At 45.1% G+C, this 72,089-nt stretch overlaps 1 protein-coding gene across 1 annotated transcript; it reads right to left on the bottom strand.

The window, feature by feature from the left end:
• Nucleotides 1–31,407: 31,407 nt before the first annotated feature.
• On the bottom strand, nt 31,408–36,946 carry LOC123411416. Its single transcript, XM_045104355.1, has 4 exons — nt 36,757–36,946; nt 36,539–36,651; nt 32,977–33,146; nt 31,408–32,111 (listed from the first exon to the last, which is right to left on the bottom strand). Exons 1-4 carry the CDS (start codon nt 36,842–36,844, stop codon nt 31,661–31,663), a joined length of 822 nt encoding a protein of 273 aa, XP_044960290.1. The 5' UTR covers nt 36,845–36,946; the 3' UTR covers nt 31,408–31,660.
• Nucleotides 36,947–72,089: the final 35,143 nt, after the last annotated feature.

Raw genomic sequence — 72,089 nt, 5'->3', positions numbered from 1 at the left:
CCTCTGGAAACACTCAACAACTTGGAACAGAACATAACTGACTTTATTGATAGCATACGGTTACAAGTACATATCTTACAAAGATAGTGAGGCCAAAGGCACCCTTGGTGCTGCAACAGTATCTACATTATTTATGAAACATATTGGGGCCTCGAGACTACTAAGTACTTCTACGGCATAGCGGAATATAGCGGCAACTCCATCCAAGGGGACACTGTTGTGGACACTTCCTAGTACGGACCATCAGGACCTCCATCCTCGGCTTCTCCTGCATCTGGCATGATACGTCAGGTGAGTACTTGGAATGTAGTCGAAAGCTCACAACAACCAAGTAATGCAGTAAACAATAGCATGGCAATCAATATAGCAAATTATTAAGAAACATTACTAATTGTACCAGTTATCAACTTACTAATATCTGGGTTGTCTCACAACACCGAGAATACTCATCGACCATCTCCAATCACTTGAAGAGTTCTTCCATCATTACTAACACCGATATGGTTGACCCTCTACTGAGGTCTGGTCGGGCTGTCCAATACCGTGGACACGGCTATTCAAATAGGTTTGACACTCTGCAGAGGTTGCACACTTTACTGACATCATGGAGCACTGACCTCGTGATCCCAATCGGGTGGACCAGCATTGCTCCAATGAAACCTGCCTGACCTGTGACTCTCCCATCGTACCACCGGCAATCATCCTCCCCAGGAGTCCTGCCTTGGGTGGCCCTGTGTCCTCATGACACCTGCCACCGTCGTGGCCAAACTAAACTGTCCCTACCGGGGACGGGTCCAAAACAACTCAATTGTGCTCATAGGGTTATCACCGCCTACCTGATCAGGGTATCACGCGTGCATAACCCTCCCTCTTTGGAGGTACCAGTGAAAGGTCACGCGTTCAGCTCAAGTCACGGCCGCCCCATACCGGCAAAATGTGGTTGCATGGTTAAGCCCGGACAGGTGACTCTAGATCAACCACTAAGTTATTTCAAATAGACTGGTTTATAACAATGAGCAATTATTTATATTAATTAATTTACTATGCATTTATTTTATAGAAAATAAATGGGCATAATGCATGAAAATATGCAATGCTATGAAAATACTACATCACATGGGTATCATGGCTTGCCTTGATCAGTTGGGTGGTTCAAACACTCCTGGTCTTCAAATTCACCAAGATTTCCGTCTGAAATATTTTGAATTTGCAAAAAGAAAATGTCACATAATACCTTTTTATTCACCAGAAATTCTGTGAGTATAGGAAAAATACCAAATTCTACCAGAAATTAGAGGGGCTCAATAACAACTCAATGCAAAAAAGAATCAATTGATTTGGAGTTAGGAATAAAAAGTTATAAAGGGTCAAAGTTACTAGTCAAATATGAAAATTAAATAAAAGAAACTAAACCTAGCAGGGGCCACGTCGAAGGCGTAAAGTGGAGGAGGTGCCTCCACTTACCGCTTCAGGAGCGGGCTCCACACACTGGCAGGTGGGGCCTGCCCTTTTGAAACAAAGAGGGAGGAGGGAGACAGGGAAGGGCGGCTCACCGGCGATAGGGACGGCGGCGGGGCTGGGAGACGACCGGAATGGTTCGGGCTCTCGACGACGGTTCCCACTGTACCAGTAGCTCCTCTGGAGGTGGACGATGGCGTCGCCCCTCTTTCTCTGGCGGGTGGATGCTACAGTAGTCGTCGACGGCGACAATTCCGGCAGAGGGTTGGCTCACAGGAAGCTTGAGGAGGACCAGGGAGACCAGGGGATCTTGATGGTGGCCTCGGATTCGGCTGGGGGAGGGCGGAGGTGGCTGGTGACAGAGGCGATTTGGCGGCGGAGTCTTTCGCCGGAGCTGAGGGAGACGAGCTCCCGGCTCTTGTTGGGGTCTCTATGGCTAATCCAGGGGTGGAGGGGTGGGGCGATGGGCTAGGAGGGATCGGGCAACACCTTATATAGGCCAGCGACGAGCGCTCCCGAGCTCTCCCGAAGCGACGAGGCTCGGGCTTGCCACTGGAGCAAGGACAGCGAGCTGACCCTCGTTGCGTGGGGGTGAAGTGATGGAGGAGGGCAGGGGAGCGACGGGACGGGTCCGGAGCCATTAATGTCTTGCGGATGACCACAGTAGCCGAAGCCCACTGTACTGCCCATGGCGGAGCTTGGCTGGGAGCGGCGGCGGCCATCTCCGGCGACCCAAAGGCTTCGGGAGGTGCCACGCGGCTGCCAGGGACGACGTCGGCACCAAGGGACAAGGGGGACAGCGAGGGACGGCTCAGGCGAGCACATCAGACACTCGTGTCGCACAGAGTGCGTGTTGTGGCATGCCAGCACCGTGATCACCACGAGTGCGGCTACCACGAGGCGACGCAAGGCTGGCGCACCATGTCTATAGGGTAGTCCCTCGACTATCTAGTCTCCCTGTGCCACTGGCTCGACTAGGTGCCCTTTGGTTTGATGGTTCTTATCAGCAACAGGTTCTGCCAACAAACTTGAGGAGGTTCTAGAGCTAAAATAAGATAGGTATGAAGCTAGATGACATGTCTGGGGTTATCAGCATAGGAAAGACTACAAACTGGCCAAGTTTGAAAGGGTTTGAAGAGAAAATGAACATAGTTCCTTTGAAAACCATCATTCTGGTCCAGAATGGAAATGAGCTTGGGGCACTCACGTACATGTTCTACTCAGGGTGAAACTTGGTGGAGGAGTGTTATTTGGTAGTGCACACAAGCCCAAAAATTTATAGATCATTTGTGCACCCCTAGCTAGCACTTCCTTCACAAAGGTTCAGATTCAACACAAACTTAGAAGAGCTTTCTTGCTCAAAATTTGTATTGGACCATCTCATGTTTTTTGCATATTGGGGCTAAATAGGATCACTAGGAACTTGGGAAATTTATTGGGAATTTTCTAGAATAGGAAAAATAGGGTTGCTTCACAATAGGACAATTCTGGTCGGAAAAGAAATAATTATTCTAGCCAAAAAATTATATTGGGCAAGGAAATATTTTTGGAGATTTTGGAATCATATGATGATGAGAAGATTAGGAAAAAATTTGGGGTTTATAGATCATCCAAACTATAGGTTTCTTCACAACCCATGATGATGCCATAATTCCCCAAATAAAGAAAAGAATTATAGGAAAGAATTAAATATTGAAAATTAATCCAAGAGAGGTTTTGGCAAGAGGAGGAGGGTTTGGGTTGCTTGGAAAAATTTAGAGACTCACAATCCAACTTGGTTGAAATGATTTGAAAATCCACCAGGTTTGCAAGTAAAACTCCAAAAGGTTTTGAAAGAAAAAGTTGAAAAAAATCAGGGTGTCACACAAATCCCAATCTCGATTCACGCCAACCCAACAAACACCCTCGGATATACCTGTAGAGCATCTTTATAGTCACCCAGTTATGTTTTGATGTTTGATATTCACAAGGCATTCCTCCGGTGTCTGGGAATTGCATGATCTCATGGTCATAGGAACAGATACTTGACATGCAAAAAATAGTAGCAATAAACTGACACGGTCATATGCAATGTTTATAGTTTGGGTCTGGTCCATCACATCATTCTCCTAATGATGTTAGCCCGTTATCAAATGACAACTCATGTCTATGGTCACGAAACCTTGACCATCTTTGATCAACGACCTAGTCCTTGGAGGCTCATTAGGGACATTGTGTTGTCTATGTATCCACACATGTATTTGAATTTCCAATCAGTAAAATTCTAGCATGGATAATAAACGATTATCATGACCAAGGAATATAATAGTAACTAATTTATTATTGCCTATAGGGCATATTTCCAAAATTCTCCCACTTGCACTAGAGTCAATAATCTAGTTCACGTCACTGTGATTCACACCCAATGAGTTCGGGGGTTTGATCACATTTTGCTTGTGAGAGAGGTTTTAGTCAACGGGTATGAACCTTTGAGATACGTGTGGGATTTACAAATCTCTAAATGATATTGTAGATGTTGCTACCATGCTCCATTTGGAATTATTCCAAATGACTCCTCCACTATATGAATTTGGTTTGCTACTTCAAGTCATTCGGATTGGTGTCAAAGCTTGCATCGACGTAAGCCTTTACGATGAACTCTTTTTTCACCTCCATATTCGAGAAAATACTTCCTTAGTCCTCAAGTTACTAAGGATAATCTTGACCGTTGTCCAGTGATCCATTCCTGGATCACTTTTGTACCCCTTGATAGACTCATGGTAAGGCACACATCACGTGCGGTACATAGCATGGCATACTATAGAGCCTACGGCTAAGGCATAGGGGATGACCTTTGTCCTTTATCTTTCTTCTGTCGTGGTCGAGCTTTGAGTCTTACTCATATTTACACCTTACAAGACAGCCAAGAACTCCTTCTTTGACCAAACTATTTTTAACTCCTTAAAAATCTTGTCAAGGTATATATTCATTGAAAGTTTTATCAAGTGTCTTGATGTATCTCTATAGATCTTGATGCCAAATGTTCAAGTAGCTTAATCCAGGTTTTCCTTTGAAAACACCTTTCAAACAACCCTATATGCTTTCCAGAAATTCTACATCATTTTCCATCAACAATATGTCAACCACATATACTTATAAGAAATTCTATAGTGCCCCCACTCACTTTCTTGTAAATACAAATTTCTCATAAACTTTGTATAAACCCAACAACTTTGATCATCTCATCAAAGTGTATATTCCAACTTTGAGATGTCTGCTCCAGTCCATAGAAGGATCGCTAGATCTTGCATACTTGTTAGCATCCTTAGGATCGACAAAACCTTATGGTTGTATCACATACAACCTTTCCTCAAGGAAACCGTCGAGGAAACAATGTTTTGACATCCATCTACAAGATTTCATAATCAAAAAATGCAGAAAATGGTAACATAATTCCAATAGACTTTTAGCATCGCTACGGTGAGAAAGCCTCATCATAGTCAACTCCTTGAACTTGTCCAAAACCTCTTTGCGACAAGCCGAGCTTTCTAAATGGTGACATTTACCATCATCACATATCTTCCTTTTAAAGATCCATTTCTACTTAATAGCCTCATGATCGTCAAGTAGTTCTTCCAAAGTCAACACTTTATTTTCATACATGGATCCTATCTTGGATTTCATGGCCTCGAGCCATTTGTCGGAATCCGAGCCCACCATCTCTTCTCCATAGCTCGTAGGTTCACTGTTGTCCAACAACATGACCTCCATGACAGGATTACCGTACCACTCTGGAGCAGTACGTGTCCTTGTCGACCTACGAGGTTTGGTAGTAACTTGATCTGAAGCTTCATGATCATCATCATTGGCTTCCTCTTCAATTTGGTGTGGACACCACAGGAACAACTTGATGTGCCCTCCTACACTTTGTTTGAAGTGACAGTTCAATAACCTTATCAAGTTCCACCATCCTCCCACTCAATTCTTTCGAGAGAAACTCTTTCTCGAGAAAGGACCCATTTATAGCAACAAACACTTTGCTTTCGGATCTGAGATAGGAGGTACACCCAACTGTTTTGGGTATCCTATGAAGATGCTTTTATCCGCTTTGGGTTCGAGCTTATCAGGCTGAAGCCTTTTGGCATAACTATCGTTGCCCCAAACTTTAAGAAACGACAGCTTAGGTTTGTTCCCAAACCATAATTCATATGGTGTCATCTCAACGGAATTATATGGTGCCGTATCTAGAGTGAATGTGGTTGTCTCTAATGCATAACCCCAAAACGATAGTGGTAATTCGATAAGAGACATCATAGTGTGCACCATATCCAATAGGGTGCGGCTACGATGTTCGGACACACCATCACACTACGGTGTTCCACATGCCATGAGTTGTGAAACAATTTCCACATTGTCTTAAATGTATACCAAACTCGCAACTCAGATATTCACCTCTGCAATCACATCGTAGACATTTCATCCTCTTGTCACGATGATCTTCAACTTCACTCTGAAATTTCTTGAACTTTTCAATATTTTAGACTCGTGATTCATCAAGTAAATACACATGTATCTACTCAAATCATGTGTGAAGTAAGAACATAACGATATCCACTGCGTGTCTCAGCACTCATTGGACTCCATACATACAAATGTATTTTCCAATAAGTCACTTGTTCATTCCATCTCATTGGAAGACGAGGCCTTCAGTCATCTTGCCCATGTGGCATGGCTTGCATGTCTCAAGTGATCAAAATCAAGTGAGTCTAAAAGATCCATCTGCATGGAGTTTCTTCATGCGTTTACACCAATAGGCATGGTTCGCATGTCTCGAACGATTCTAAAGTGAATGAGTCCAAAGATCCATCGGCATGGAGTTTCTTCATGTGTTTTATAGCAATATGACTTAAGCGGTAGTGCCACAAGTAACTGGTACTATCATTACTAATTTGTATCTTTTGGCATCAATATTATGAACATGTGTATCACTATGATCAAGATTCAATAAACCATTCATGTTAGGTGCATGACCATTGAAGGTATTATTCATGTAAACAGAATAACCATTATTCTCTGAATGAATGATCATATTACAATAAAGATGATCCAATCTCAACGCAAACACCAAACAACATTTGTTTAGGTTCAACACTAATCCCGAAGGTAGAGGGAGTGTGCGATGGTGATCACATCAACCTTGGAAACACTTCCAACGCACATCACCACCTTGCTTTTAGCTAGTCTCCGTTTATTCCGTAGCTTTTATTTTGAGTTACCAACATTTAGCAACTGAACCGGTATCTAATACCAGGTGCTACTAGGAGTACTAGTAATATACACATCAATGACACGTATATCTAATATACTTGTGTTGATGTTGCTTACCTTATCTACCATGTATCTAGGGCAGTCCCGCCTCAGTGACCATTCCCCTCGTCATAGAAGCACTTAGCCTCGGGTTTGGGTTCAACCTTGGGTTTCTTCATTGGAGTGACAACTGACTTGTCATTCCTGAAGTTTCCATTCTTCCCCTTGCCCCTTTTTGAAACTAGTGGTTTTACTAACCATCAGCATTTGATGGTCCTTCTTGATTTCTACCTTTGCGGTGTCAAACATCATGAATAGCTCAGGGATCATCATCTCCATCCTTGATATGCTATAGTTCATCGCGAAGCTCAATAGCTTGGTGGCATTGACTTTGGAGAACTATGTCAATCACTATCTTATCTGGAAGATCAGCTCCCACTCGATTCAAGCAATTGTAGCACCCACACAATCTGAGCACATGCTCATCGATTGAGCTTTTCTCCTTTAATTTGCAGACAAAGAATCTTATTGGAGGTCTCATACCTCTCAACACGGGCACGAGCCTGAAATCCTAATTTTAGCTCTTGGAACATCTCATATGTTCCATGATGTTCAAAACGTCTTGAGCGCCTCAATTCTAAACTGTAAAGCATGGCGCATTGAACTATCACATAGTCATCAGAAACGTGTATGTCAAATGTTCGCAACATCCAAAGACGATGCTCGGGGGGTAGCACACCAAGCGGTGCATTAAGGACATAAGCCTTCTGTGCAGCAGTGGGGACAATCCTGAGTTTACAAACCCGGTCCGCATAATTGCTACTATCATATTTCAACTTAGTTTTCTCTAGGAACATATCAAAATACAAGGGAGCTACAGCGCAAGCTTATCATCTACAACATAATTTTCAAAGATATTTTGACTATGTTCATGATAATGAGTTCAATTAATCATATTACTTAATAACTCCCACTCAACTCAACATCCCTCAGGTTGTTCGAGCGTGACATGATCCAAATCCTCCAACCCATGTCCGATCATCACGTGAGATGAGGTGGTTCCAATGGTGAACATCTCCATATTGATCATATCTGCTATATGACTCATGTTTGACCTTTTGGTCTCCTGTGTTCCGAGGCCATGTCTATACATGCTAGTCTCGTCAAGTTTAACATGAGTTTCCCGCGTGTTCAAAACTGTCTTGCACCCATTGTATGTGAACGTAGAGTGTATCACACCCGATCATCACGTGGTGTCTCGAAATGACGAACTTTCGCAATGGTGCACACTCGGGGAGAACACAATTTCATCTTGAAATTTTAGTGAGGGATCACCCTCTAATGCTACCGTCGTCCTAAGAAAAACAAGGTGCATAAAAGGATTAACATCACATGCAAATCATAAGTGACATGATACGGCCATGAACTTGTGCTTTTTTATTTCCATGTTCAAAGCACCGGCATGATCTCCATTGTCACCGGCACAACACCATGATCTCCATCATCATGTTGCCATCAAGGTTTTCGTGCCAACCATGCTTGTACTACTATTGCTACCGTTTAGCGATAAAGTAAATCATTACATAGCGCTTAATGATTGACACACAACTCTACAATAATTAAAGACAGCCCTATGACTCATGTCGGTTGCTGTAGCATCGACATGCAAGCCGGTATTAACTATTACAACATTATCATTTGATACTTATATATCATCATGTCTTTGGCCATATCATATCACAACATACCCTGCAAACACAAGTTAGATGTCCTCTAATTTGTTGTTGCATCTTTTACGTTGTTGTTATGGGTATCTAACAAGAACGCTTCTTACCTATGCAAAACCAGAAAGGCGATATGCAAGATGCTATTTAACCTTCTAAAAGGACCGCCTCTGTCGAATTTGATTCAACCAAAGTGGGAGAGACAGACACCCGCCAGCCATCTTTATGCAACAAGTTGCATGTCAGTCGATGGAACCGGCCTCTCGTACGTGGACGAGTAAAGTTGGTCCGGGCCGCTTCATCCCACAATACCGTTGAATCAAGAAAAGACTAAGGAGGGAATCAATATGAATATCAATGCCCACAAACTCCTATGTGTTCTACTTGTGATGTCGTCTACTCATAGACCTAGCTGATGATGCCATTGCTGGAGAACATCGCATGGGAAACAAAAAAATTCCTACGCTCACCAAGATCAATCTATGGAGATCACCATCTACGAGAGGGGAGAGTGCATCTACATACCCTTGTAGATCGCTAAGTGGAAGCATATATAACGCGGTTGATGTAGGCGAACGTCTTCATGATCCAAATCGCAATCCATCCCGTAGTCCCATCACGATCCGTCTCGATCTAGTCCCAAAAGGATGGCACCTCCGCGTTCAGCACACGTACAGCTTGATGACGTTATCCACCTCCTTGATACAGCAAGCAAGGGTGGGGAGGTAGATGAGTTCCCCGACAACACAAAGGGGTGGTGGCGATGGTCGTGGAGCAATCTCAGCACGGCTTTGCAAGTTCTCCGGTAGATGCGATTTGGAGGAGATACTGATCTAGGGAGAGAGGGAGGGTTGCACCTATGCCTTAGGGTGTTGCTACCCTCTCTCTCCCTCTATATTTATAGGAGGATGGGGTAGGTGGGGAGAAACTCTAGCCCCTCCTCCAAGGAGGGATCGGCCGGCCAAGATGGGGAAGAGTACACCTCCCACAAGCGAGGTGGAATCCCTAGGGAGGACTCTTTCCTCGCCAAGGCACCCCACCTACGACCTTGGGTGCATGGTCCATTTAGGGTTCGTCTTCCCAGCCCACTAAGGGCTGGTGCGCCACCTCTCAGGCCCATGTGCCCCACCCCCCCCCCCCCCCCCGTGGTGGGTGGGGCCCTCCTGATGGACCCTCTGAACCCTTTCGGCACTCCCGGTACACTACCGGAAACACCCGAGACCTTTCCGAAACCCGAATATCACTTTACTATATATAAATCTTTACCTCCAGACCATTCTGGAGCTCCTCGAGACGTCCGGGGCTCGGAACAACTTTCGGTCACCAACATATATAACTCAACAATACCAAGTCGTCATCAAACCTTAAGTGTGCAGACCCTACGGGTTCAAGAATTATGCAGACATGACCGAGACACTCTCCGGTCAATAACCAATAGCAGGACCTAGATGCCCATATTGGCTCCTACATATTCTACGAATATATTTATTGGTCGAACCACGATGTCAAGGATTCAATCAATCTCGTATGTTGTTCCCTTTGTCCATCGGTCTGTTACTTGCCCGAGATTCGATCGTCGGTATCTCCATATCTATTTCAATCTCGCTACCGGCAAGTCTCTCTACTCGCTACGTAATACAAGATCCCTTGACTAACTCCTTAGTAACATTTCTTGCAAGCTTCTTGTGATGTTTTATTACCGAGTGGGCCCTAGAGATACCTCTCTCTCATACGAAGTGACAAATACCAGTCTCGATTCACGCCAACCCAACAAACACCCTCGGAGATACCTGTAGAGCACCTTTATAGTCACCCAGTTACGTTCTGACATTTTATACACACAAGGCATTCCTCCGGTGTTAGGTAGTTGCATGATCTCATGGTCATAGGAACAGATACTTGACATGTAGAAGAGTAGCAATAAACTGACACGATCATATGCTACATTCATAGTTTGGGTCTTGTCCATCACATCATTCTCCTAATTATGTGATCCCTTATCAAATGGCAACTCATGTATATGGCCAGGAAACCTTTACCATATTTGATCAACAAGCTAGTCCTTAGAGGCTCACTGGGGACAGTGTGTTGTCTATGCATCCACACATGTATTTGAGTTTCCAATCAATACAATTCTAGCATGGTTAATAAACGATTATCGTGAACAGGGAAATATAATAATAACTCATTATTATTGCCTCTAGGGCATATTTCCAACAAGGTTGTCCCAAAAATACCAAATATGCTTACCACGAGCACATGGCTCTTGCGTGAAGGCAATTTTGGGGCAACAAAGGAACTCAAGGCCCAACTTCTCCAAGAACAACTCAAGTGGGTATAAGGGCAAGCAACATGTGAGGACTTGATACAATTGTGGAAATGTGAGTCACTTTGTGGTGGATTGTCCGTATGAGAAGAGGGAAGAGAATGGTGGCGAGCTCATTCGCAAAGACAAAGCCAAGTCCTTCCCCAAAAATAACAACTTCTCCAAGAAGATGCCTCAAAAGGCGTTAGTGGCTCAAGGAGAATATTTCTCGGAGGATGATGATGATGATGATGCAAACGGTAAATTAATGGAAATGGCCACGGCAGCCATTGCATCCTCCTCTCCAAGAAAGGTGTCTCTCTGAGACTCCCCCAACGAGAACCGCATTGCCAACTGCCTTATGGCCAAGGCATCCAACAAGGTAACCTCCAACACAAAAACTACCATTTCTACTACCCCTTCTTCTATGGATAGTGGAGATCAAAAAGAGGAGGTGAAAGTTGAGGAAAATTCCTTTGACAAATTCATGAAAAAAACAAGGGTGGGAGAGACCAAGAAGCATTTTGTAGCTCTCTTGGAGAAACTAGGTGAGGCTAGTGATCTCGTTGAGTCTCATGAATAGACCATCTCTCAATTAGAGGTACATAGTCATGACTATGCTGATGAGATAGTGGATATTTCCATTGCTCTTGAGGAAGAGCGAGGTCTTTGTTTGACTCTTGAGGAGTGACACAACGACGACCTTGCTAAATTATAAAAAGGTCATGATCATGCTCTTGTTCTTACTCGTGTGCTCCAATCTGAAAAGGTTGCACTTGGGATTGACTGTGATGGACTCAATGAAGAGTTTGTCACACTTCACAAAACTCACATGGATTTGAAGAGTGCCCATGCTTCTCTAAAAGTGTCTCATGTTTAACTCCAAGTAAAACTTACTAAGGAAATATCCATGTTCCCTCCTTTCATACTAATTCAAATGTCAATGCTACCAACCCTTCTTGTGAGCATGTGCATCATGTGGAGGAGAATGCCAAGTTGAAAGATCAACTTGAGAAAGACCTTGTGGCATGCATCCAAGGCGAGTAGAACCTCAATGACCTTTTGAGCAATCAAAAGGAAGTGGTTGCAAAGGAAGGAATTGGGTTTGCACCAAGTCCAAGAAGAACAAGAAGGTCAAGACCAAGCAACCTCCCCCGCTCAAGGAAACCTTTGTCAAATTTGGGGAGGGTACTCATGATAAGAATAAGGACAAGGTTTTGGGCGGTAATGCCAAGAATAAGAAAAAACTCATCCAACAATACCGACGACTTTAACCCCTCTTATGCGTTATGTCGTGCTAGTGATGGAAATGTTTTTGCCAAATTTGTTGGTTCTTCTTATGACTACATTGAATGGTCTATTTGGGTTCCTAATACCCTTGTTACTAACTTGAAAGGACCCATTAAATAATGGGTACCTAAATCCAAGCATTTATCTCTTGTAGGAGTTTGCTTCCGGAGGAGTGTCGTGGTTGCTTGGTAGTGGATCAACAAATCATATGACCGGAAGCAAGTACTTGGTGGTGGATGTTCATCCTGACCCATCCATGGCCACTCAAGTCTTCTTTGGTGATGATAAGATTTCAAAGGTATTGGTTCTTGGAAAGGTGGTAATCTGTCCGGAACTATCCATTGAGAATGTCATGCTTGTTGAGACTCTTGCATAAATTTTACTTTTCGTTCATCAACTTGCACTCATGGGCTTTCGTACCTTGTTTCGTGTTGACACGGTGGCCCTTTTGTGGAGCCAGACTCTTAAAGTAGCCTTTGTTGGGCATGTCGAGAATGGTTTCTATGTGGTTAGCTTTTCGAAGCAACCCACTAAGACCGCGACTTGCTTAATGGCTAAATTTTATGTGGAATGGCTTTGGCATCGCCGGCTATCCCATGTCAATATGTTATCTTTGCAAAGTCTCCTCAAAGGGGGTCACATTCTTGGACTAACAAATGTGAGTTTTGCCAAAGATCGTGCTTGCAGTGCTTGCATTTAAGGAAATCTTCATGATACATCTCACCGTCCCACGACTACCATATACTCAAAGAAGACCTTGGAATTCCTTCACATGGATATCTTTGGTCCTCCATCTTTCGATAGTCTTGGGGGAACAAAGTATTGCTTGCTGATAGTGGATGATTATTCAAGATATACTGGGGTATATTTCTTCAAGAGGAAGAGTGATACCCAACAAACCGTCATCTACTTTGCCAATGAAGTTCAACGTCAACATGAGGCCAAGATATTGATGATTAGAAGTGATAATGGCACCGAGTTCAATAAATACACCTTGGATGAGTTTCTTAGTGATGAGGGCATCAAGCACCAATACTCCTCAACAAAATGGTGTTGCGGAAAGGAAGAACCGGGCGTTGATGGACGCGGCAAGGACCATGATGACGGAATTCAAATATCCGTACAACTTTTGGGCCGAAGCCATCAACACCGCATGGCATGCATCCAATTGGTTCTACCTCCACAAAGGCTTGAACAAGACTCCCTATGAAATTCTTACAGGTAATAAGCTCAACCTCAAGTACTTCCAAGTGTTCGGTTGTAAGTGTTTCATTCTCAAGAAAGGTGCTCGTTTGTCTAAATTAGAGCTCAATAGGGCATATTTTTTGGTTATGCTATAAACTCTCATGCTTACCGTGTCCTCAACAAGTCCAATGGACTCAATGAGGAGACATGTAACATGGAGTTTGATGAAAATAATGGCTCCCAAGTGGAGCAAAGTGGTCTTTATGATGTAGGTGATGAAATTCCTCCCCGGGCCATAAGAAGAATGGGTGTGGGACACTTCCTACTCGTTTAGAAACCCCTTGTGGCCTAAGGACAAGGACAATGTTCCACACAAGTGGAACCATCACTTACGCAAGACCCACACGCTTCCAAAGAACAAAGTGAAGGCCCTCAACCAAGTGAACAAGGCCAAGGGCAAGATCAACCACATGATGATGGTGTTGCACCAAGTGATGCCTAAGGTCAACTTCACACCCTCGATCAAGCTCAAGATCAAGAAAAATATCAAGATCAAGCCCAAGATCAAGATGAAGAGAAAGCTCAAGATCGCGATCTAGCTCAAGATCAAGAGCAATCTCACAAAGGAGCTCAAGGTGGTAAAAAGGTTGCTCCTCAACTCTCCATGGAGGAGATTCTAGAAAGACGAGCCGCCAATATTGCTCCCAAGCTTAAGCATAAACAACATATTTTGGAGAATGTCTACGGAACCTTAAAGAAGGAGGTAACCACTCGCCATCAGTTAACAAACTTTTCTGTACATCATGTGTTTGTTTCTTGCATTGAACCCCTAAAGGTACAAGAAACGCTTGATGACGTGGAGTGGATTGAAAGCATGGATGATGAACTCAACAACTTCGAGTGCAACAATGTGTGGAGGTTGGTGCCAACACCAAGGAGAATCACAATGTCATTCGAACCAAATGGATCTTTAAGAACAAGCAACATGTGAACAGTGTCGTCATCTGCAACAAGGCAAGATTGGTGGCACAAGGCTACTCCCAAGTCAAGGATATTGACTACGGTGAAAACTTTTCTCCCGTTGCTCACCTTGAATCTATTCACATGTTGCTTGCATATGCCTCTCATCATAATTTCAAATTATATCAAATTGATGTGAAGAGTGCATTTCTTAATGGTCCTCTTAAGGAGTTGGTATATGTCAAGCAACCCCCAGGGTTTGAGGATCCCAAGTTCCCCAATCATGTATACATGCTGGACAAGGCACTCTATGGCCTTAAACAAGCCCCACGTGTGTGGTATGAGCACATTACCGAGATGTTGCAAGATCGTGTGTTTGAAATTGGGAAAATTGATCCCACTCTTTTCACGAACAAGGTTAAAGGGAACTTGTTCATATGTGAATTGTACGTTGATGATATTATCTTTGGTTGTCCTAACAAAGCTTTTAATGAAGAGTTTGCCGCACTAATGACCAAAGAGTTTGAGATGTCTATGATGGGAGAGTTGAAGTTCTTCCTTGGATTCGAAGTCAAGCAACAAAGTCAAGGAACCTTCATGAAACAAGAAAAATACACCCAAGACATGCTCAAGAGGTTCAAGATGGATGAACTCAAACCGGCCAAGGCAAACAATCCCATGCCACTAAAATGCCAACTTGACATTGATCCCAATGGTAAAGCCATGGATCAAAAGGTATATCGCTCCATGATTGGCTCTTTGCTTTACCTTTGTGCATCTAGACTCGATATTATGTTGAGTGTGGGAATTTGTGCATGTTTTCAATCCGCACCTAAGGAAAACCACCTTGTGGCGATCAAGCAAATCTTTCGATATTTGGCTCATTCCCCAAAATTTGGCTTATGGTACCCCAAAGGAGCTTCATTTGATCTCATAGGATATTCTGACTTGGATTGGTAGGAGGCTGTGTGGATAGGAAGTCAACTTTTGGAGGTTGCCAATTCCTTGGTCACTCTTTGGTAAGTTGGTCTTCAAAGAAACAAAATTGTGTTTCTCTCTCATCCACCGAGGCCGAGTATGTAGCTGCTGCAAGTTGTTGTGCTCACTTACTTTGCATGAGGCAAACTTTAAAGGACAATTGTGTCACTTGTGACAAAGTGTCTCTTCACTGTGACAACAAAAGTGAAATTTTGATCTCCAACAACCCAGTTCAACAATACAAGACGAAGCACATTGAGATACGTCATCACTTCATCTGGGATCATATCAAGTGTGGGGAGATTGATCTTATTCACCTCAACACTAATCATCAACTTGCAGATATTTTCACAAATCCATTGGATGAAGCAAGATTTCGCGGTGTGATTCCGATCTAGTGCCGAACCATGGCACCTCCGTGTTCAACACACGTGCAGCCCGGTGATGTCTCCTGCACCTTGATCCACCAAGGAGGAGGGAGAGGTTGGGGAAGATCTCCGGCAGCACGACGGCGTGGTGTCGATGGAGAGACGAGGTCTCCTGGCAGGGCTTCGCCAAGCACCGGCAGAGAGGAGGAGAGAGAAGAGCAGGGCTGCGCCGAGGGAGAGGAAGATTGGTGTCTCCAACAGCCCAAAGTGCCCACTATATATAGGGGGAGGGAGGGGCGGCAGCCCTAGATGGGTAGGAGGTGCGGCGGCCACGAGGGGAGGAGGGGTGGCGCACCCTTCTAGTGGCCCTTAGGCCCACCTGCGCTAGGGTCCCCCCCCCCTCTCCCCTCTTCTTGCACCATGGGCTGAGTGTGGGGGGCGCACCAGCCCACCTAGGGGCTGGTTCCCTCCCGCACTTGGCCCATCTAGCCTCCCGGGGTCGTGGCCCCCTTTCGGTGGTCCCGGTGGTCCCGGTACGTTACCGGCGACGCCTGAAACACTTCCGGTGTCCAAAACCATCCGTCCTATATATCAATCTTTACCTCCGGACCATTCCGGAGCTCCTCGTGACGTCCGAGATCTCATCCGGGACTCCGAACAACTTTCGGTAACCTCGTATAACAATTCCCTAGAACCCTAGTGTCATCGAACCTTAAGTGTGTAGACCCTATGGGTTCGGGAGACAGGCAGACATGACCGAGACACCTCTCCGGCCAATAACCATCAGCGGGGTCTGGATACCCATGGTGGCTCCCACTTGCTCCACGATGATCTCATCGGATGAACCACGATGTCAAGGATTCAATCAATCCCGTATACAATTCCCTTTGTCTGTCGGTATAGAACTTGCCCGAGATTCGATCGTCGGTATACCTATACCTTGTTCTATCTCGTTACCGGTAAGCCTCTTTACTCATTCCGTAGCACGTCATCGTGTGACTAACTCCTTAGTCACATTGAGCTCATGATGATGTTCTACCGAGTGGGCCCAGAGATACCTCTCCGTCACGCGGAGTGACAAATCCCGATCTCGATTCGTGCCAACCCAACAAACACTTTCAGAGGTACCCGTAGTGCACCTTTATAGTCACCCAGTTACGTTGTGATGTTTGATACACCCAAAGCACTCCTACGGTATCCGGGAGTTGCACAATCTCACGGTCGAAGGAAAAGACACTTGACATTGGAAAAGCTTTAGCATACGAACAATACGATCTAGTGCTATGCTTAGGATTGGGTCTTGTCCATCACATCATTCTCCCAATGATGTGATCCCGTTATCAATGACATCTAATGCCCATGACCAGGAAACCATGATCATCTATTGACTAACGAGCTAGCCAACTAGAGGCTTGCTAGGGACACATTGTGATCTATTTATTCACACATGTATTACTGTTTCCTGTTAATACAATTATAGCATGAACAATAGACGATTATCATGAACAAGGAAATATGATAATAACCATTTTATTATTGCCTCTAGGGCATATTTCCAACAGTCTCCCACTTGGACTAGAGTCAATAATCTAGTTACATTGTGATGTATCGAACACCCATAGCATTATGGTGTTGATCATGTTTTGCTCGTGGAAGAGGTTTAGTCAATGGGTCTGCAACATTCAGATCCGTGTGTACTTTACAAATCTCTATTACTCCACTCTGGACATGGTCCTGGATGGAGTTGTAGCGGCGTTTGATGTGCTTCGTCTTCCGGTGAAACCTGGGCTCCTTGGCTATGGCAATGGCCCCAGTGTTATCACAGAAGAGTGTCATTGGACCCGACGCGCTTGGAACCACTCCAAGGTCGGTGATGAGCTCCTTCATCCAAATTCCTTCATGAGTTGCTTCTAAAGCAGCTATGTACTCCGCTTCACATGTAGATGCTGCCATGACTTCTTGCTTGCTGCTGCACCAGCTCACTGCCCCACCATTCAAAACATATACGTATCCGGTCTGTGACTTAGAGTCATCCGGATCTGTGTTGAAGCTAGCGTCGATGTAACCCTTTACGACGAGCTCTTCGTCACCTCCATAAACGAGAAACATCTCCTTAGTCCTCTTCAGGTACTTAAGGATATTCTTGACCGATGTCCAGTGTTCCATACCGGGATCACTTTGGTACCTCCCTACCAAACTTATGGCAAGGTTTATATCAGGTCTGGTACACAGCATGGGACTGAAGCGTAGGGGACAGTACTCATCTTCTCTCTATCTGCTGCCGTGGTCGGTGACTGAGTCTTACTCCATCGCATACCTTGCAAAACTGGCAAGAACCCTTTCTTTGAGTTTTCCATATTGAACTTCTTCAATATCTTGTCAAGGTATGTACTTTGCGAAAGACCTACGAAGCGTCTCGATCTATCTCTATAGATCTTGATGCCTAATATGTATGCAGCTTCTCCAAGGTCCTTCATTGAAAAACTCTTGTTCAAATAGGCCTTTATGCTCTCCAACATCTCTATATCATTCCCCATCAATAATATGTCATCCACATATAGTATGAGGAAAGCTACAGAGCTCCCACTCACTTTCTTGTACAGACAGGCTTCTCCGTAAACCTGTATGAACCCAAACGCTTTAATCACCTAATTAAAGCGAATGTTCCAACTCCGAGATGCTTGCACCAGCCCATAGATGGAGCGTTGGAGCTTGCACACTTTGTTAGCACCCTTAGGGTCGACAAAACCTTCTGGTTGCATCATATACAACTCTTCCTTAAGGTTCCCGTTAAGGAACGCTATTTTGACGTCCATTTGCCAAATTTCATAATCATAAAAGGCGGCAATTGCTAACATCATTCGGACTGATTTCAGCTTCGCTACGGGAGAGAAAGTCTCTTCGTAGTAAATTCCTTGAATTTGCCGAAAACCCTTTGCGACAAGCCGAGCTTTATAAACGGTTACATTACCGTTTGCATCAGTCTTCTTCTTGAAGATCCATTTATTTTCTATGGCTCGTCGGTCATCGGGCAAGTCCACCAAAGTCCATACTTTGTTCTCATACATGGATCCTATCTCGGATTTCATAGCTTCAAGACATTTGTTGGAATCCGGGCCTGCCATCGCTTATTCATAGTTCGGAGGTTCACCGTTGTCTAACAACATGATTTCCGTTACAGGGTTGTCATACCACTCTGGTGCGGAGCGTACCCTTGTGGACCTTCGCGGCTCAGTAGTAACTTGATCTGAAGCTTCGTGATCATTATCATTTACTTCCTCTTCAGTTGGTGTAGGCGCCACAGGAACAACTTCCCGTGTTGCGCTACTATCCTGTTCGAGAGGGGGTGTAATTACCTCATCAAGTTCTACCTTCCTCCCACTTACTTCTTTCGAGAGAAACTCTTTCTCTAGAAAGGATCCGTTCTTGGCAACAAAGGTTTTACCTTCAGATCTAAGATAGAAGGTATACCCAATAGTTTCCTTAGGGTATCCTATGAATACGCATTTCTTTGCTTTGGGTTCGAGCTTTTCTGGTTGAAGTTTCTTCACATAAGCATCGCAGCCCCAAACTTTAAGAAACGACAACTTAGGTTTCTTGCCAAACCATAGTTCATACGGTGTCGTCTCAACGGATTTAGACGGTGCCCTATTTAAGGTGAATGCTACAGTTTCTAATGCGCATCCCCAAAATGATAGCGGTAAGTCGGTAAGAGACATCATAGATCGTACCATATCTAATAAAGTGCGATTACGACGTTCAGACACTTTGTTGCGTTGCGGTGTGCTAGGCAGCGTCAGTTGTGAAACGATTCCACACTTCCTTAGGTGTGTGCCAAACTCGTGACTCAAATATTCTCCTCCACGATCAGATCATAGACACTTAATTTTTCTGACACGTTGATTCTCAACCTCACTGTGAGATTCCTTGAACTTTTCAAATGTCTCAGATTTGTGCTTCATCAAGTAGATATACCCATACCTACTCAAATCATCGGTGAGAGTGAGAACATAACGATAGCCACCGCGAGCTTCAACGTTCATTGGACCACACACATCGTATGTATTATTTCCAATAAGTCGGTTGCTCTCTCCATTATTCCTGAGAATGGAGTCTTAGTCATCTTGCCCATGAGGCACGGTTCGCATGTGTCAAATGATTCAAAGTCAAGAGACTCTAATAGTCCATCAGTATGGAGCTTCTTCATGCGCTTAACGCCGATATGACCAAGGCGGCAGTGCCACAAGTATGTGGGACTATCATTATCAACTTTACATCTTTTGGTACTCACACTATGAATATGCGTAACAGCACGATCGAGATTCATCAAGAATAAACCATTCACCAGCGGAGCATGACCATAAAACATATCACTCATATAAATAGAACAACCATTATTCTCTAACTTAAATGAGTAGCTGTCTCGCATTAAGCAAGACCCTGATACAATATTCATGCTCAAGGCTGGTACTAAATAACAATTATTAATGTTTAAAACTAATCCTGACGGTAGATGTAGAGGTAGCGTGCCGACGGCGATCACATCGACCTTGGAGCCATTCCCGACGCGCATCGACACCTCGTCCTTGGCCAGTCTCCGCTTATTCCGCAGTTCCTGCTTTGAGTTGCAAATGTGAGCAACAGCACCGGTATCAAATACCCAGGAGCTACTATGAGCGCTGGTAAGGTACACATCAATAACATGTATATCACATATACCTTTAACATTGTCGGCCATCTTGTCCGCTAAGTATTTGGGGCAGTTCCTGACCCTTTCCCTTGCAATACAAGCACTCAGTCTCAGGCTTGGGTCCATTCTTTTTCTTCTTCCCGGCATCTGGCTTACCGGGCGCGGCAACAGCTTTGCCGTATTTCTTGAAGTTCTTCTTACCCTTGCCCTTCTTGAAACTAGTGGTCTTGTTGACCATCAACACTTGATGCTCTTTCTTGATTTCTACTTCTGGAGACTTGAGCATCGAGTACAACTCGGGAATGGTCTTCTCCATCCCTTGCATGTTGTAGTTCAGCACAAAACCTTTGTAGCTTGGTAGGAGAGACTGGAGGATTCTGTCAATTATAGCATCATCCGGAAGTTCGACTCCAAGTGAAGTGAGACGACCGTGTAACCCAGACATTTTGAGTATGTGCTCACTGACAGAACTGTTCTCCTCCATCTTACAGCTAAAGAACTTGTCGGAGACTTCATATCTCTCGACACGGGCATGAGCTTGAAAAACTAGCTTCAGCTCTTGGAACATCTCATATGCACCGTGTTGCTCAAAACGCCTTTGGAGCCCCGTTTCCAAACTGTATAACATGCCGCACCTAACCAGAGAGTAGTCATCACTCCGCGTTTGCGAGATGTTCAGAATGTCCTGGGCTACTGTGGGAGCGGGAGGGTCACCTAGCGGCGCATCAAGGACATAAGCCTTTTTAGCTGCTTCAAGGATGAGCTTCAAGTTGTAAACCCAGTCCGCATAGTTGCTACCATCATCTTTCAGCTTGTTTTTCTCTAGGAATGCATTGAAACTGAGGTTGACGTTGGCCATCTACAATATTTATAAAGACAACTTTTAGACTAAGTTCATGACAATTAAGTTCATTTAATCAAATTAAGTATGAACTCCCACTTAAATCGACATCCCTCTAGTCATCTAAGTGTTACATGATCCATGTTGACTAACCCGTGTCCGATCATCACGTGAGACGGACTAGTCACCATGGTGAGCAACTTCATGCTGATCGTATTCAACCATACGACTCATGTTCGACCTTTCGATCTCTTCTATTCGAGGTCATGTCTGTACATGCTAAGCTCGTCGAGTCAACCTAGGTGTTTCGCGTGTGTAAATCTGGCTTACACCCATTGTATGCGAACGTTAGAATCTATCACACCCGAGCATCACATGGTGCTTCGAGACAACGATCCTTCGCAATGGTGCACACTTAGGGGAATACGTTCTCGAAATTTTAAGAGGGATCATCTTATTATGCTACCGTCGTTCTAAGCAATAAGATGAAAAACATGATAAACATCACAATGCAATCATATAGTGACATGATATGGCCATTATCATCTTTGCTCTTTCGATCTCCATCTTCAGGCATCACATGATCATCATTGTCACCGGTGTGACACCATGATCTCCATCATCGTGTCTCCATGAAGTCGTCACGCCAACTACTACTATCACTACTACTATAGCTAACCGTTAGCAATGAAGTAAAAGTAGTAAGCACATGGCGTTGCATCTCATACAATAAATTAAGACAACTCCTATGGCTCCAGCCGGTTGTCATACTCATCGACATGCAAGTCGTGAAACCTATTACAATAACATGATCATCTCATACATCATACATGCAACATCACAACTTTGGCCATATCACATCACATGTCAAACCCTGCAAAAACAAGTTAGGCGTCCTCTAATTGTTGTTGCAAGTTTTACGTGGCTGATTTGGGTTTCTAGCAAGAACGCTTTCTTACCTACGTGACAGCCACAACGATGATATGCCAAAGCTATTTACCCTTCATAAGGACCCTTTTCATCAAATCCAATCCGACTAGAGTAGGAGAGACAGACACCCGCTAGCCACCTTTATGCACAGTGTGCATGTGTGTCGGTGGAACCAGTCTCACGTAAGCGTACGTGTAAGGTCGGTCCGGGCCGCTTCATCCCACAATACCGCCGGAAAAGAATAAGACTAGTAGTGGCAAGCAATTGACAAATCATTCCCCACAACCTTTTGTGTTCTACTCGTGCATAGAATCTACGCGTAGAAAACCTGGCTCGGATGCCACTGTTGGGTAACGTAGCATAAATTCAAAAAAATCCCTAGCATATTCAGATCTTCCTATGGAGAGACCAGCAACGAGAGAGGGGTGAGTGCATCTTCATACCTTTGAAGATTTCTAAGCGGAAGCGTTGGTAGAACACGGTTGATGGAGTCGTACTCGCGGCGATTCAGATCGCGGTGTGATTCTGATCTAGTGACGAACCATGGCACCTCCGCGTTCAACACACGTGCAGCCCGGTGACGTCTCCCGCACCTTGATACAGCAAGGAGGAGGGAGAGGTTGGGTAAGATCTCCAGCAGCACGACGGCGTGGTGTCGATGGAGAGACGAGGTCTCCCGGCAGGGCTTCGCCAAGCACCGGCACAGAGGAGGAAAAAGAAGAGCAGGGCTACGCCGAGGGAGAGGAAGATTGGTGTCTCCAACAACCCAAAGTGCCCACTATATATAGGGGGGGAGGGGGATGCGCCCCCTTGAGGGTTTCCCTCTCCTGGGAGGGGCGGCAGCCCTAGATGGGGAGGAGGTGCAGCGGCCAGGAGGGGAGGAGGGGTGGCGCACCCTTCTGGTTGGCCTTAGGCCCACCTGCGCTAGGGTCCCCCCCCCCCTCTCCCCTCTTCTTGCGCCATGGGCTGAGTGTGGGGGGCGCACCAGCCCACCTAGGGGCTAGTTCTCCCGCACTTAGCCCATCTAGCCTCCCGGGGTCGTGGCCCCCTTTCGGTGGACCCCCGGGGCCACTTCCGGTGGTCCCGGTGGTCCCGGTACGTTGCCGGCGACGCCCGAAACACATCCGGTGTCCAAAACCATCCGTCCTATATATCGATCTTTACCTCCGGACCATTCCGGAGCTCCTCGTGATGTCCGGGATCTCATCCGGGATACCGAACAACTTTCGGTAACCTCGTATAACAATTCCCTATAACCCTAGAGTCATCGAACCTTAAGTGTGTAGATCCTACGGGTTCGGGAGACAGGCAGACATGACGGAGACACCTCTCCGGCCAATAACCATCAGCGGGGTCTGGATACCCATGGTGGCTCCCACTTGCTCCACGATGATCTTATCGGATGAACCACGATGTCAAGGATTCAATCAATCCCGTATACAATTCCCTTTGTCTGTCGGTATAGAACTTGCCCGAGATTCGATCGTCGGTATACCTATAGCTTGTTCAATCTCGTTACTGGTAAGTCTCTTTACTCATTCCGTAGCACGTCATCGTGTGACTAACTCCTTAGTCACATTGAGCTCATGATGATGTTCTACCGAGTGGGCCCAGAGATACCTCTCCGTCACGCGGAGTGACAAATCCCGATCTCGATTCGTGCCAACCCAACAGACACTTTCAGAGGTACCCGTAGTGCACCTTTATAGTCACCCAGTTACATTGTGACGTTTGATACATCCAAAGCACTCCTACGGTATCCGGGAGTTGCACAATCTCACGGTCGAAGGAAAAGACACTTGACATTAGAAAAGCTTTAGCATACGAACAATACGATCTAGTGCTATGCTTAGGATTGGGTCTTGTCCATCACATCATTCTCCCAATGATGTGATCCCGTTATCAATGACATCTAATGGCCATGATCAGGAAACCATGATCATCTATTGACTAACGAGCTAGCCAACTAGAGGCTTGCTAGGGACACATTGTGATCTATTTATTCACACATGTATTACTGTTTCGTGTTAATACAATTATAGCATGAACAATAGACGATTATCATGAAGAAGGAAATATGATAATAACCATTTTATTATTGCCTCTAGGGCATATTTCCAACACTAAATATCATTGATTCGAGCAATGTGGATTGACATATTGCACACCCCACCACTCTCGTCATACTATCTTGTGTAAATGTAGGCATGGATTTAGGGGGGGGTGTTGTTCTCTCAATGAACTCTCCCTTCCCCTACTATGCATAAATCGATCAAGTCTTTTACATTAGTCATTTTTTATGACACTTATGCTTCAAGGACGAGTTTTGGTCATGGGACCAAGGTTAAGATCTTCGCGGTGCCGTACCAATTGACTCAAACATAGCTGACTTTGGCCACCACCCCTCAAGTTAGGGATATGATCTAAAAGTATTCATGTTTGATCTGAATTTCTCTTGGATCTTATTCTCTCTTGCTAGTTTTTCTTTTAGATCCTAGGTGTGTGTATCATTCAAGGGTTGGTCTTTCATGTTTGCTATTTTGCACTATTGGGGTATACCTCACCATATCTTGGTGCCATGTTTCCATCCCAAGCCTTCCTCTTCCCAAAAACCCTCTTATTCCAATTGTACGCATCTTGACTTTGACGTTGATGATTGTAGTCGGGCAGTACAACCGGTTGCTTTGGAGGTTCTATCACTTGGGCACCTCGTTGTATCTTCCAAGCGGTACAACTGGTGTATCTCTGGCGGTTATATCGCTATTCACCTAGCCTGTACAGTTGGCTGTTCTACTCGTAGGTTTCTAGCAGTACCATCGCGGCCTCCCACTTGCAGCAACATCGTCCGCAACCCTAACGGTAGTACCAGGGGCAATACAATCGCTCCTTGGAGTAGTACAACCGCCTGCAGCGTGGGCGGTATATAAAGTGGCCAGGCCGTAGGGGTATCTCGTGCCGAACGTCCCCCCTACCCTAGCCACCGTCACCATCATCCTGAAGTGTCATCCGGTGCCCCGGATCTGCGGGACTCTCTCCGATCTGCTCGATGGAGGCCCCCTCCTCTCCGATCTCTTCCCATGGACATTGATAATACCTCGTTTTCCTTCTTCCTCGGTTCCACTCCTTGGATCCACCATTGTTAGGGCATTACTTGGATTTCTGCATTTTTGTCAAAACTTTTCGATGGAAGAGATCCCTAGTAGTCATTCTATAGCGTGTGTTTGTCTAGAACATTAAAATATTGCTACGAGGTTCGAATCCGAGTGTGGTGGTTCCTCCATGATGTGGTGCCGCTTGTGCTCAGTGGTACAACTGCTCTCACTGGTGGTACAACCACCTCGACGGTTCAACCGCCTGGTTGACCGGTTCAACCGGATTCTCTAAATCCCGTAGCACTATTTTACTTTCTCCACATCATAATCAATACATTCCTCTATATTTGTGTACAATCCTCTTATCTTTTCTGTGTTTCTTGTGTGCTTCTCGCGTGTGTATGCAGGCGGCTCAGGTTCTCTCTCTGCTCCTCGTCCGAATACCAAGAAGTGAGCCCATGGGCTCAAGCGTGCAGATACCAGTACAAAAGAGGATGTGATAATTCCCACAAAGCCAACTTGTCATGAGAAGTTTGTGGCTGCCAAGCAAAAGTCTGTTATTCCTTTGAACAAATGGAAGCAGCCGTATTGGGAGCATTTTTGCCTCCAAAATCCCTATGAGGTCCCTATTGCTCCCCGTTGTACCACCGTTCAGTTCGGAAATGAGGTGCAAATGAGGATTGTGCATAAGTTGTTTGAGCATAACAAGAACAGGTTTGCCAAGCAATGGACTATTGGTCTTGATCACTTGAGGGACAACTCGGCTTACTTTGGTGAGGCTAGGAGTTTGACTTCATCAAGCTCATGTCTATCAACTCTGACTTTGATGTGCAGCTTGTTCATCAGTTCTACGCCACCATTCACTTCAGTACTAATGATGCCCATCACCTATCATTCATGTGTCGTGATGAGTTTTTAGTATTCCTTGGAGGGCGTTCTGCAATGCCCTTGGTTACGATGATACTGGTCTCTCTGGGAATGGCGGCATCCATCCTCACGACCATGCCACTCCCATGGAGAAGGAGGAGCTCGCCCCACTGTGCATTCCAAGGTGTGGTATCCTTGGAGAGTTAAGGATTTACAACCAGTTTATGATATCATGCATCGTGTCTCCCGTAATGTGCCTTTGCCCAAGGTTGGGAATCAAGATCATATTCATGGTTGTCTCGTGAATTTGCTTGTGGCTATGAAAACTGAAGCCGACATTGGTTTTACTTTTGATGTGTCCAAGTGGTTGTGGGAGGATATGTATAACATGGTCATTGCCCGTAAAGTTCCTATTTATTCTTCGTTCTTCATGTGCTTTCTGAAATCTGTCTGGGTAGTCCATAGGCCTGGTGTGGCGCTTACTTCTTTAGACAACCTTACCGTGCATGAGATCAAGAAACACGGGAAGAAGAAGCATGTAGGGCCTCACATTCCCTCTGAACACCTTGAGGATGTTTTTCCACTTCTAGCGACAACGAGGAGGTCGAGGCTGGGGCCAAGCCCTCTTGGGTCACCAAGATTGTTGACAAGGTGAAGAAGACCTTCTTCTTGCAGGAACACGTTCATAAGAAGCTCTATGTTTCCCATGTTAACAAGAAGCTTGCCAGACGCACACATATTCAGATTATGCGGGCTCTCAACCTTCAAGATGATAGTGGTTCTGAGAAGATCATCACTCCTGAGGAGAAGTGGATCTACGAGCATAGAACCTCGACTGATGATGGGGCCTTTGGCCATCCTGCTGCTTCCTCTTATCCTCCTGCTACCGATGACATTATGGAGGATGATGAGGAGCCTGACGATGATGATGATTCAGAGGAGATCGAGGAGTCAGAGGAGGACTACTCAACTCTCGGGCGTTGGCATCGCTCTTTTCCTTTTTGGTGTCTTGTTGTCAAAGGGGGAGAGAGTTCTATTAGGTTGGGATTTGCATGGGTGTGGTTATCTGTTGTGCTTCTTCCAAGTCGAACTTTTTATTTCTTTTGGTTGTTTTTGTGAACCATGTGAGGAGACCTTGTGCATGGTGTGAGACATGTGACCCCAACTTCTCTTAAGTTTACCTATCTTGTCTCGTATATTAAGTAGAGCATGTATGTCTTTGTTGTCCGTTCTATTACGCTCTACTTCTTATCTTGTGCAAATGCATGTTGATGTCTATTCTTTATCATTTGTCCTCACTTGTCGGTCTATAAAATCAAGGGGGAGCTCTGTCACATATGTGAGAAATTGGTGCACACATTCAAGGGGAGCTCCAGCTTTATTCTCTAGCCCTCAATGCAAATCATGCAGTTGTCATCATCCACCAAAAAGGGGGAGATTGTTAGGGCATTTTCCAACCTTAGTGTTTTGGTGATGATGACAACTCACTATGTGATGTAATCGTGTGTCAAGTTCTTCACGTACCTTACACTGGACACAAAACGATTGGGCTTTCCCTCCGGACGGAAAAGAAAGAAGACGGTGTTCTCTACGTGTTTATTTCTTTGGTTGTAGGAAACCAACACTATTAAGAGGGAATTCACATCAAAAGGTATTGCGTGAATCAATACACGTACACACTCCTTGTCTTCCACCTAATATACCTTATGATCATTGAGAGAGAGTTCCTCTTCTCTAAAACAGTATGTTGTTTTTACACTTAAGCGGTTGTACCGCTCGTTCCAGTGGTTGTACAACTTGGACAGGTACGTCCGGTATAACTACCACTCCAGGGGTGAAACCCTGGAGTTGCTACTCTCAGGATGGTTGCCAATAGTTGTACCGCTGCCTCCGGGCGGTTCTACCGCCAGATCCTGGCCAACCCTAAGTAGAAGCTTCTAGCGGTTGTACCAGCCCAATACCGCCCTACCACCGAACTTGCTTCTAGTCTGGGGCAGTACTTGGGCCGTTGCAGACCAGGTATTTCGGTCATATATTTTTCACCGGTACTACCGGTGTCTAGGGCGGTTGTACCACCCAGGACTTAGCCGCATCCCCGTACTTGGTCCGAGCGTTGCACCGTGGCAACCACCGCCACATTCATCGCTCGAGGGTGACTGCTCTTTGTTCTCAAGCGGTAGTTGGGCGGTGGTGGAATGGTTGATACGGTTCTTTTTGTGACCGGTACTTCTGCCCAACCACCGGTTGCACCGCTAGCTAGGGTTGGTGCAGAATACCCGTGTGCACGCTTGTACAGGTGCACATAGCGATTGTACTGGCCCATTGTATAAACGGGTGTAACGGTTGGAATTGAGGGGCACTATTTAAGGAGGTGGTTCTTCCACCTACCACTTACCTCTTGCCTCTCTCTCTCCACCATTAATGCCCTTTAAGATTTCTTGCCTTATCTCTCTCTAGCCACTCAAACTTGTTGATTTGCTAGGGATTGAAGGAGGAGATCTAGATCTACACTTCCACCAAAGGAAACTTGATTTCCCCATACTTTCTTGTGTGGATTTTGTTACTCTTGGGTGTTTGAGCACCCTAGGCGGAAGAGGTCACTTCGAAGCCATATTCCATTTTGGTGAAGATTCGTGGTTTCTTTGGGAGCGTCCAATTAAGTTGTGGAGATAGCCCCAACCTTGTTTGTAAAGGTTCGTTTACCACCTTCAAGTGCACCACTAGTGAAATCACGTCATCTCGCATTGTGTGAAGGCATGAGGAGAATACGGTGGCCTTAGTGGCATCTTGGGGAGCAGTGCCTCCACACCACTCCAAGAGAGACGTACTTCCCCTCAAAGGGAAGGAACTTCGGTAACACATCCTCATCTTCATCGGTTCCACTTGTGGTTACTTCTTGCCTTTACTTTGTATTTGTTACTTGCTTGTTGTTGTTGTTAGCATCATATAGGTTGTTCATTTAGTTGCATACCTAGACAACCTATTTGTTGTAAACTTAATTTGTTGAAGAAAAGCTAATAATTGGTAGTTACCTATGCCCCCCCCCCTCTAGTCAACCATATCGATCCTTTCAGCGAACAACGCAAAGAACTTGATAGCATACCCAGGAGCATCGTAGAAGGATCGTGGATAGATAGAACTTTGAAGAAAAATTCCACCATGCCGTCAGAATCAGAAATACGCAAATTCATGGGAACCAACAACACAAGTAACAGATTTCATCTACTACTCGCACAAATATTAGTATTTAGCAATAGGTCTCATCTACTACAAAATATATTGTGCAACACCCATACATGATACATCTCATGTATTCTAGATCATAACATGCATCTACGCATGACACAACTCATGATGCCACTGCAAGCAAATACAGGGGAAAAATTCTGTCCTATGCACCAACCCATGACCACTATGAAGATGCATACAAGTATAAATCTGATCGTTACCAACTCATAGTGCACCGGAAAAGAGTTGGCGAAGATCGTTGGTGTAGATTCCTGCATCTAGGATTTACATCCTCCCAACCGCGACAATTTTCTCCCTCAAACAGAAGATCGAATACAACCTCTCTACCGGGTTGCACACATACGGTGTCAACTATCCAGCGGAGCTTCGCCGTCCAAAACTAATCGCTACCGAAGACTAGGCAGCCTTGCGGCAAAACCAAACTATTTTGTGGAGGGCAAGGGAGAGAGAAGAGCAGACCATTTCATGCCATTGGTGGTGAAACTTGAGATGGTTTGGAGGGCACCCCTCCTCCTCCATTTATAGTGGAGGAAGGGGTGAGGAGGCTCACATGTCTACCCAAAATACACCCCCCCCCTCGTGAAACAAAGCCCCGCAAAAGGGGGGATCATGCCCACAAGGGGGGCCCTTTGTGCATGGCGCCCATGGAGGGGGCTTCCCCCAAGGGGGGGCTCCCAACACATCTCCATCATTTGTGGGGGATGCCCCCCCCCCTAACAAACTTTCACCAAAAGGTAGTTGCCCCCAAGGGGGCCCCACCCAGAAACAACTCATCATGAAAAGTGGGATCTTGTCCCCCTTGTGGGAGTAATGTGTTTTTGCGCAAGTGTGCCCTCCGAAATCCGGGAGGTCACAGAACTTTCCAGCACCCCTACAAAAATTTCGAACGCATTCAGAAACTTTTCCGGCTTGATGGTTTGCTCTGAAACAATTTGCAGTTTCTCTAAAACGCTTTCGGTTTGCTCTCCAAAACATTTTCGGCGTCTCTGGAACTTTTCTGGTGACTTTGTCTCGGAATCCTTTACTAGTACTCAGCAGATAGATTACCCTATAGGTTCGATGAAATATAGATATGACATGAACTCTTTGCGAACAATGATCAATAGTGGAACCGTGGGACATTCATATGGACCCCTATACCCATATGAATGGATATTCGACTGAACCTTTAGTTATCATGTGCTATACATGCTGCTTCACGATATGTTACAAAAACCCGAGGTGGGATTTATCTACATCAGCGCGAATCAACAACTTGTTCACTATGTTATTTCCTCGTAATCGTTTTGTTCTCTTTTCTTGTTTCCATGTTCGGCATCCTCGTGATCAAATCATGTTGTGTCTGATTAGACGATGATGGATATCATAACACTGAGAGGCCCCCAAGAATATCTATCCATTGTTAGAGGACCAAATCCCAATCTCAAGTTATCTAGTCCCTAGTCATACTTTCCCGTGAAGCCGTAAGCTACCCTAATGGCCACCCCATTAGAGATGATGTTTAACAAACCCCAAAGTTCAAGAAGCAAGTATGAAGGAACTTGATACTCTCATGGTCTAAGAAATTATGCAAACTTTTAACTTTCTCTGTGACGAATGGATCTCGTAGCATAATAACAATTGGATATGTTCAACATAAGTGTTCTTCTAACATGGTGTCCTTAAAATTAACGGTATTCTCATGCCCATAGTCAATAAAATATGATCATCATGAAACACTTAGCTACTCTTAAAGGCATGACTAGAAATCTATATTATTGTTTATTGTTCCACAGATGCACATGGGGTTTCCTCTGAGCCTTTTGTATAGACAGACTCATGGACCACTGCAATTATAACATAAACTTGAACATAATTATGAACAAGAAAATAAATAATAACATTTTTCATTGTCTCTAGGGCAAATTTTTAACACTTGGACTTTCATATCCAACAACAACGACAAATATGTTTTGCCCACCAATTCTGCCGCCAGAAACGAAGATGGCTGAGTTTGAGGATGGTGCAGGGCAGCCGGAGTGTTTTCAATTGGGATTTTGGTGGTCTAGCACGGGGGAAAGACTGAAAACCTAAGACCCACAACAACCGAAGCAAGCTCGTCATGAATCTCGGCGCAAGATGGACGGACACCAATGGCACGTCAGTCACTGTATATATAAAAACCACTTCCAAGCTCCCAAGTAGTACAATAACAAACATGCTCTGCTGTAATTCAGGCTGTTATGCAACAATACACTTGAGAGATCTCTCTCTGCCTTGTGGATATCAATGAAACAGCTGCAAAGTGAACACGAATGTTTACAGAGACGCGGCACATGTACACTCATCATCAATACAAAAAGATCTGTGGTCATAAGCATATACGAAGATTGCGACACGTTTTTCATTTCCGACATGCTCCGACAGAGACGGAAACACCGGAACTGTCACAACAGCGTCAACCTCTATTATCTTCAGCTTCTATCGACTCCCTGAGCCACTCTTGCAGTTTCAGCTCCTGTTCTTCTTTGAACTTGTTGTAGCTCTCCGCCGTGTGGGAGATATCAGAAGGAGATAGGCCCTGATTCATAGTAGCTGCATTTTTGTTTTCCAACAAACGGTTCGAAATGGAGACTACTTCATCCCTTTCTGCATCCGAGGGTGTTGACGCCCCATGTCCTCCGGCTGGTGATGATTCTTGAGCTGTAGAAGACACTGACTTCTCACTAACGCCATCGTTCATAGCAAAATCAGTCTGTGGCCATCTGAGACTCGATGCCTTTTGCTTTGCGGTGTTCAACATAGAAGACAAATAGTTCTTGCTACTTCCACCATTAGTAGTGTCCAAATCATTCCATGGTTCTGAGCTTTTGTCCGATTGGAAACCCCAAATGGGGTTCTGGATTAACCTGGACACAATAATTCTCTTCTCAGAACCAACTAAAGAGGATGGCCTTTGTGCACAGAATAATAAGATAAGTAAGGGGCTACTGATTGATCGAGCCAAGATCCCTGAGTGGTTTATTGGGCAGAAGTCCAATATTTGAGTTTTCTGAGTGTAGGTTGGTCTACTTTTTTCTACACATATCATGTATCATGTATAACTAGTAATTGATCCCACTAACATATTTATCTCAACATGCAACTATGCCACTTTTTCATCATGCAATTATGTATGGAAGAAGGCCCACCTCGGCATGCAAAAAGGCTCAAATGCTTTAATTAATTATGCTACTTATATTCAATCAATATTTTAAAATTGCATGTATTTTAAGTTTTAGTTCTTATATTATTAATCCAAATATTCATGTTCATACAATCAAATCTTACTGAAATATACCACAAGTAATTCCCGCAACAACGCGCGGGGCATCATCTAGTAATACATAAAAGATGGACTGCTCCTAAATGAAAAGGGAACGAAGGACAATATTCTATAGATTGGATGAATGCATGCAGTGACTTTAGCATATACTCCCTCCGTTCCTAAATATAAGTCTTTCTAGGAGTTTCACTAATGAACTACATACGGATGTATATAGACATACTTTAGAGTATAGATTCACTCATTTTGCTTCGTATGTAGACACCTGGTGAAATATCTTAAAAGACTTATATTTAGGTATGGAGGGAGTAGATGGCATGAATGCAGGAACTTTAGTGTGCTAGCCTGCTAGGAGACTCCACATTTTGTTAGACAAAACAGAACCATATTAATGACACAAGGTAATCAAACAAAAATCAGAAGGAATCCTAAGATTGCTAAATACTTACCCCCTCTTTGGTTGGGTCTTCGACATTATCTTTAGAGATTTATTTATGTCCTTGATCATATCATCAGCAATTGGAAGTCCAAACTCAGCCATGGACCTCACAGCACAAATAGAATCCTCTATATCTTCAGTGTGTAATGTTATCTCACGAGTCTTTTCCGTAACCTTGCCCTGATGAGCAAACCAGAAAGGCCATGTTAGAATCTCAGTTTGTTTTGTGCTAACCTCTGACAAGAACAGATCAAGCCATTAAACAACTCAGAATTAGCAAATGTCAGCCAGTGTTGAAACTTATGGTGCTAATCCCTCTGTTCCACATTAATTGAAGTTTTAGGTTTATCATTGTTAGAAAAGCAACTTATCTTTATTGAAGGCCCAATGGGCACATATATATTACACAAGACTTGAGGTGCAAAGAAAGTAAACCCCCTCAAATGCAAAGCGTATGCAATAGCATTGCATTTGAAGAAGTATAATACTAGAAAATAATAATAATCCAAATCCACGTCTTGAGAGTGTCGCCGTAGCATGAACAGTCCTCAAAACCTGTCGAGTCAAGCCAAAGGGGATAACGAAGAGATGGCACATCAGAGGAAAACACCACATCACTTGAAGATACAGGATAAGTATCAAGAGAAGATGGGTTGTCGAAGAAGATGGCACATCGAGAGAATAAAGCATTGGGCAGAAAATCATAGTCCACGACAACCGACGGCGAAAGAAGCTCAACGGTTAAGGCACGATGGGCGTAGATCAACAATGCAAAAGGAGTCTAGAAAATCCTGTATAAAACAACAAGGGCAAGTAGACCACAAAAGTCGTATAGAAAGGATCAGGACGAGAGAAAGGGTGACGGACAATGGTATTGTGGACTCGCATGGCATGAAAAACACAAAATATCAACGGATTTGGTGGACGCGGCGGAAAATAGAGAAAACTAGAAAGCACACACTAGACTGATATGATGTCAGCGGAAGAACGAAAAATCTCATGGCGGGTAGCGAGGGGATGCGTACTCAACCAGAACACTGTGCCCTCTTTTTTCAGAAAGTCAACCATCCGGCTAAATCAGCAGAGGCCAGGATCGAGGCAATCCAAGACGTAGCCAACCAGGGGAGTTGAACTTTAGGGAGGACAAGCAGACCAGAGCAAGCAGATCAGAAGCCGGCCGAGTGCAGGACGCTTGAAACCAGAGGGAGTTGCGCTGGTTGGTGCAGTGCGGGTCACAGCCTGATCCGGAGAAGGGTTGACCTGCAGGGCTAGGACGCATGCAGCTACAGCCGCTCCTGGAGCCAGCGTGATTGGATGGGATCGGGAGGCGCACACAGCTGATCAAGCGGTTGGTGGAGAGCTCCTGCAGGGGCCAACAGCGGAGGAAACCTGCACGGGCCACGGCGGTGATTTCCTGCAGCGAGCCGGATGGAGCGCCAGTCAGCAGGGGCAGCGGCGACGTGGAGAGCAGGCAGTAGATCGATCGAGATAGAGGAGCACACATCGATCAAGATAATGGAGATGGAAAAAATAATCTCTAAGGCGAGTTGCGGCACCTGAGGGGACCTAAACCTAGGCTCTAATACCATGTTAGAAAAGCAACTTATCTTCATTGAAGGCCCAATGAGCACATATATACTCCCTCCATCCGGAAATAATTGTCACAAGAATGGATGTATCTAGATGTATTTTAGTTCTAGATACATTCATTTTTATCCATTTGTGCGACAAGTAATTCCGGACGGAGGGAGTATTACACAAGACTTGAGGTGCAAGGAAAGTAAACATAGACTAATAAGGACTCCTGGACCAATGCTAATACTTTCTAACAATCATAAGTCAAACTTGTGTAAGTTTGAGCAAGTTTGTAGGAAAATATATCGACATCTGGAACACCAAAATTAATTTCATTAGATTCTTTACAAAATATACTTTCGCGCTATGTATATTTGATGTTGAAGATCTTATCACATTTTTCTATAAACTTGCTCAAACTTAAACAAATTTGACTTAGGACAAACCTAGAACTTCAATTATTCTCGAACAGAGGGAGTAGAAGGAAAGGGGCATGTTAGAACTTAGAAAGGAAAAGTAACGGCCTGAGCAGTGATGCCGAATAAGCCATTGCAATCGGGAATAAAGCTTCATGCATATCCAAGTCATACCATGTTTTGGCAACTTAAAAGCAGTATGACCTAGCTTGCTGAAAACAAAGAACAGCCAATTTAAATGTTAAAGCTGGCTTTCTCCAAACCAGGCTCCGCCAGAGCTAATCAGAAATTGGCATGGATTGGCTCTGGACTGGCTAGCACGTAGGTGGCTAGTTGGCTCTGCAACTAAAATGGTAGTCCCATATTACCTTTCTAGTTCAATAAGTGTATATTAATTCATTTACTACAACATATTGCACATGCAAAATATGATCAATTTGACATGTTCCATCAAACAAAACACATTGAAGGAAAATATCAGTCAGCTCAACGCCTAAACCTTTATGCACACAACATTTAAGATTGCTGCATATCTGAGGAATTATGCAAACTGTGTAATACCTAACAAAGGAATCATCACTGTTAAAAATATCAGCCGTTATTTAAGGTAATCGGCCAGTTAATCCAGAATCCGTAGGTCACGGATGCGATAACACCTTATCCATCGCCTTAATTGGTCCAGCGGATTAATTGTCTGTCAGGCTGATTAATCAGCTGTAAGGCTGATTTATCCTACTGCGCGGATTTGAATAGAGAGAGAGAGAAATTTAGGCTCCAATTTTTTGGCCCATTCCCTCCTTTACCCCAAAACTGGGTGTCTTAGGTCAGCCCGTAATCTCCCTTCTCACCCCTCCTGTAGTAACTCTCGTTGGAGGAGGCTAGGAGCAGCCCCCCCCCCTCCCGCCCGAGGCCAGCACCAGCAGCACGGCATACGAGCTCGCCTCCCCTTCCCCGAGCTGGCGTCCCTTCTCCTTCCAGCTCCAGGCACCGCCCCCTCCCTAAGCAGTCTGTGCTATATGCTGATCTGCTTTGTGCTATGCTACATGCTGCTGCTGCTTATTGCCTATGCTTTATTGCTGCTGCTGCTGCATTATTGCTATATGTAGCTATAGATATGGCCCTAATTAACCTACCGATAAATTCAGTTAATAGGCCGATTTGCCTATTAATCCCTACTCCTCACCCGACCAAGCAGCTACAAGTTATTGATATCCTGAACATTAGGAATCGTACTAAAATAGAGTAATACAGTGGAGAAACCATCCCATGATACCATCATGGTAAGCCGTAAGGATATAAATATGGTCGGTAAGGATATAAATATGGTCGGTTAACACACCACGAGTCCATAGGTATACTGTTGGGAAGTACTCATTGAGAATCATGTACATGCACCCAAAACCAATCTTGCCCAACCTGATTCCCTTAATCAATACAAGCCCAGTCTGTGATTTCTGTCGAATCCGAACCGGTCTAAATCCTAATGCCAATGCGCGACGCAACATGCTTGAATGTCAATCATCGTTATGGGCACTGAACAGAGAGCAAATAGAGAGAGAGAGAGAGAGAGAGAGAGCAGACCTTGACGTCTAGGAGGATGGGCATGGATGCCTGGGCGTGCTGCTGGACGAAGTAGAGCCCGAGGGAGGGCTCATTCGCGACGTGTTTGATCATCTCGTCGACCCCCTCCTTCACTGCTGGACCAAATCACGCGGGTAAGCGAGGTTCTCGACAGAATTCCCCATGGGAGCGGGAAGGAGAAGAGGAAGAAGAAGTGGATCGAATGGGGCTATAATTACCGCACAGGAAGCCGTCTGCTGGAGAGAGGTCTGATGGAGACGAGGAAGAATACGCGACGACGGCGGAGGAGGGAGAGGAGCTGTGCATGTCCGCGTCCGCCACAGAGCGCGGCGGGCGACCATCACGGGCGGGGTCGCTGCCGCGCCCCTCAGTTCCTCTTCTCGGCGAGGAACTCAGATTGGGGTAGGGGGGAGGGGGGGAGGGGGAGGGGGAGGAGGACACGCCGGAGTTCGCACACAGCGACGGCAGCGACGACGAGGGGACGATTTTCTTTTTCAGGGACGGAGGGGGCGAATAAAGGCAACAAAATTAGAGGAACTTAAGCTGAAACTATACCACAAAATAAACTATGTGAGTACAAAACTATTTTACGATTTAATCTTTTTAAAAACGCCACAACCACGTTGCTGCTGCGGGTAAAAACGTCAATCTATCGTAGCGTTTCTGCTCCACATACACATGCCTAACTAGCTCGAGTTGCAATCCACATAGAAACGCACAGGGTATGGCGTTGCTACCGAGGCGGCAAACGTCGTGGGCCATGGCGTTGCTGGTCAAATTTGCAAAAAGCGGTGCGTTTGTAAGTGGAAAAGCTAGGCTCCAAAATCCCCAATCTCCTCCGCTGGCCGAGCCATTCCAGATTCCAGCGTTCTCCACATCCACACCCAAACATACACAACCAGACCTAGTGACCACCACCATGGCGGCGGCGCCGTCGTCGATCTCGAACGAGATCTTCGAAGAGATCCTCCTTCGCCTCCCGCCCGACGACCCGGCCTGCCTCCTTCGCACTTCCCTCGTCTGCAAGGCCTGGGGTTGCGCCGTCTCCGGCCCCGGGCCGCTGGACCTGCGCCCGCTCTGGTTTTCGTGGTGCAGATCCCTTCCCCTTTCCCACACAAGTGTCTGGTCGCCAATTGTCAAGCCGCCTACACTCCTTGTGTGCTGTTGTACACAAAACCGTTGCCTGATGTGCCCACGTCCCCTGCTCCGTCTGCCGCATTTCACGAATCTCCCTGCCTTGATCGAAGTCGTGACCTTGGTGCCCTCGATGCCTGCTACAGTTTGACCAGCAACGCCATGGTCCACGGCGTTTGCAGCCTGGATAGAAAACGTAAGTCGCTGGCGTTTCTACGTGGGCTGCAATGCGAGCTAGTTAGGTGTTTTAGTGTGGAGCAGAAACATTAAGATAAACTGGTGTTTCAACCTTCAGCAGCAACGCCACGGACTGTGGCATTTCTAGAAGGGTCGGGTCATGAAATAGTTTCGTACTAAGTTTATTTTATGCTATAGTTTCAGATTAAGCTCAGAACAGTGAAAAAGTCCAAAATTAGAAGGGTAGGTAGGGAAAGTTTACCGATGAACCATGGGCATATGAACTCACTTCGAGAACCAATGTGGTTGGATTGTTAGATGGTATTCCTCCCCATCAGATTTTAAATTCTCATGCTTGCATTAATTTTAAATTTATTTCAGAATATTTGACGATGTGTATTTTACGAGAGGAGACGTTTTCATGGATGACAAGGCTTTGTTGAATATATGAGCAAATTACTATGAGATTTAATTCGAACAAGCAGTAAATAAATCATGACAATAGACACAAAGATTAAACTAATCATGCGGACTATCATAGTAGACGAATAGATGAAGTCTATAGCAGAGACTAGAAACAAGAATTCTAGGACGATCTCAAGCAAAGGGGACAAAATTTGCACAGTTGACCTTGTTAAGATGGTGTGCTTGCAAGACTTCTAGGAAACAGCTCCACCACTGTGACATCCTCAGCTTTTGCTACGTGTGATCTCTGTGATTAAACTACAGTAAACCTATGCTAATGGTGCCACGCCACTGTGATTACTATTGTTAATCTCGCATCAGTTCAAACCCGATACAAATTCAAAATTAAAAGTAAGGTCAAACGATAAAAGTTTTCGGATGCCAAAATAAAAATGTTTGGGTGTGTCAAATATTACCTAGGAGAATTTTCAATTAGGAATGGTTAATTTTAGAAGTATTTATTGCACTAAAATAAATTAAAACTAGAACTGATAATAAATTAAAAAAGAAAAAGAAAATAGAAACAAAACAAAAATATATAAATAAGGGGGGGGGGGGGACCTCCCTGGCCAAACTCGGCCAATTGGCCGAGCCAGCCCAACCACTCTCTCACCCAAATCGGCCCATTATACCCTTGGGTATATAAGTCCCTCCCCACCCCTCGAAACCCTAGCCCACACCCCATTCACTCCCACCCCCGTCGCCAGGGACGACGAGGGAACCCACCTCGCTCGATCACATCGTCCTAGCGACCGAACCTCTCTCCTCTCGCTCGCTCGCCTTGTCACCCTTCCCTCCCTCGTCATCTCTCCCTCTCCTCTCGTGGGGAGGCCAACCCCCACGCATCCCCACTCCCCCAGGCCGACCCCTCTCCTCGCCGGCCTCCTCTCTGGCCGACCCCGCCGTCACCTACGCCTCGGCCGAGGCCGAGCCCCTCGCTGGCCCCTCGTTCCCCATGAGGCCCTCGTCCTCCCTCGCTCCACTCGCCTCTCCCTCACCTCGCTGGTGCCCTCACCGGCGCTGGCGCCGCCGCCCTAGCCTCCTGCACCACTGGCCGGTGCCGGCCGCCGCCGCCAGGGCCCCTTCCCGCCTCCTCCTCGGTCCGCCACCACCGACGCCACCCTCGCCCTCCACTGACCTCCTCCACCTCGCCCAGTGCCACCTCCGACCGACCTCGCCCCCGGCCTCCCCATGCAGTCTCACCAGCCGGCCACCTCCACGTCGTCGGCCTCCTCAACCTCCTCCCCGCCGGCTCCTCCAAGCCTCGCCGCCCCTCTCCTTGTCAACGGTGGTGAGCCACCGCGGCTCCGACCACCCTCCTCGTCCCATTTTCCCGCACTCCGGTGAACTCCGGCCGCCGCGTGCGCTACGGCCGCTGCCGGCCGGCGGCCTCCACCTCGCCCCTGCGTCGTTTCCCTCCTGCTAGTCAGGAGGAGGAGGAGGGGATTAGCCCCTGTGGTTGTTTGGAGAGAAAGAAAAAGAAAATAAAATAAAACAATATGTATGTATGCATAGTGTTGTGTATGTATGTATTTGTGTGTATACATATGCATATATTTTGTGTATGTGTGGATGTGTGTATAAAAGTGTATGAGTGTGTATGGTGATTTTGGGTGCACGATATGTGTGTGTGTGAGTTGTGGTGTGGCCGATGCCACTTACAGGTGGGGCCTGTTGGAATTATGCCCTAGAGGCAATAATAAATATAGTTATTATTATAATTCCTGTATCAAGATAATCGTTTATTATCCATGCTATAATTGTATTGAATGAAGACTCATTTACATGTGTGGATACATAGACAAAACACCGTCCCTAGCAAGCCTCTAGTTAGTTAGCCAGTTGATCAAAGATAGTCAGTGTCTTCTGATTATGAACAAGGTGTTGTTGCTTGATAACTGGATCACGTCATTAGGATAATCACGTGATGGACCAGACCCAAACTAATAGACGTAGCATGTTGATCGTGTCATTTTGTTGCTACTGTTTTCTGCGTGTCAAGTATTTATTCCTATGACCATGAGATCATATAACTCACTGACACCGGAGGAATGCTTTGTGTGTATCAAACGTCGCAACGTAAATGGGTGACTATAAAGATGCTCTACAGGTATCTCCGAAGGTGTTAGTTGAGTTAGTATGGATCAAGACTGGGATTTGTCACTCCGTGTGACGGAGAGGTATCTCGGGTCCCACTCGGTAATACAACATCACACACAAGCCTTGCAAGCAATGTAGCTTAGTGTACGTTACGCGATCTTGTATTACGGAATGAGTAAAGAGACTTGCCGGTAAACGAGATTGAAATAGGTATGCGGATACTAACGATCGAATCTCGGGCAAGTAACATACCGAAGGACAAAGGGAATGACATACGGGATTATATGAATCCTTGGCACTGATGTTCAAACAATAAGATCTTCGTAGAATATGTAGGATCCAATATGGGCATCCGGTTCCCGCTATTGGATATTGACCGAGGAGTCCCTCGGGTCATGTCTACATAGTTCTCGAACCCGCAGGGTCTGCACACTTAAGGTTCGACGTTGTTTTATCGTATTTGAGTTATATGGTTGGTTACCGATTGTTGTTCGGAGTCCCGGATGAGATCACGGACTTCACGAGGGTTTCCGGAATGGTCTGGAAACGAAGATTGATATATAGGATGACCTCATTTGATTACCGGAAGGTTTTCGGAGTTACCGGGAATGTGCCAGGAATGACGAATGGGTTCCGGGAGTTCACCGGGGGGGCAACCCACCCCGGGGAAGCCCATAGGCCTTGAGGGTGGCGCACCAGCCCTTAGTGGGCTGGTGGGGCAGCCCAAAAGGGCCCTATGTGCCTAGGAAAGAAAATCAAAGAGAAAGAAAAAAAGGAGGAGGTGGGAAGGGAAGGAAGGACTCCCACCCACCAAACCAAGTCCAACTCGGTTTGGGGGGGAGCCTTCCCCCTTGGACTCGGCCGACCCCCTTGGGGCTCCTTGAGCCCCAAGGCAAGGTCCCCTCCCTCCCACTTATATATACGGAGGTTTTAGGGCTGATTTGAGACAACTTTTCCACGGCAGCCCGACCACATACCTCCACGGTTTTTCCTCTAGATCGCGTTTCTGCGGAGCTCGGGCGGAGCCCTGCTGAGACAAGGTCATCACCAACCTCCGGAGCGCCGCCACGCTGCCGGAGAACTCTTCTACCTCTCCGTCTCTCTTGCTGGATCAAGAAGGCCGAGATCATCGTCGAGCTGTACGTGTGCTGAACGCGGAGGTGCCGTCCGTTCGGTACTAGATCGTGGGACCGATCGCGGGATTGTTCGCGGGGCGGATCGAGGGACGTGAGGACGTTCCACTACATCAACCGCGTTCACTAACGCTTCTGCTGTACGATCTACAAGGGTACGTAGATCACTCATCCCCTCTCGTAGATGGACATCACCATGATAGGTCTTCGTGCGCGTAGGAAAATTTTTGTTTCCCATGCGACGTTCCCCAACAGTGGCATCATGAGCTAGGTTCATGAGTAGATGTCTTCTCGAGTAGAACACAAAAGTTTTTGTGGGCGGTGATGTGCGTTTTGCTGCCCTCCTTAGTCTTTTCTTGATTCCGCGGTATTGTTGGATTGAAGCGGCTTGGACCGACATTACTCGTACGCTTACAAGAGACTGGTTTCATCGCTACGAGTAACCCCGTTGCTCAAAGATGACTGGCAAGTGTCAGTTTCTCCAACTTTAGTTGAATCGGATTTGACCGAGGAGGTCCTTGGATGAGGTTAAATAGCAACTCATATATCTCCGTTGTGGTGTTTGCGTAAGTAAGATGCGATCCTACTAGATACCTGTGGTCACCACGTAAAACATGCAACAACAAAATTAGAGGACGTCTAACTTGTTTTTGCAGGGTATGCTTGTGATGTGATATGGCCAACGATGTGATGTGATATATTGGATGTATGAGATGATCATGTTGTAATAGAAAATATCGACTTGCACGTCGATGGTACGGCAACCGGCAAGAGCCATAGGGTTGTCTTTATATAATGATTGTGCTTGCAGATGCGTTTACTATTTTGCTAGGATGTAGCTTTAGCAGTAATAGCATGAGTAGCACGACAACCCCGATGGCAACACGTTGATGGAGATCATGGTGTGGCGCCGGTGACAAGAAGATCGTGCCGGTGCTTTGGTGATGGAGATCAAGAAGCACGTGATGATGGCCATATCATGTCACTTATGAATTGCATGTGATGCACCTTATTTTGCTTAGAACGACGGTAGCATTATGAGGTGATCTCTCACTAAAATTTCAAGACGAAATTGTGTTCTCCCCGATTGTGCACCGTTGCTACAGTTCGTCGTTTCGAGACACCACGTGATGATCGGGTGTGATAGGCTCAACGTTCACATACAACGGGTGCAAAACAGTTGCGCACGCGGAACACTCGGGTTAAGCTTGACGAGCCTAGCATGTGCAGACATGGCCTCGGAACACATGAGACCGAAAGGTCGATCATGAATCATATAGATGATATGATTAGCATAGGGATGCTTACCACTGAAACTATACTCAACTCACGTGATGATCGGACTTGAGCTAGTGTAAGTGGATCATGAACCACTCAAATGGCTAGAGAGATGTACTTTTTGAGTGGGAGTTTAGCGAATAATTTGATTAAGTTAAACTCTAATTATCTTGAACATAGTCTAAGTCCACTTTGAATATATTTGTGTTGTAGATCATGGCTCACACGACAGTCACCCTGAATTTTAATACGTTCCTAGAGAAAGCTAAGTTGAAAGATGATGGAAGCAACTTTGTAGACTGGGCTCGTAATCTTAAGCTAATCTTACAAGCTGGGAAGAAGGATTATGTCCTTAATGCTGCGCTAGGAGATGAACCACCCGCTACGGCTGATCAGGATGTTAAGAACGCTTGGTTAGCACGTAAGGAGGACTACTCAGTAGTTCAATGTGCAGTCTTGTATGGCTTAGAACCGGGACTTCAACATCGCTTTGAGCGTCATGGAGCATTTGAGATGTTCCAGGAGTTGAAGTTTATCTTTCAGAAGAACGCCCGGATCGAGAGGTATGAGACCTCCGATAAATTCTATGCTTGCAAGATGGAGGAAAACTCGTCTGTCAGTGAACATGTGCTCAAAATGTCTGGGTACTCAAACCGTCTAGCTGAGCTGGGGATTGAACTCCCGCAAGAGGCTATCACTGACAGAATCCTTCAATCACTGCCGCCAAGCTATAAAGGCTTTGTGTTGAACTACAACATGCAAGGGATGAACAAGTCACCCGGCGAGTTGTTTGCGATGCTGAAAGTCGCAGAGTCTGAACTCCGTAAAGAACATCAAGTGTTGATGGTGAATAAGACCACTAGTTTCAAGAGAAACGGCAAAGGCAAGAAGGGTAATTCGAAGAAGAGCGGCAAGCCTGTTGCCAATCCGACGAAGAAACCCAAAGCTGGACCTAAGCCTGAAACGGAGTGTTACTATTGCAAGGGTATGGGTCACTGGAAGCGCAATTGCCCCAAGTATCTGGCAGATAAGAAGGCGGCCAAAGAAAAATCAGGTATATTTGATATACATGTTATTGATGTGTACTTAACCAGCTCTCGTAGTAGTGCCTGGGTATTCGATACCGGTTTTGTTGCTCATATTTGCAACTCGAAACAGGAACTGCGGAATAGACGAAGGCTCGCGAAAGATGAAGTGACGATGCGCGTAGGAAATGGTTCCAAGGTTGATGCAATCGCCATCGGCACAGTTTCACTTCAGTTACCATCAGGATTAGTGATGAACTTAAATCATTGTTATTTAGTGCCTGCGTTGAGCATGAACATTATATCTGGATCTTGTTTATTGCGAGACGGTTACTCTTTTAAGTCAGAGAATAATGGTTGTTCTATTTCTATGAGTAACATCTTTTATGGTCATGCACCTAATGTGAGAGGATTGTTCATATTGAATCTTGATAGCGATATGCATATACATAACATTGAGACCAAAAGAGTTAGAGTTAACAATGATAGCGCCATATTTTTGTGGCACTGCCGCTTAGGTCATATTGGTGTAAAACGCATGAAGAAACTCCATGCCGATGGACTTTTGGAGTCACTTGACTTTGATTCACTTGACACGTGCGAACCATGCCTCATGGGCAAGATGACTAAGACTCCATTCTCCGGAACTATGGAGCGTGCAAGTGACTTGTTGGAAATCATACATACCGATGTGTGTGGTTCGATGAGCGTAGAGGCGCGCGGCGGATATCGTTATTTTCTCACCTTCACTGACGATTTGAGTAGATATGGTTATGTCTACTTGATGAAGCATAAGTCTGAAACATTTGAAAAGTTCAAGCAATTTCAGAGTGAAGTGGAAAATCATCGTAACAAGAAGATCAAGTTCCTACGGTCTGATCGTGGGGGTGAATATCTGAGTTTCGAGTTTGGTGCTCACTTAAGACAATGTGGAATTGTTTCACAGTTAACACCGCCTGGAACACCACAGCGTAATGGTGTGTCCGAACGTCGTAATCGTACTTTATTAGAGATGGTGCGATCTATGATGTCTCTTACTGATTTGTCGTTATCGTTTTGGGGTTATGCATTAGAAACAGCTGCATTCACTTTAAATAGGGCACCATCAAAATCCGTTGAGACGACACCATACGAACTGTGGTATGGCAAAAGGCCAAAGTTGTCGTTTCTTAAAGTTTGGGGATGTGATGCTTATGTCAAAAAGCTTCAGCCTGAAAAGCTGGAACCCAAAGAGGAAAAGTGCGTCTTCATAGGTTACCCAAAAGAGACAGTTGGGTACACCTTCTATCTCAAATCCGAGGGCAAAGTGTTTGTTGCAAAAAACGGAGCTTTTCTCGAGAAGGAGTTTCTCTCGAGAGAATTGAGTGGGAGGAAGATAGAACTTGACGAGGTTGTCGGACCTCTCATCCCTCTGGATGGTGGCGCAAGACAAGGGGAAACCTCTGTCGTTGCGACGCCGGTTGAGGAGGAAGTTAATGATGATGATCATGAAACTCCGGTTCAAGTTTCTGTCGAACCACGCAGGTCGACGAGACCATGTGCTGCTCCAGAGTGGTACGGTAATCCCGTCTTGTCAATCATGTTGTTGGACAACAATGAACCTGCAAATTATGAAGAAGCAATGGTGGTCCCGGATTCCAACAAATGGCTAGAAGCCATGAAGTCCGAGATAGGATCCATGTATGAGAACAAAGTGTGGACTTTGGAGGTACTGCCTGAGGGCCGCAAGGCTATTCAGAACAAACGGATCTTTAAGAGGAAGACGGACGCTGACGGCAATGTGACCGTTTATAAAGCTCGACTTGTGGCAAAGGGTTTTTCGCAAGTTCAAGGAGTTGACTACGATGAGACATTCTCACCCGTAGCGATGCTTAAGTCCGTCAGAATCATGTTAGCAATAGCTGCATTTTTCGATTATGAAATCTGGCAGATGGATGTCAAAACGGCGTTCCTTAACGGTTTCCTTAAGGAAGAATTGTATATGATGCAACCCGAAGGTTTTGTCGATCCTAAGAATGCTAACAAGGTGTGCAAGCTCCAGCGATCCATTTATGGACTGGTGCAAGCATCTCGGAGTTGGAACAAGCGCTTTGATGAGGTGATCAAAGCATTTGGGTTTATACAGGTGGTTGGAGAATCTTGTATTTACAAGAAAGTGAGTGGGAGCTCTGTGGCGTTTCTAATATTATATGTGGATGACATATTGCTGATTGGAAACAACGTAGAGTTTTTGGAGAGCATAAAGGATTACTTGAATAAAAGTTTCTCTATGAAGGACCTAGGAGAAGCTGCTTACATTCTAGGCATTAAGATCTATAGGGATAGATCAAAACGCCTGATAGGACTTTCACAAAGCACATACCTTGATAAAGTTTTGAAGAGGTTCAAAATGGAACAATCCAAGAAAGGGTTCTTGCCAGTTTTACAAGGTACGAGATTGAGTAAGACTCAGTGCCCAGCAACTGATGAAGATAGAGAGCATATGCGCTCCGTCCCCTATGCTTCAGCCATAGGTTCTATCATGTATGCAATGTTGTGCACTAGACCGGATGTTAGCCTGGCCATAAGTATGGCAGGTAGGTTCCAGAGTAATCCAGGAGTGGATCACTGGACAGCGGTCAAGAATATCCTGAAGTACCTGAAAAGGACTAAGGAGATGTTTCTCGTGTATGGAGGTGACGAAGAGCTCGCCGTAAAAGGTTACGTCGATGCAAGCTTTGACACAGATCCGGACGACTCTAAGTCGCAAACCGGATACATATTTATTCTTAATGGGGGTGCGGTAAGCTGGTGCAGTTCCAAGCAAAGCGTCGTAGCAGATTCTACATGTGAAGCGGAGTACATGGCTGCCTCGGAGGCGGCTAAGGAGGGTGTCTGGATGAAGCAGTTCATGACGGATCTTGGAGTGGTGCCAAGCGCACTGAATCCAATAACCTTGTTCTGTGACAACACGGGTGCCATTACCTTAGCAAAGGAACCACGGTTTCACAAGAAGACTAGACACATCAAACGACGCTTCAACCTCATCCGCGACTACGTCGAGGGAGAGGACGTAAATATATGCAAAGTGCACACGGATCTGAATGTAGCAGACCCGCTGACTAAACCTCTTCCACGGCCAAAGCATGATCAACACCAGAACTGTATGGGTGTTAGATTTATTACAATGTAATTCACATGATGATGTGAGGGCTAGATTATTGACTCTAGTGCAAGTGGGAGACTGTTGGAATTATGCCCTAGAGGCAATAATAAATATAGTTATTATTATAATTCCTGTATCAAGATGATCGTTTATTATCCATGCTATAATTGTATTGAATGAAGACTCATTTACATGTGTCGATACATAGACAAAACACCGTCCCTAGCAAGCCTCTAGTTGGCTAGCCAGTTGATCAAAGATAGTCAGTGTCTTCTGATTATGAACAAGGTGTTGTTGCTTGATAACTGGATCACATCATTAGGAGAACCACGTGATGGACTAGACCCAAACTAATAGATGTAGCATGTTGATCGTGTCATTTTGTTGCTACTGTTTTCTGCGTGTCAAGTATTTATTCCTATGACCATGAGATCATATAACTCACTGACACCGGAGGAATGCTTTGTGTGTATCAAACGTCGCAACGTAACTGGGTGACTATAAAGATGCTCTACAGGTATCTCCGAAGGTGTTAGTTGAGTTAGTATGGATCAAGACTGGGATTTGTCACTCCGTGTGACGGAGAGGTATCTCGGGGCCCACTCGGTAATACAACATCACACACAAGCCTTGCAAGCAATGTAGCTTAGTGTAAGTTACGGTATCTTGTATTACGGAACGAGTAAATAGACTTGCCGGTAAACGAGATTGAAATAGGTATGCGGATACTAACGATCGAATCTCGGGCAAGTAACATACCGAAGGACAAAGGGAATGACATACGGGATTATATGAATCCTTGGCACTGAGGTTCAAACGATAAGATCTTCGTAGAATACGTAGGATCCAATATGGGCATCCAGGTCCCGCTATTGAATATTGACCGAGGAGTCTCTCGGGTCATGTCTACATAGTTCTCGAACCCGCAGGGTCTGCACACTTAAGGTTCGACGTTGTTTTATGCGTATTTGAGTTATATGGTTGGTTACTGAATGTTGTTTGGAGTCCCGGATGAGATCACGGACTTCATGAGGGTTTCCGGAATGGTCCGGAAACAAAGATTGATATATAGGATGACCTCATTTGATTACCGGAAGGTTTTCGGAGTTACCGGGAATGTGCCGGGAATGACGAATGGGTTCCGGGAGTTCACCGGGGGGGGGGGGGCAACCCACCCCGGGGAAGCCATAGGCCTTGAGGGTGGCGCACCAGCCCTTAGTGGGCTGGTGGGGCAGCCCAAAAGGGCCCTATGCGCCTAGGAAAGAAAATCAAAGAGAAAGAAAAAAAAGGAGGAGGTGGGAAGGGAAGGAAGGACTCCCACCCACCAAACCAAGTCCAACTCGGTTTGGGGGGGGGAGCCTTCCCCCTTGGACTCGGCCGACCCCCTTGGGGCTCCTTGAGCTCCAAGGCAAGGTCCCCTCCCTCCCACCTATATATACGGAGGTTTTAGGGCTGATTTGAGATGACTTTTCCACGGCAGCCCGACCACATACCTCCACGGTTTTTCCTCTAGATCGAGTTTGTGCGGAGCTCGGGCGGAGCCCTGCTGAGACAAGGTCATCACCAACCTCCGGAGCGCCGTCACGCTGCCGGAGAACTCTTCTACCTCTCCATCTCTCTTGCTGGATCAAGAAGGCCGAGATCATCGTCGAGCTGTACGTGTGCTGAACGCGGAGGTGTCGTCCGTTCGGTACTAGATCGTGGGACTGATCGCGGGATTGTTCGCGGGGCGGATCGAGGGACGTGAGGACGTTCCACTACATCAACCGCGTTCACTAACGCTTCTGCTGTACGATCTACAAGGGTACATAGATCACTCATCCCCTCTCATAGATGGACATCACCATGATAGGTCTTCGTGCGCGTAGGGAATTTTTTGTTTCCCATGCGACGTTCCCCAACAGGGCCATCCCCATAAAATGTTTTAATAAAAAGAGTAGAAGAAAGCAAAAGGGAATTAAAATAATAATAATAATAATAAATAAATAAATAGTTAAGTCAACTAATTAGTGATCTAATTAGGTATTATTAATATGATTAAGAATAAATAGATAAATTAGTAATATGTTAATATAGATAAATAAGTTAGCCTAAACTGGGTATGACAAGAGTGTTTCATCCCCCTTATTTAATCGAAATGATATTTAGTTAACCCTAATAATAAATGTGCATATGACAACGGGGGCCCACTGGTCATATTTGACCAGTCAAACCCTATTGGCTAATGATGTCGTGCTAACATCACCACGATGTCATATTTAATTATCTAATATAATTAAATCTGTTAATTACTAAATATTAATAAAACTTTAAAAAATAATATAAAATAAACCATAAGTCAGATGAAATTTTTTGAACATGAAAGTTGATGAGCAGAATGAAACGAACTCGGATACGCTATCCGTTCGTCTCTCATGCATCCCTGGCATAGAGAACGTGAAACTTTTTCACCGTTTCCGTGTGACCGGTAGTAGCCACAAACCGGGAAAATATCATTTGATATTTTATCCGATCCGTCTATGACGGATAGCACTGCGTTAGCTCATGCCTAGACCTGCATATTGCCATGTCATGCTTAGTGTTGCACCATTGTTATTATTTATTGTTTCTTCCCCCTCTTCTTACTGGTAGACCCCGAGACTAATGCTGCTGTCGGGTACATCTACCCACCTGACGACCAACCCTTTGCCGCGGAGCAACAAGGCAAGCAAACCCCCTTGATCATCCCTATATCGCCTATTCTTTCTCCCTCATGCTTGCATTAGAATTTTGCTACTGTTGTAGTTAGCTCCTATATCTGATGCATAGCCTAATTTTGATTAACTGCTACTTTGAGTAATGCACTTTAAAGTGTTTAGTATAGGTGGAGCAGTCTTCCCCTCTGACCCCTTAGTCAAGTTGCCCCGCTTTATTGTCGAGTCTCGATCCCTGATCGACAAGCCAAGACCCAACACAGCACTTACACCCCCTTAGTTGTACGGCGCTGCAGAGCTACTATAGGGTACCGAGGGTGACACCTCGCGAAGTACTCATGATGATATCTCTGTAGTGCAGCTAGTCGGTCTTGGTTATCAAGGGTGATTCCTCCTTCACCACTCCCAACGACGACTCTGTCGTGCAACCCGTCAAGTGTGAGACCCTCGAGGGTGATTCCTCTAAGTCCACCTTGATGAATACATCGTTCGGAATCCAACGAGGGTGACACATCAGATCCCCCTGATGTTACAACCACACAGTTACTTCACCATCATACTGGGATCATTGATGAATAAATGTTAGGCGGGGTGGATTCCCGTGTGGATGTGTCGATGAGTTAATTAAAATGTTAATGGATTTGGGTATTTGATCTAGGTTAGTCGGAGACCTTTCCGCACTAACCGGCTATGCGCAGAAGTTATGGGTACTCGGCGTCGTGGTATCAACCGAAGCTCTTTAGACGTCAGCAATGGAGCGGCGCGCACCCGAGTGGTCCCGATATGCATCACGCTTGTAATAAGGGGTACTAGGACTGACATCCACCACCCTCGCATCGTGTAGGAGTGCAAAGGGTGATGGGCCCATGATCCCTACGTGCTTAGGATTTAGACCGACGGGCTGGCCTCTCTGTTGAGTCTAGGTGGGGCTGCGACTTGTCGATGTTCCGAGGCCAGGCCTGACCCAGGAAAGTGTGTCCGGCCAGAGTTTATCGAGCGTGACGGGAAACTTGGTGCACCCTTGCAGGGATGAAAATTAACTATTCAGATAGCCGTGTCCACGGTTACAGGACGACTTGAAGTTGTGCCCCGATCTTATACAACTACAATTGTTACTTAACTGGAATGTTTGCTCCGGGATTGCTTCCTCGCACGGAGTCGAGGGAGAATCTCTAGGCATGACCTTGATAATCCACAAGTGTAGGGGATCGCAACAGTTTTCGGGGGTAGAGTATTCAACCCAAATTTATTGATTCGACACAAGGGGAAGCGAAAGAATATTCTCAAGTATTAGCAGCTGAGTTTGTCAGATTCAACCACACCCGAAAGATTAGTGTATGCAAGCAAAGTATCAGTAGAAAAGTAGTATGATAGCAATGGTGCTAGAAACGATCTGTTGACGGCAGACTATTCCTAACTGTTGTATCAATGGCGCCAGTAGGTTGCACGTGAGCGGGTAACTATTCGACAAGAGTGATTAACTTAGGGTCGACAGAGAATTCATAATCCTTATCGGTCACAAAGATAGGCGAAGTGGCAAACTTCGGGTCGTATTTCATCCTAGCGTTCAGAGATTTTTCTTTCCACTTGCACAGTAGTTTCTCAACATCATAGCTATCCTTACACGCAAGAAAATCCTCAGCTATCTCTCCCTCCATAACATAGCGTGTATCAGGCATAACAGGCAGTTCCGTCATAGTAGCAGGTTCTACTTCAATAGTATCAGCAGTTTCAAAAGTATCATCACATCTAGCAGCAACTCTAGCAATATGTGCATCAAGGGCACCTAGTGGCAAAGCAGTATCAGGCATACCAGGCATAGTATCAAGCATAGCATCATCAGGCATAGTATCAAGCATAGCATCATCAGGCATAGTATCAAACATAGCATCATAAGCATCATGGGCAGCAGAAGTAGCATCATCAAGCACATGCGACATATCAAGATTTCTAGTAGGAGGTGATGTCGCAAACTTACTCATAACTGAAGGTGAATCAAGTGCAGAGCTAGATGGCAGTTCATTACCTCTCCTCGTAGTGGAAGGAAGGATTTTCGTTCTTGGATCTTTCGGATTCCTCATAGTGATCAGCAGACGTCAATCCCAAGTGACTCAGAGAATATAGTTGTGCCTCCCCGGCAACGGCACCAGAAAAAGTCTTGATAACCCACAAGTGTAGGGGATCGCAACAGTTTGCGAGGGTAGAGTATTCAACCCAAATTTATTGATTCGACACAAGGGGAAGCGAAAGAATATTCTCAAGTATTAGCAGCTGAATTTGTTAGATTCAACCACACCTGAAAGATTAGTGTCTGCAAGCAAAGTATTAGTAGCAAAGTAGTATGATAGCAACAGTGCCAGAAACGATCTGTTGACGACTGACTATTCCTAACTGTTGTATCAATGGCGCCAGTAGGTTGCACGTGAGCGGGTAATTATTCTTCCCCGACAACAGTGTCGGAAAAGATCTTGCAACAAGTAACAGCGAAGTAGCAAGGAACAGTAGTAGCAGCAGCAGCAGAGTAACAACAGTAGCAACAGTAGAAGCGAAGTGACAGTAGCAGCAAAGTGGCCCAATCCCTTTTGTAGCAAGGGACAAGCCTAGACAAAGTAACATAGCGAGGACCAGTAGTAAAAGACACGTAGGCAGTGGATCGGTGATGGATGAGTATTACAGATGTGATTCATCATGTAACAGCTATAACACGAAGAGATATGTAACTAGCTCTCGTTCGTCAATCTAATGTAGGCATGTATTCCGTGTGTAGTCATACGTGCTTAGGGAAAAGAACTTGTATGACATCTATGGTCCATCCCTCCCGTGGCAGCGGGGTCCTAATGGAAACTATGGGATATTAAGGTTCTCCTTTTAATAAAGAACCGGACCAACGCATTAACACGTGGTGGATACATGAACTCCTCATACTATGGTCATCTCCGGGAGTGGTTCCGGCTATTGTCACTCCGAGGTTGCCGGGTCATAACACATAGTAGGTGACTACAACTTGCAAGATAGGATCTAAAACACACATATATTGGCGACAACATAATAGGTTCAGATCTGAAATCATGGCACTCTAGCCCTAGTGACAAGCATTAAGCATAGCCAAGTAGTAGCAACATCAATCTAGAACATAGTGGATACTAGGGATCAATCCCCGTCAAGAACTAACTCGATTACATTATAGTACTCATCCAACTCATCACCGTCCAGCAAGCCTACGATGAGATTACTCATGAACGATGAAGAGCATCATGGAATTGTAGATGGAGGAAGGTTGATGATGACGATGGCGACGATTTCCCCTCTTCGGAGCTCGAAACGGACTCCAGATCTGCCCTCCAGATGAAGAACAGGATGTGGCGGCGCCTCCGTATCGCAAAACGCAATGAAGCCTTCTCTTTGATTTTTTTTTCCGGGCGAGACGGAAGATATAGAGCTGAGTTTGGGGTCGGTGGTGCCACGTGGGCCCCACAAGCCCTCACGGCACAGCCAGGGGGGTGGCCGCGGCCCAGGGGCTTGTGGCCCACTGGCACGCCCCCTCCGGTGGATCTTCGCGCATGTATTTTTCTTTTATTCCAGAAAAATTCTCCGTAAATTTTCAGTACATTCCGAGAACTTTTATTTCTGCACAAAAACAACACCATGGCAATTCTGCTGAAAACAACGTCAGTCCGGGTTAGTTCCATTCAAATCATGCAAATTAGAGTCCAAAACAAGGGCAAAAGAGTTCGAAAAAGTAGATACGACGGAGACGTATTAGACCTCATATTAATATTGCTGCAACAATATGACTATTATTTGTGTTACCTGTTCTACTCTCGTCTATTGCTGCAAGACCGTTGAAGATGCTAGTCTTCGATAGGACTAGGCCTTGCCTCTCTTTCTCGCATTGCTGCAGTCAGTCCACATATAAACCCCTTCCTTTGATACTGATGCATACTTAGCATAGTTCTAATGTCAGTGTTGCGAGTACTTTGGATGAGTACTCACCGTTGCTTTGCTCCCCCCTTTGTCCCCTTGATCCGTTGCTGCGACCAGATGACGAAGCCTAGGAGATGGCGTATCCCATCGACCACGATTGCTACCCCGATGGTGCCTACTACTGCGCGGAGGCCGCTGAAGACCAGGAGTAGTTAGGAGGCTCCCAGGCAGGAGGCCTCGCCTCGTTCGATCGTTGTATCTTTTGTGCTAGCCTTCTCTAAGGCACCCCATATTTAATGTCTGTACTCGGATATTTGTTGCTTCCGCTGACTCGTGTGTTTATCGAGCTTTTGTATTCTAGCCCTCGAGGCCCCTGGCTTGTAATATGAAGCTTGTATGTTTCATTTGTGTCTAGGGTTGTCTTGTGATATCTTCCCATGAGTCCTTGAGTTTGATCGTACGCATTTGCGTGTATGATTAGCGTACGATTAAATTGAGGGTGTCACAAGTTGGTATCAGAGCCGACTGCTTGTAGGTAACCCTCTTTCCAACTCCTTGGCTGAAGTTGAGTCTAGTACTTGAAAAACTTACCAACTTTGATGTTGTGGCTTACGGGCCCACATCTCAATTGGGTGGTATTAGTATCTTTTACTCCTTTTCTATACTCTGGGTTCTATTCTCTCTTCTCTTTTGGGTTAAAGATTTTACTAACTCTAACTCTAGGTTCTCGTGAATACTTCCTCCCGGAGAACCCCGCAATTCCAGATGATGGCTTGGTTCCTCAGAAGACTCCGAAGATACTCTCTGATGTTCTCTCGAGAGCTAATGCTCATCGCTTCTGCAATTTCCCTTCCTCCGTCAACCTCTATGGATGACGACATACAAATGTCGTTCATACTTTATTTTCCAATTGCTCTTGTTTTATGAGATGCAATGAATTATCTTATCAGGGATTCATCCATCATCAATTGTCATAGGTTTCGAAGGTTCTTCGAATTGCTATTCGATCTTTTGGAATCCCCAGTAGCCCATTGCTCTTTACCTTTCTCACCTGCTTGCATTATGGTTAAATCCATATGTCTAGCCGCATCCATTAAAATTCTTTGTGATTTTCCTGTGATCTTATTGATTCTACCTTTGTGTGAATGCACACAATCATCTGTTGATACTCATAAGTTATCTTTTTGGCTCATACGTCCTTCTAGACAGAGATAGTTCTCGACAGATCAACTTTGGTTGGTTGTCCATCTAAGTCCATTCAACTTACTTGTGTTTGATCGGAGCATCTGATTATGATACACCAACCAAGAAATCCTAATTCCTTTGGTAATTAAGTATCGATATTTTTCAGATGTTCTATAAACCGATGCATTGCATCCTACCTCCCTCTGATTGAGTATCGATACTCACATAAGGTCATTTGTGAACTGCCAGATTCATTGCTGGGTTATTATCCGACGACATCCTTTACATTCAAAATATTCTTGTGATATTGTTCCCCTGAACATAATACCATTGGTAAACTGTGTCTTCTCCCTCTGATAAATTGTATCCTATGCTTTTGTCGGCCATGCTCTGTTGTCAAGCATGTGTTGATTACTCTTGAAGTTTGTGGTATATGTTCCTAAGATACCCTGATGGGTTGAACCTAGGCCTTCCTAAATCTGTGTGATCCCAAGAGTTTTCACGAGACTTACTCTTGTGGTGTTTTGCCAGATAACCTTTCCAAGATACAGCCTGATCAAAGGAGAGGAGTAAATGGCAGGTGATGCATTGATGAAGTGGGAGTCAACCTTGAACTTTGTGTTCATGCCCATGGAAACGACGTTGATCTTATCATAGAAGCTTCCGGTATCAATAATCATTCATTCTGTGGTTTAATCTGGTATCCGTGATCTTGTCCTTTGCAATCGTGGTTCCAACCATGTTGTCCTACCTTGATTTCAGTCTCAGACGAGTTACAGTACTTGTCTTCATCAGATCAATACATCGGTCCAAGCCTTAATGTTGATCGACCTCCGAGTAATATCCCTTGTAGCTCGAGGATATCACGGAGCTACATAACTTCTTGTGAGCTCCTCCTCAACTACGATATTTCCCTTAATTCTAGTTTTCCTCGTGTTTTGAGTTATTGGACACTCAAGGATACCGATAGCTGAATCGAGTACGCATTGCGATCCAACAACTCTTAGTAATCTTCTTTGCTTACGAGTTTGTACTCAATCATGTCATTCCAAGATGTTAAGCTACATCATCATCGCCATGTTGGAGCTTGACCATGCTATCTATGTCCTCCATCTCTGGAACACATTTCCAACTGTGCGTTAAGCTCACATCGAGCTTTTCCACATCATATTGGTTGTTCTGAAAGGCAATCTCGATTCGGAGCTAGCGCATCTATGATTCCGACAACCTTTCGCTGCATCATTCCCTTCTTTATGTCGTCGCTAAACGATTACATCTTCATGAAACTTCTCGACAAATGTGTCATGATCAACCATCAGCATTCTGAACTCTTCCAGTGTATCAATCAGATTCTTGATGATAAGGACTATCCTTGCCTCTCGATGATTGGTGTTATCATCGGTAAACCTTTTTGCCTTCCCTCCAACACAAACTTGTTCATGTTTGTGTTGACCCTTAAGTTCCTGACTATTCAGCTTATGTTATCTTCTACCTTGGAGTATTCCTACCTTTTATGTTAATAATGTTGTGAGGGTTGCACACGTCTTAAGAATTCCTGATATAGTGATACTTCTCACCATCACCATCTATTTCTTGGTCCCGTGTTGTTTCAAACCGGAATACCAACAAGTGAACTTTGATGTGTGATCCCAATGCTTCTAGCAACCATATTGCCTTGAGGTTAACAGCTGATTGTGTCATTCTTGGTGTGTTGGTTGTTGATTCACCATTCTAGCAAAGGTCGTGCTACTCATTCAGTATTTCCGAGTGCACCCCTTGACCAATGTTTAATTGTTGTTGTTCCCTCGAGCATACGACATTATACCATTTGACTTGACAAGTGCTATATCCTTGATATTATAATTTTGGAAATTCATCCCTGTCAAAATCTTGAGGGATTGTTGTTGAGCCCATCAGCCACACCCTCAACTTCTCCATGTTCCACGATGAATCTCTTGAAAGCATTATTCTGGTGCCTAGCTCATGAAGAATGCGTTTGATAGGAGACGTGTTTCCCAAAGTTCACGTGCAATCCTGTTGTCGTGAATATATGAAGGTTTTGTTTTGCTTCCTGTAGGATCATCCCAAATCATTCACGCATGTGTGAAGTGTTATATGTGTTGACGATTTGTTATCTTCACTTCATATAACTTCTCTTAGCATGCAAAGCCACTGACTAATTTGCTCAAGGAAAAGAAGTTCCTTCATAAGAGCTAATCGAGGCTTACGCAAGGGCCTTGATATCCTCGATGATGGTTCTCAAATCAGAACTCGGTTGCATTATGTTGTAAGAATTCCACATGGGCACGAATGTCTTGACATTGTGTTCGTGTGTCTTACAATCGAACTCATGATCCAAAACTTGCTTCCGTAGTTCATATCCCAAGAATCTTGCATTATCATCTCCTCTGTTTTTGGTGGTCCCCTTTTCTTCTCACGCACCCTGAGACTGAGGTATCCTAACACCAATCAGATCTGAATCTTGGGCAGATATGATGGTTGGAACATTTTCCAATAATTATAACGTTGGTCTTATGTAACTCGGTACGGTGATGTCCTGGCTGGCACACCTGGCCGAAGGACCTATTTGTTATAATTTCTCCCATGTGTAAGGTTAGCCATTCTACCATGAGGAAATTGTATGACTAAGTTTTATAAGTTTTTCCTCATGGATCCTTTTGTATACCCAAGGTCCGATTTTATCGGATGACCATGTCAATGCTATCCCGAAGCACGGGTGTGGTACTTCAAATGTCAACAGGAACATTGGAAGCGCAATGTTAAATTGTTCCGATCAATTATCCAAACCGCATGGTATGGGTAAACGTCATGATTCTTCTTGTCTCTTTATCTAAATGGTTATGTACTTGATGACCTATCATGTATACGATACTCTATGTTTTCCTCGGGAATGGTATACTTTAATACTTGTGTGTGTGAACACATTTTCCTTCCCATTGGTCTGTTTGACCTTTCTTGTGGCATAACTTATCTAAGAAGAGTTAATTCTCTGCTTAGGTAAAAATCTCGGTATACAACTCTGTCAGTAAGACCCTGTTACTATTGTGGATAACATTTCGGTAGCCGCCGGTGGACGAGAACTTTCCCTATTTGTCCACCTCGTTCCAACGAGTAGGAAAATGGTTCTATTTGTTCCCCGCCCTTGGTACCGATGTTGTTGCCAACATAACTGACAGGCTATCCTCTGAGATGTCTTGCTACCAAGACCGTATAAGATGTCACCACTATGCCTACTCTCGGCCCACATGGTGGACCCATAACCCAAAGTTCGACAGGATTGAAACCTGACTCTCCTGTACATCTTTGACTCCAAAGTATCCTTTGCACTTGGCTTCGTATGAAATTCTAGAGCCACCGTCCAATGGAACGATCACTCTTCGGTCCGGATATTATCCAACATGTCGAAGATCAAGTCGGCATTATTCATGAGAATCTGAAGGCTGCTCAGTCTCGTCAGAAGAGTTAGTATGACCGTCATCATCAAGATATGGTCTATCAACCTCGCGAAAAGGCTTATCTTCGTGTCACACCAATGATAGGTTCACACCATTTTGAGATCAAGGGCAAGTTAGCTCCTCGTTATATTGGTCCTTTCACTGTTCTCGAAAGGCGTGGAAAAGTAGCTTATCAATTGGAACTACCGGCGAACCTTTCTCAGGTTCACGATGTCTTCCATGTGTCTCAGCTCCTCCGCTGCTTCAAGGATCCTATTCGAGCAGTGGATCATGATATGCTTGAGCTTCAACAAGACCTCTCTTATAAAGAGCATCCGGTTCGCATTCTTGATTAGGCTGAATGTCAAACTCGTCGTAAAGTCACCAAGTTCCTTAAAGTGTAGTGGTCAAATCATTCTGAAGATGAGGCCACTTGGGAACGCGAGGATCATCTTCATGATGAATACCCCGAGCTTTTTTCCTTCTACCTCTTAATTCTTGGGACGAGAATTCATATTAGTAGGGGAGAGTTGTGACATCCTCAGCTTTTGATACAACGATCTCTGTGATTAAACTACAGTAAACCTATGCTAATGATGCCACTACACCGTGATTACTATCGTTAATCTCGCGTTAGTTCAAAGCCGATACAAATTCAAAATTAAAAATAAGGTCAAACGATAAAAGTTTTCGAATGCCAAAATAAAAATGTTCGGGTGTGTCAAATATTACCTAGGAGAATTTTCAATTAGGAATCGTTAATTTTAAAAGTATTTATTGCACTAAAATAAATTAAAACTAGAACTCTTAATAAACTAAAAAAACAAAAACAAAACAAAAAAATAAAAATAAGGGGGGGAACCTCCCTAGTCAAACTAGGCCAATTTGCCTAGCCAGCCCAACCACTCTCTCACCCAATCGGCCCACTGTACCCTTGGGTATATAAGCCCCTCCCCACCCCTCGAAACCCTAGCCCACGCCCATTCACTCCCACCCCCGCCGCTGGGGACGACGAGGGAACCCACCTTGCTCGATCCCATCATCCTAGTGACCGAACCTCTCTCCTGTCGCTCGCTCGCCCTGTCACCCTTCCCTCCCTCGTCAGCTCTCCTTCTCCTCTCGTGGGGAGGCCAACCCCCCACGCATCCCCACTCCCCCAGGCCGACCCCTCTCCTCGCCGGTCTCCTCTCCGCCCAACCCCGCCGCCACCTGCGCCTGGTCGAGGCCGAGCCCCTCGCTGGCCCCTCGTTCCCCACAAGGCCCTTGTCCTCCCTCGCTCCACTCACCTCTCCCTCGCCTCGCCGGTTCCCTCGTGGGCGCCAGCGCTGCCGCCCCAGCCTCCTGCACCAACGGCCGGTCCTGGACGCCGCCGCGAGGCCCCCTCCCCGCCTCCTCCTTGAGACGCCACCATTGACACCACTCTCCCCCTCCACCGGCCTCCTCCGCCTCACCCGGTGCCACCCCACCATGCCCCGGGGCTCCTCCGGCCGACCTCGCCCCCGGCCTCCCCGTGCAGCCTCACCGGCCAACCACCTCCACGTCGCCGGCCATCTTCACCGCATCGCCGGCCTCCTCAACCTCCTCCCCGCCGTCTCCTCCAAGCCTCGCCGCCCCTCTCCCCGTCAATGGTGGTGAGCCACCGGGGCTCCGGCCACCCTCCTCCTCCCGTTTTCCCGCACTTCGGCCGCCACGCGCGCTACGGCCGTTGCCGGCTGCTGACGTGCAACTATTCCTGACTTGATGCCTCCCCAGCAACGGCGCCAGAAAAATGCTGCTGACGTGCAACTATTCCTGACTTGATGCCTCCACGGCAACGGAGCCAGAAAAGAGATGCTTCGAGTTGCTCAACAATTAGAAATTGTCTTCCAATAGCCCACCAGCGCGTGGGATCACGACAGTTTTCGAGGGTAGAGTATTCAACCCAAATTTGTTGGTTCGCATGATGGGAAGTGAAAGAATATTCTCAAGTATTAGCAGCTAAATGTGTCAGATTCAACCACACCTAAAAGATTAGTATCTGCAAGCAAGGTATCAACAGCAAAGTAGTATGATAGCAACGGTGCCAGAAACGATTTGGTGACAAGGCAGACTATTCCTAACTGTTGTATCAATGGAGCGAGGGAAGTATTGTAGCAGGTAGCAGCAGTGTAACGAGTAACAGCAGTGGCAAGGAATGGCAACAGTGACAGCAGTAGCAAGTAGCAACAGTAGAAAGTAACAGCAGTAGCAGCAGAGCAAGTAACAGTAGTGGCAGCAGAGCAAGTAACAGTAGTGGTAGCAGAGCAAGTAACAGTAGCAGTGACAATAGAGGCAACAGTAGCAGAGCAAAGAAAATAACAGTAGCAGCAACAATAGTAACAGCAGCAGAGCAAAGCAAGTAACAGTAGAAGTGGGGCAAACTCGTAGGTAATGGATCGGTGATTCGTTGGATGACATTCATCATGCAACAGTTATAACACAGAGAGATCTGTGGCTAGATCTCGTTCGTTAATGTGATGTAGGCATGCATTCCGCATGTAGTCATACGTGCTTAGGGAAAAGAACTTGCATGACATTTATTGTACATCCCTCCCGTGGCAGCGGGGTCCAAATGGATACTACGGGATATTAAGGTTCTCCTTTTAATAAAGAACCGGACCAACGCATTAGCACTTGGTGAACACAAGAACTCCTCAAACTATGGTCATCACCGGGAGTGGTTCCGGTTATTGTCACTCCGGGGTTGCCGGGTCATAACACATAGTAGGTAACTACAACTTGCAAGATCGGATCTAAAACACACATATATTGGTGACAACATAATAATTTCAGATCTGAAATCATGGCACTCGGGCCCTAGTGACAAGCATTAAGCATGGCAAAGTAGTAGCAACATCAATCTCAGAACATAGTGGATACTAGGGATCAATCCCCGTCAAAACTAACTCGATTACATGATAGATCTCATCCTACTCATCACCACCTAGCGAGCCTACGAAGAGATTACTCACGAACGATGAAGAGCTTCATGGAATTGGAGAGGGAAGAAGGTTGATGATGACGATGGCGACGATCTCCTTGATCCGGAGCCCAAAACGGACTCCAGATCTGCCCTCCAGATGAAGAACGGGATGTGGCTGCGCCTCTGGATCGTGAAACGTGATGAAATCTTCTCTCTTGATTTTTTCCGGGACGAAAGGAAATAAATAGAGCTGAGTTTGGGGGCGGCAGAGCCACGTGGGCCCCACAAGCTTGGTTGCCGCGACCAGGGGTGGCCGCGGCGACAGGGCTTGTGGCCCACTGGCACGTCCCCTCCGGTGGATCTTTGCGCATGTATTTTTCATATTTTCCAGAAATATTCTCCGTAAATTTTTAGGACGTTCCGAGAACTTCTATTTCTGCACAAAAACAACACCATGGCAATTCTGCTGAAAACAGCGTCAGTCCGGGTTAGTACCATTCAAATCATACAAGTTAGAGTCCAAAACAAGGGCAAAAGAGTTTGGAAAAGTAGATACGATGGAGAAGTATCACCGACCGGCGGCCTCCACCATGCCCGTGCGCCGTTTCCCTCCTACTAGTCAGGAGGAGGGGATTGGCTCGTGTGGTTGTTCGGAGAGAAAGAAAATTAAAATAAAATAAAACAATATGTATGTATGCATAGTGTTGTGTATGTATGTATTTGTGTGTATACGTATAGATGTATTTTGTGTATGTGTGGATGTGTGTATAAAAGTGTATGAGCGTGTATGGTGATTTTGGATGCACGATATGTGTGTGTGTGAGTTGTGGTGTGGCCGATGCCACTTACACGTGGGGCCACCCCCCGTATATTTTTTTAAAAAGAGTATAAGAAAGAAAAAGGGAATTAAAAATAATAATGATAATAATAAATAAATAGTTAAGTTAAGTTAATTAGTGATTTAATTAATTAAATAGTTAGGTATTATTAATATGATTAAGAGTAAATAGATAAATAAGTAATCTGTTAATATAGATAAATAAGTTAGCCTAAACTCAGTATGACAAGTGGTTCCCATCCCCCTTATTTAATCGTATTAATATTTAGTTAACCCTAATAATAAATGTGCTATGACCACGGGGGCCCACCGGTCATATTTGACGAGTCAAACCCTGTTGGCTAATGATATATGATACGTCTCCAACGTATCTACTTTTCCAAACTCTTTTGCCCTTGTTTTGGACTATAATTTGCATGATTTGAATGGAACTAACCTAGACTGACGTTGTTTTTAGCAGAATTGCCTTGGTGTTATTTTTGTGTAGAAATCAAAGTTCTCCAAACGTCCTGAAAATTTATGGGGAGCAGTTTTGGAAAATATCAGAAATACCTGCGCTAGAATCCAGCTGAGGGGGTGGGCCAGTGGGCCACAAGCCCCTGCTCCGCCACCACCCCCCTGGTGGCGGTGGGCAGGCTTGTGGGGCCCACAGGCCTCTGCCGCCCCCAACTCCAGCTCTATAAGTTGTCTTTCGTCCCAGAAAAAATAAAAAGAGAAGTTTTCGTCGCGTTTTCGATACGGAGGCGCCGCCACCACCTGTTCTTCATCTGGAGGGCAGATCTGGAGTCCGTCTTGGGCTCCGGAGAGGGGAAATCGTCGCCATCGTCATCATCAACCTTCTTCCCTCTCCAATTCCATGAAGATCTTCGTCGTTCGTGAATAATCTATTCGTAGGCTCGCTGGACGGTGATGAGTAGGATGAGATCTATCATGTAATCGAGTTAGTTTTGACCGGGATTGATCCCTAGTATCCACTATGTTCTGAGATTTGATGTTGCTACTATTTTGCCATGCTTAATGCTTGTCACTAGGGCCCGAGTGCCATGATTTCAGATCTGAAATTATTATGTTGTCACCAATATATGTGTGTTTTAGATCCGATCTTGCAAGTTGTAGTTACCTACTATGTGTTATGATCCGGCAACCCCGGAGTGACAATAACCGGAACCACTCCCGGTGATGACCATAGTTTGAGGAGTTCATGTGTTCACCAAGTGCTAATGCGTTGGTCCGGTTCTTTATTAGAAGGAGAACCTTAATATCCTGGAGTTTCCTTTTGGACCCCGCTGCCACGGGAGGGAAGGACAATAGATGTCATGCAAGTTCTTTTCCCTAAGCACGTATGACGACACACGGAATGCATGCCTACATCACATTGACGAACGGGAGCTAGCCACATATCTCTCCGTGTTGTATCTGTTGCATGATGAATATCATCCAAACAAATCACCGATCCAATGCCTACGAGTTTGTCCTACTGTTGCTACTGCTGTTACTTGTCTTGCTCTGCTGCTACTGTTGCTACTGCCATTACTTGTCTTGCTCTGCTGCTACTGTTGCTACTGCATTACTTGTCTTGCTCTCCTGCTACTACTGTTGCTACTGCCGTTACTTGTCTTGCTCTGCTTCTACTACTGTTGCTACTGTTGTTACTTGTCTTGCTCTGCTGCTGCTGCTACTGTTGCTACTACTGTCGCTTGCTACTGTTGCTACTTGCTACTGCTGTCACTACTGCTGTTCCTTGCCACTGTTATTGCTCGTTACACTGCCTATACCCGCCACTTCGCTGTTACTACTTCGTTGTTACTATTGTGCTTGCAGATACTAATCTTTCAGGTGTGTTTGAATCTGACAAATTCAGCTGCTAATACTTGAGAGTATACTCTCACCTCCTGTCTGGCGTACCTACAAATTGGGTCGAATACTCTACCCTCGAAAAGTGTTGCGAACCCACGCGCTGGTGGGCCATCAACAACATTCTTCCAGTTTCATTGCCAGGGAGTGCTATCAGCATTCTTGTGGTGCTGTTGCAGGAGAAGGTTAGTTGTTTATAAGCATTGCCGGGGAGGTATTGCTATATTCTCTGAGTCACTTGTGATTTATATCTCCTGATCACTATGAAGAATCTGAAGGATCTGAAGACTAAAGTCTTGCCCTCAACTACAAGGGGAGGTAAGGAATTGCCATCTAGCTCTGCACTTGATTCACCTTCAGTTATGAGTAAGTTTGCGACATCACCTCCTGCTAGAAATCTTGATATGTCGCGTGTGCTTGATGATGCTTGTGATACTACTGCTAGAGATGCTATGCTTGATACTATGCCTGATGATGCTATGCTTGATACTATGCTTGATACTGCTAGAGATGCTATGCTTGATACTGCTAGAGATGCTATGCTTGATACTGCTTTGCCTGATGATGCTAGAGATGCTATTATGCCTGATGATGCTAGAGATGCTATTATGCCTGATGATGCTATGATTGATACTGCTAGAGATACTCCTTTTCCTGATGTTCCACCGGGAGCGTTCCTTTATGCTCATATTGCTAGAGTTACTGCCAATGCTCGTGATGCTTCTGATACTGCCGATGTTATTTAGATAGAACCTGCTTTTGCTCCTCTTAGACCTAGCTCTCCTAGATATGAATTGCTTGATATACCTGAGGGTTACGTTATGGAGGGAGAGATAGCTGAGGATTTTCTTGCGTGTAAGGATGCCTATGACGCTGAGAAATTAATTCTCAAGTGGAAGGAAAAATCTCGGGAAGTTAGGATGAGAAACGATCTGAAGTTTGCCACTTCGCCTATCTTTGTCACCGATAAGGATTATGAATTCTGTGTCGACCCTGAGATAATCTCTCTAGTCCAATCTGATCCTTTTCACGGTTATGAGTCTGAGATGGTCATAGCCCATCTTGCCAAACTATCCGAAATAGCCAACCTTTTCACTAATGAAGAGAAGATCCGCCACTACTATATCCTTAAGATGTTTCCTTTCTCTCTAAAGGATGACGCTAAAGCCTGGTTCACCTCTCTTGCTCCTGGATGTGTGCGTAGTCCCCAGGAGATGGTCTATTACTTGTGTGAGAAATATTTCCCTGGCCATCAGAAGCAAGCTGCCTTGCAGGAAATATACAACTTTTCTCAACTCCAAGAAGAGAGTCTTCCACAAGCTTGGGGGAGGCTCGTCTAGCTACAGAATGCTTTGCCTAATCACCCTCTTAAGAAGAACGAGATACTTGATATCCTCTATAACGGACTTACCGATGCCTCTAGAGACTACCAAGATAGTTGTGCCGGTTGTGTTTTTAGGGAACGAACTATAGAACAAGCTGAGACTCTACTGAATCACATCTTGATCAACGATAATGCTTGGACTATTCCCGAACCACCTCCTAAGCTAACTCCTAAGAAAAGAGGTATTCTATTCCTCAGTCCCGAAGATATGCAAGAAGCCAAGAAATCTATGCAAGAGAAAGGCATTAGAGATGAAGATGTCAAAAATCTACCACCTATCGAAGAGATCCACGTTCTCGATAACCCGATACAGGTAGTGGAAGTGAATTCTCTGTGTAGGTTTTACGAGAGTGATATTCCTGTTGATAAACCTGCTAGCCTATGCTTTGATGAATTTGACAACTTTGTTGCCAAACAACAGAGTTTCAATGATTATGTTAGCAGACATTTGGAACAAAGTACTCGTATGCTTAGCCATTTAAGTGCTTGTGTAGACAGAAATGTCAATGCTCTGAAGCTTCTGAGTAAACATGCCTCTATGATTACTACTCAGGTAGAACAAGTACTTAAAGCTCAGAATGACCTTCTCAATGAATTAAACGACAACTCTGTCAGAGTCATTACTAGAGGAGGCAAAATGACTCAGGAACCTTTGTATCCTGAAGGTCATCCTAAGAGAATTGATCAAGATTCTCAAGGAATCAATGCTGATTCACCTAGTCATCCTAAGGAGAAGAAGAAGGATGATAGAAACCTGCACGCCAGTTCGCCAAATACTATCACACCTGAAGAACCTAATGATATTTCTGCGTCTAATGCAGAAACACAATCAGGTGATGAACATGAACTTGGTGACAATGTGGACAGTGATGTTCATAATAATGCTTAACCTAGCCATGATGAGGATGTGGAGATTGAACCTACAATTAATCCTGATAATCCACAACCTAAGAGATACGACAAGAATGACTTCACTGCTAGGAAGCATGGTAAAGAAAGAGAGCCGTGGGTTCGGAGACGTATGCCTTTTCCTCCTAAGCCATCCAAGAAAAAGGATGATGAGGATTTTGAGCGCTTCGTTGAGATGATAAGATCCGTCTTTCTGCAGATGCGGTTAACTGATATGCTTAAGATGTCTTTGTATGCCAAGTACATGAAAGATATCGTGACTAATAAACGGAAGATACCAGATCTTGAGATCTCCACCATGCTTGCCAATTACACTTTCAATGGTGGAACTCCTAAGAAACTTGGTGATCCCGGAGTGCCCACTATACCTTGCTCCATTAAAGGAAACTACGTAAGAACTGCCTTATGTGACCTTGGAGCCGGTGTTAGTGTTATGCCACTTTCTCTTTATCGTAGACTTGAGTTGGATAAGTTGACACCCACTAAAATTTCTCTGCAATGGCCGACAAATCAACTGCTTTCCCTATCGGCGTTTGCGAGGATGTGCCTGTTGTGGTTGCTAATACTACTATCTGAACAGACTTTGTTATCTTGGGTATTCCCGAGGACGATGCCATGGCTATAATCCTCGGAAGACCCTTTTTAAACACTGCAGAGGCTGTTATAGATTGCAACAAAGGCAATGTCACTTTCCATGTCAACGGTAATGAGCACACAGTGCACTTTCCGAAGAAACGATATCTAGTACATTGCATCAATGCTGTCGAAAAGACTTCATCGATTCTCATTGGTAGCTTTGAATGCCCTATTCTTCGTGTCAAGATGAAGTATGATTTGCTTGTTGGGGAGATACATATCCCCATTGAGGTCACTTAGTGGCTATCCGAAAATTCTCCGTTCTCTCTTGCGATTCGAGAAAGTTTTGTCATAAGGACTTAATCAACCCCATTGATGGATTTATTTCGATGACCATGAAACGGGTGAATCAAAGAGTCACATACCTCTGTTTCGAGTCTTCATTTTCTTTTGCTTAGAAGAAAAATGATAGAATTAGTTTAGCTTTTCCTGTTTTCTGTTTTAGCGTCCCGGAGAAAAATACCTCGAAAATAAAAGTTCTCCGATGGTTACGAAAATTTAGTATGATTTTTTCTGGATTTTTTGAAAATTTCTGGGCCTGAGAGCTGGACAGGGGGCCTGGCCAGTGGGCCACAAGCCCCCCCCACCACCACCTACCCCCTGGTGGCGGGGTGCAAGCTTGTGGGGCTCACAGGCACCCCCTCCACTCATTCCAGCTCCCAGCATCTTCTTCCACCTCCAGAAAAAATTGTTTCGCAGCTCAAACCCGTGTTCTTACTCATTTAGCTGTGATTTTCGATCTCCTTGCTCAAAGCACCATTCTCCGAACCGTTTTGGGGAAATTACTCCTTGGTAAGTGACTCCTCCATTGGTCCAATTAGCTTTTGCTCTAGTGCTTTATCCTTTGCGAATTCTTGCTACCTTGGTGACCCTGTTCTTGAGCTTAAAAGGTTGATTTTAGCTGGTCCCAAGTAGTTTTAGCGCGTGATACGGTCTCTAGGCACTAGTAGGAGTAGTTGCTACAAGTTGAGTTGATCCTTGTTCACTTTTCTTTGGAAGTCTCTAAAAATTTCGGAATTTTTCAGAGCTAGAAAAAGGAAAAGATGAGGAGATTCTTGAGAGGCTCTTCAAGCCGTAACCACAAGGAGGATGAGAAGAACCAGCCCAAGTACGTAGTCCCTCGAGTCACAGAAGTTCGAGCGTGCGAGTGGCCAAGTGATGAATTTTTGCGCGCCGCCAGACTTTATGAAGACTTTTATTACTTGGTGGAGAACGCAGGTCTTACTGCGTTCGTTGAAGATAAGTGCCCACAATATCTCCTCCTCACCAATATTTGCGTTCAAAGCTTCAACTTTTAACCGAGGAAGAATCCTCCCATGGTTGAGTTCATGATATACGATGTCCCCCGGTGCATGACGCTGCAGGATTTTTGCAATGTATGCAAATTACCTTATGTTGGGGATATCCGTAACCCTCGTCCACGGGACTTGGAGGATTTCATTGGTTCTATTGCTGTTGGAGGGGAGAGAGGAGTGTCTCGCGCTAGAATTGCTAGCATACATTTTCCTGTGCTTCGGTACTTTTCACTATTTGTGGGGAAATGTTTGATTGGTCGTGGGGAGGCTGGATCACTCAGTTCTCCAGATCTTGCGGTTTTACGCGAAGGCCTTTATAACGATAGGACTTATCGCCTGGGCGCTATAGTAGCTCAACGGTTGAACCTGAACCGTTCTAAAGGTGTTGTCTATGGAGGTATCTATGCTACCCGTCTTGCCAGACACTTTGAGATACCGACTAGACTAGGAGAGGAAGGAGAGATGCTTCTCCCTGAGAGATATCTGGATTATGACAACATGGTTCGCCATGATTTTCTTGATAGAGATGCTAGTAGACGGATGATTTATAACCTGGTGTTTAGTCAGGGTACTCGAGAGACTATTACTTTGCCTGCTCCTTCTTCGTTTGATCTTCATGCAAAACAGGTACACTATTATGCCCGCGGACATCTACGCATATTGGGGCTTGTCCCAACCACAGGCGCCCGCGCCCGAGCCACCAGTCGAGTACCAAACGCCAGTTTATCAGTGGGAGCCAGGGGAGCTCACACAACAGTGGCATCCACAGTCTGCTCCGGAGTATCCCGGAGTTGGTTATTTCCCACCATGGGAGTAGACCAAGCTAGGCCAAAAGCCTAAGCTTGGGGGAGTACGTGTTCTCACCGACTTTATATTCATGCTTATGCTTTCACTTTGTTAGCGGGTGTTTACACTTTCCCACTGTATTATCCATGTTAGTTTCTTTTCGTTTTCTTGTTTTCTTGTTTTGTGTCCTTTTGAGAAAGCCCAAAAAGATTTTTCTTTCTTCTTTTGCTTGTTGGGAGCTTTCCCTTGTAAATAGTTTTCTTTTTCTTTGTGTCAAGGTAGAAGATATTGGTTACAATGTTTAGTGGTTCTTACATGCTTACCTGTTTAGCTTTCAAAGAGCCATATTACTTTGTCTTCTCCCTTGTGTTTGCCTGCAGATTCAGCTTAGTCCAATGCGCTTATTATCGTTTTCATCGTTCGATTGTGCAAATGAAAGGCAACAATGATGATATATAATGAAGTGACTGAGACTGAAAAGCTGTTATGAACTCTATCTATTTTGTTTTTGTAATTATGACTAGCTTATCAACCCAGATTTAGCTTTGTTGTGAGAGAACCATGTTTGCAATGACATCTTAGAGATCATAGTTTCTGATACCATGCTTATTTAGCTGAGAGCTTATAATGGTTTGTCTTGAATGCCAACATAGATTTTGAGATGACTATGATGTAGTATGATAGGATGGTATTCTCCTTTGAATGTTTCAAGTGGCTTGACTTGCCACATGTTCATGCATGTAGTTGAAACAAAATCAACATAGCCTCTATGATGTTCGTGTTCATGGTGATTTATATCCTGTTCATGCTTGCATTCAATGTTAGTCAAACTCATTGCATCTTGATGACTGTTGTCGCTCTCTAGTTGGTCACTTCCTAGTCTTTTGCTAGCCTTCACTTGTACTAAGCGGGAATGCTGCTTGTGCATCCACCTCCATAAACCCAAAAGTTTTTCCATGAGAGTCCATCATACCTACCTATTTACGGTAGCTACCTGCCGTTCCAAGTAAATTTGCATGTGCCATTCTCTAAACCTTCAAGAAATAAATCTGTTTTGCATGCCCTATCCGCTCATGTGGTGACAGAGGGCTATTGGTATCTTCCATGCTAGGAGTGTTATCCTCGACATGTGTTTATTCACAGTCATTCACGAGAAAGGGGCCGGTACTTGGGATGCCCAGTTCCATGCTTAAATCGAAAACATAACTATAAAACAAGACTCCCCCTTGGATTGATGTTAGTATGGATGGTACCCGAGGATTCGGCTAGCCGTGGAGTGTGATTGATTGGTGGTGGGGGAGTTAAAACTTTACTTTTCTGTTTGGGAACCGCCTATAGCATGAGTAGCATGGAAGATATTGAGAACTCTTGGTCATTGCGTTGACAATGAAAGCATGCCACCCAAAATTATTATCTCTGTTTTCAAAGCTTGAGCTCTGGCACCTCTGCAAATCAATGCTTCCCTCTGCGAATTTATTTTCCTGTCGAGTCATCCTCCTCTTATATAAGCACCAATTAGAGAGCACCTCTGTCATTTTTATGCTTTGCTTTTGATTGATATTGAGTATGACTATGACTGGATCTTTGTTGCTATGAATTACAATGTTTAGTCAGCCCTTGATCTTTGAAAGTGCTTTGCATTTATGTTTTACGGTCTCAGAAAGAGCTAGCGAGATACCACCTATTCATATTGCTTCATGCTTGTTTTGATTGAAGTGTTGGTATTTGAAACTCATTATTATTTGCTCGTTAGCTGATTATGCCATTGATATTAGTTTACCATGAGACCTTTGTGTCATTTGCTTATGTGGTTAACTTGTGCTCTTGCTGAAATTCTAGTTATGAGTTAGACATAGTTGCAACAACAAGATCAAACAGAGTTTGTCAAAGTTTTTCTTTCTCTCTCAGTTTGTCAACTGAGTTGCTTGAGGACAAGCAAGGTTTTAAGCTTGGGGGAGTTGATACGTCTCCAACGTATCTACTTTTCCAAACTCTTTTGCCCTTGTTTTGGACTATAATTTGCATGATTTGAATGGAACTAACCTAGACTGAGTTGTTTTCAGCAGAATTGCCTTGGTGTTATATTTGTGCAGAAATCTAAGTTCTCCAAACGTCCTGAAAATTTACGGGGAGCACTTTCGGAAAATATCAAAAATACGTGCGCCAGAATCCACCTGAGGGGGTGGGCCAGTGGGCCACAAGCCCGTGCTCCGCCACCACCCCCCTGGTGGCGGTGGGCAGGATTGTGGGGCCCACAGGCCTCTGCCGCCCCCAACTCCAGCTCTATAAGTTGTCTTTCGTCCCAGAAAAAATAAAAAGAGAAGTTTTCGTCGCGTTTTCGATACGGAGGCGCCGCCACCACCTGTTCTTCATCTGGAGGGCAGATCTGGAGTCCGCCTTGGGCTCCGGAGAGGGGAAATCGTCGTCATCGTCATCATCAACCTCCTTCCCTCTCCAATTCCATGAAGCTCTTCGTCATTCGTGAGTAATCTATTCGTAGGCTTGCTGGACGGTGATGAGTAGGATGAGATCTATCATGTAATCGAGTTAGTTTTGACGGGGATTGATCCCTAGTATCCAATATGTTCTGAGATTTGATGTTGCTACTACTTTGCAATGCTTAATGCTTGTCACTAGGGCCCGAGTGCCATGATTTCAGATCTGAAATTATTATGTTGTCACCAATATATGTGTGTTTTAGATCCGATCTTGCAAGTTGTATTTACCTACTATGTGTTATGATCCGGCAACCCCGGAGTGACAATAACCGGAACCACTCCCGGTGATGACCATAGTTTGAGGAGTTCATTTGTTCACCAAGTGCTAATGCGTTGGTCTGGTTCTTTATTAAAAGGAGAACCTTAATGTGCTGATTAGCGTACGATTAAATCGAGGGTGTCACAACCACCAAGTGTAAAAACATAACCACTCGTGGCCCAAATGTCATGAGCATCAGATATCTAGTTTGAGTCACTGTAACCCTCTCATAGCTCGCAATGCCTTCCAAATAACGCATAACTATACCCGGTGGAATCCCACAGCTCGTAGTGCCTTTAAAATAACGCATAACTCTTTCATGTGCATGCCAATGGTCATCTCCCAGGTTTGACACAAACCGGCTTAGTTTGTTCACATCAAACGAGATGTCAGTCCTCGTGGCATGCACCAAATACATAAGCGAGTCAATAATCTGA

This window comes from Hordeum vulgare, chromosome 7H, assembly GCF_904849725.1.
Source record: "Hordeum vulgare subsp. vulgare chromosome 7H, MorexV3_pseudomolecules_assembly, whole genome shotgun sequence".
Classification (NCBI taxonomy): domain Eukaryota; kingdom Viridiplantae; phylum Streptophyta; class Magnoliopsida; order Poales; family Poaceae; genus Hordeum; species Hordeum vulgare.
This window is presented reverse-complemented; position numbering and strand designations above follow the sequence as displayed.

Coding starts and splice junctions, on each gene's coding strand:
- LOC123411416 (XM_045104355.1), bottom strand. CDS start 36,844: ATGCACAGCTCCTCTCCCTCCTCCGCCGTCGTCGCGTATTCTTCCTCG. Junction 36,652..36,756: donor AGCAGACGGCTTCCTGTGCG/GTAATTATAGCC, acceptor TTGGTCCAGCAG/TGAAGGAGGGGGTCGACGAG. Junction 33,147..36,538: donor CCATCCTCCTAGACGTCAAG/GTCTGCTCTCTC, acceptor TTTGCTCATCAG/GGCAAGGTTACGGAAAAGAC.